This window comes from Balaenoptera ricei, chromosome 1 (genome assembly GCF_028023285.1).
Source record: "Balaenoptera ricei isolate mBalRic1 chromosome 1, mBalRic1.hap2, whole genome shotgun sequence".
Lineage (NCBI taxonomy): Eukaryota > Metazoa > Chordata > Mammalia > Artiodactyla > Balaenopteridae > Balaenoptera > Balaenoptera ricei.
In genome coordinates this window covers 28,186,055-28,258,143 of record NC_082639.1, presented here as the reverse complement: position 1 = coordinate 28,258,143, position 72,089 = coordinate 28,186,055, and the positions used below count along the sequence as shown (strand labels likewise).

Genomic DNA, 72,089 nt, shown 5'->3' with positions numbered 1-72,089 from the left:
TTTTCAACAGGTTTGTTCAACCTGTTGTTGATGTCAGAATAAAATGTATGTGTTAAAAATTAGTAAAAATGTAATATATGCTGAATGTTATTTTAACACAGTTAATATTTTAATGATAGGTGGATAAGATATTTGTTCTCAAGACATCACACAGCATGAGCTGATCAAGAAGGAAAGCTACAACTTGATAGACCGATGAATTATCTAGGTAAGTTGAGTGATTCTTACTCTATAAACTGCCTTCAGGAGGACTCTTGGGTGGTATAAAAATAACTAGTCATGTGGATATCTCATTTTAATTTCTTCTACATTAAAACTTTCTTACAGGAAATATGTTTTTATAGCACACACTTAAATATTTAAACATTTTTACAGCCTTCTGAGGTGTGGTAGACCTTGTCTGTTTGGCTAAAGCCTCACAAAAACAGGACTGAAATTTTAAATAAAAATATATATCTGTATTCACCTCTGGGTCCACAAGACCATGTAGAAGAAGGTTCAGAAGATTTGAAGTTCCCTGTTTTTCATCAGATAGTTAAATGGTGGGATTACCTATAGTTGAGAATAGACAGAAAATAAAATAGATATAGATGATGGTCTAGAAGGGTTGGCAATTTTAAAGGGCAACTCAACTCTGCTGTTCTAGCTGGAAAGCAGTCGTAGACAGATGGACATGGCTGTGTTCCAATAAAACTTTTTTACAAAAAGGTGGCTTACAGATGAGGTACCTTACTGTCCCTTCATCTTGTAGAAATTGCATTCGTTCAGGGTATCACTTAGGTATAAAGGGCTGTCATAATCAGTTTGAAATTAACAAAAATGGGAGAATTGAGGCTATATCTTACACCTAAGAAGAGGCTGCCAATTAATGGAGTGTCTTGAATGTTAGAGATCTGCCTTGTAAGAAAGTTCTTGTAGAAAATGGAAGTAAAATTTAATAAACTCACTGGGTGAGTCTGATATTAAAATCATTTCTGCTGCTTTAAGCCTTAGTTATCTAAAGATCATTAAATACTATTACTACCACATTCCTTGATTAATGTTACTTTGCTGTTAGGAAGTTTACTTGGTTGATGCTGATAAATATTTGAGACCTTGATATGTGATTCTTAGGTCTTTTGGAGTAATCGTTTCCTTTAATTGGCAGGATCAGGTGAACTATGTCCCGAAAACCAGTGAGGAAGAGAGAAAAGAGGAATAAACAACCTGTTGTTTAATAAAGACATTTTAAAATCAGATTGTCCTTCCATTTGTTTTGGTTTTGTTTTTAAGTAGAGGACTCTTCCGTTTTCTAGAATTTTCTATATATGTCAGCAACTTGTGTCTAGGTGACATTTAAAAAGTCATTCCATGTTGTAAGTGTAAAACTACATAATTTAGGACTACTTCTTGAGGCCTTTTTGGCAGAGCTGCTTCAGTGTCTTAATTACTAATCAACCTGATGGACCTACACTATCGAACTCACCTGATTTAGCCATCAGTATTTTAAAATTGACTTCAGTCTTTGTAAGTTTTATTCTTGAGATTACCATGTGATTAGCAGTTGTTAAAAAGCATTTTGTGTATTACAAAAGCATTATCAGATTATGGTTATGGGTAGTCAGACATTACTTCACTAACAAGCAGAGACTGAATTACGTGTTGCCAAATAACCATATTTTGGTTACCCTGAGTAGCAATTTCTTTAAAATGGAGTTGAATTTTATATGCAGTATAATGGGCAAATTCTCAGGATACCTATAAATGTAAGGAAAATACTGCTGGAATTTACTATAAAATCTGCTTACCCCCTCCATTCTTGAAGCTCTCATTAAAACTTGACAAGCTTTTAAAGGGCTCTTTCACACCAAATTAATATGAGGTGCGTATTAAAAGTAATTCGGGGTTTGCTTTTTGGTGTTTTTTTTGGTTTTGTTTTTTGGGGGCCGTGCCGCATGGCCTGCAGGATCTTAGTTTCCCTGACCAGGGATCAGACCTGTGCCCCCTGCAGTGGAAGCACAGAGTCCTAATCACTGGATCACTAGGGAATTCCCTTTAGGTTTTTAAAGTAATTGCAAAGGGAGAGAGTTGAAAGCCACAGCAGCCACTGGTCCCATGGAATTTGCTTTGAAAAGCTGTGTGTAGTCAGTAACAGGGACGAGACCCAAGATCCTGCTCTAAATGTTCATAATCATTTTGATTATCTGTGGTAGGCAAATCTTCAGAGAGGCAAACGAGAGATCCCAAATCAAGAATCATCTGAGTCCATGTCTTGGTTCAACTGTTACTCCTTTCTGATTGCCAGCTTGCTTAGCATCTTTATGGGTCTCAAGGCAAAAATCTACAGTATGATATATTGGTTAGGAGTTATGGGGTCTTGCTACTGGAGTTCAAGTGTTGTGAAATTTGCCCAGTTGCATTATCTGGCAAGTTGCCTGAATTGCAGTTTGCTCATCAATAGGATGAACATACTACTTTTTTTCATTGGGGTAAAAGATGGGTGTACATAAATGAACTTGCACAGAGACTAAAACAAAAGGAGCACGTGGCATTTTCAAATAAATTTACTAGTCATCAGGGTTCACAGGCAACAGGTCCAGGATTTTTATATTTTATAGAGAATAGGAAATTGTTAATTTTGGTAAGCTTTTAGACTGTGGAGTGAGTCCACAAGGGGAAATTAGTAATAGATCCTTAGGACTGAGGGGATTGGGATTCCTGGGGGAGACCATTTAACTTGGACAAGTTGTATATTGGTTTGGCCAAAAAGTTCAGGATTTTCCATAACCTCTTAACCTGACGTTATAATAGGATTAAGAATTCCTGCCTAGGGATTTACCTGGTGGTCCAGTGGCTAAGACTCTGCACCCCAAATTCAGGGGGTCCAGCTTCCATCCCTGGTTGGGGAACTGGATCCCACATGCCACAACTAAGAGCTTGCATGCAGCAACTGAAGATCCTGCATGCCACAGCTAAGACCCAGTGCAGCCCAAAAAAAAAAAAAAAAAAATCCCTGCCTAGCAGGGTTGTATGTTGATTAGTTGGTATTTTAAGTGTGAGGGGGAGTCGGGTGGGGAGCTTAAGCTCAGAACAAGTCCTCAAGATTTTTAACAAATGGTTTATCAGGCATGTAATGTTCTGCATCTAAAGTGGGTTGGGTTCTAAACGTGCTTGAGGTAAGAGAGAATGAAGGGAAAAAGACTGAGAAGAAATTAAAGATCCAAATAAATAGAAAAACATCTCATGTTCATTGACATGGCATTCCCCAAAATAATTTACTCATTTACCATGTTCCAGCTGACTTCTTGAAATTGATATGCTGATTCTAAGTTTCATATGGACTCTTACTTCACACCTATACAAAAGTTAACTAAAAAAGAGTGAAATGCCTAAATGTAAGAATGAAATAAAACTTAGATTATTAAATGACACCAAAAACATGAACAACAAAAAGTAGGCAAATTGGATTATACCAAAGTTAATCACTGCTTCAAAGAACATCATCAAGAAAGTGAAAACTCATGGAATGGAAGAAAATATTTGTAAATCATAACTGGTTAGGGACTTGTATCCAGAATATGTAAAAAATAATTAAACCCAACTGAGAAATAGGCAAAGGATTTAAATATAAATTTCTGCAAGGAAGATAGATATACAAAAATGCCAATTAAGTACATGAAATGTTGCTTGGCATCATTAGTCAATAAGAAAATGCAGGGAATTCCCTGGTAGTCCAGTGGTTAGGACTCTGAGCTTCCACTGCAGTGGTCCCGGGTTTGATGCCTGGTCACGGAACTAAGATCCCAAAAGCTGCTCGGTCTGGCCAAAAACAAAAAAAAGCAAAGCAAAACCCGGAAATACCACTTCAGACTTTAAGCTATAAAATGAATGTCTGAGGATCTAATATATAACATGGTGACTCTAGTTACTAACACTGCTTTATAGAATTGAAATTTGCTAAGAGTAGAACTTAAGTGTTCTCACAAAGAGAAATAGGTGATGAATGCTTTCACAAAGTATGAAATGTATCAAATCACAATGTACACTTTATTTTACAATTGTGTTTGTCAATTATACCTCAAAGCTGGAGGAGGAAAAAGATACCACTTCACAACCACTAGATGTCTAGAATGTGGCGAGAATGTGGAGAAATCAGAGCTCTCGTATACTATTGGGAATGTAAAATTGTGTAGCCACCTTGGAAAACAGTCTAGCAGTTCCTCAGTTACCATATGACCCAGCAAGTCTAATAACCTGAGAGAAACGAAAACATGTTCACACAAAAGTTTGTACATGAATGTTTGTAGCATCATTATTCATAAAAGCCAAAAGGTGGAAGTAACTGAAAGTCAATCAATGATGAATGGATAAACAAATTGTGGTATATCCATACTATGGAATATTACTCAGCCATAAAAAAGAATGAAGTGATACATGCTACAACTTAGATGAACCTTGAAAACATGCTAAGTGAAGCCAGTCACAAAAGACCACATGTTATATGATTCTATTTGTATGAAATGGCCAGGACAGGGAAGTCTACAAAGTAAATAAATGGTTGCTTAGGACTGGGGGGAAGGGGTTGAGAAAGGGGAGAGTAGTGGGGAATAAGGATGCAGTTGCTGAAGGATACAGGGTTTCTTTTTGAGGTAATGAGAATATTCTAAAATTACTGGTGATGGATGCATGTATCTGAATATACTAAAAACCATTAAATCATATACTTTGGGTGAATTGGATGGTATGTGAATTACATCCCAATAAAACGGTTTTTAAAAAAAAGAGACTGTGGTAGTGGTATATATAAGAAGAGGCCAGAGCAATAGGCACAGGTAAGATCATTTGTAGGCCATATTAAGGATTTTGATCTTTATCATAAGAGCTTTTCCTTGTTCTTCGCTAACAGCTTGAGCAAGAGGCACTGAGATGACCCAGATTATTAAAATGTCTCCTAAATTGTCTTACCCCTTGCCCACTGTTGCCCATTTCAGCAGTTTCCATTATCTAATGCTTCATAACACACCACTCCTAAGCTCAATGACTTGGGACAACAAATTATTATGGTGTTGAGGGTTGACTGGGCTCAGCAAGGTGGATGGAGACTGGAGCTGTCGTTTTCTGAAGACTATTGAGGTAGATGTCCCAGATGGCTATTTGACTCACATGTCTGATGCCTCCGCTGAGATGGTTGGAACTTTATATTCTTTCTGTTTCCGGAAGATGATTAGGTATGTCTCAGTTCCTAAAAGGAAAAGGGACTGGTGTATATTTTGAGGGGTGTTGCAGGAGAATGCTGCTCATTGTGCCTTGTGTGGCAATATCCAGAAAAGAGTTGCTTGCATTATTTCTGATGGGAAATTAGTTGTCTTCTTTTCCTTTGTTCTTCTGTTATAATGTGTATTTTTCTCTCTAGCAGCTTTTAAGCTTTTCTCTTTATCTCTTTAAGCTTTTTCTCTGTTTTTCAGCATCTTGGTTATGATGTGCCTTGGGATGGTTTGCTTTGTGTTATTTTGCTTCAGGTTTGTTGAAATTCTTAGATCAATAGGTTTATAGTTTCATTACATTAAAAAAAATTGGCCACTACTTAATGAAATATTTTTCCTGCCTTTTCTTAGACTTCTATTACATGTAAGTTAGATTGCTTGACATTATCCAACAGATCACTGAGGTTCTTTTCATTAGTTTTGTTTCCCTTAGGGCTTCAGCAAACTTAAAGGCATAGAAGTATATTTTGCCATATCCTCAAATTCACTAATCTTTACTTCTGTAGTGTCTAACCTGTACTCCCAATAAGTGAATTTTTCATTTCAGATATTGTATTTTTTTTTTCTTCTCGAAAAGATACAATCTTTTATCTCCTAGAAGAAGATACTGTATTTTTCTAGAACTCTAGAAGTTCCCTTAGTTCTATTTTAATACTTTCTCCTCATTATGTTCACATTTTCTTTTATATACATGTACATAGGTACAGTGCTGTTTTTAACATTGTTGTCTGCTAGTTTCATCTCTGTCACTCTGTTTTTTGTTTGTTTTGCTTGTTTGTTTTACTATTAACTGATTTTTCTCCTGGTGTATGCCATAATTTCCTACTTCTTAACATGTCTAGTAATTTTTGATTGGATGTTGGGCAGTGTTATATCATGTTGTTGAGTACCTTCCTTTTAAGAGTATTTAGTTTTGTTTTGGCAGGCAGTGGGATTTGTTAGAGCAAGTCTAGGTGGCCTTTTTCTCTAGAGCTAATTTCTTCTAGATGCCCCAGGTGTTTAACAAGTTCCTCTATTCTAGATGGTCAGAACATGAATGACTTCCAGGCCTGTGTAAGCTCTAGGAACTGTTCTTCTTACAGTTTCTTTGTTCTTTTCAAGAATTGTTTTTGTCTGACCTTGTGGAGTCTCATTCTATACATGCACAGTTTAGTGTTCTGCCAAGGATTCAGAAGGACTTTAATGCAAATTTCTTTCTCTGCACAGCTTCCTCCTTTCTAATACTCTGTTCTACAAATTCAAGCTGCTTTTTTTTTTTTTTTTTTCTGGTGGGATCTTAGTTCCCCAACCAGGGATTGAACCCAGGCCCTTGGCAGTGAAAGTGCAGAGTCCTAACCACTGGACTGCCAGGGAATTCCCAATTCTAGCTGCTTCATCCTCATCAAACCAATCTCTGCCTCTTCAATGCAGCAAGACCATCATGCTCTGCTTGGGTTATCCTTCCTATTCTGTGGATTGGATAATGTCTCCAGGCAGATAGCTATGACAACTGTAGACAACTATTACTCTTTTTCTTTTAACTTTTTTATATTTATTTATTTGGCTACATCGGGTCTTAGTTGCAGCATGTGGGGTCTTTGTTGCGGCATGAGGGATCTTCCATTGTGGCGTGTGGGCTTCTCTGTAGTTGTGGCACATGGGCTTAGTTGCCCCGTGGCATGTGGGATCTTAGTTCCTCGACCAGGGGTTGAACCCGTGTTCCCTGCATTGGAAGGCAGATTCTTAACCACTGGACCACCAGGGAAGTCCCTGAGATAGGACCTTTAAAGAGGTAATTAAGGTTAAACGAGGTCATATGGTTAGGGCTCTACAACAACATGAATGGTGTCCTTAGAAGAAGAGGAAAGAAGTACAAAGGCCATATGCAAACGCCTTGTGAAGACAGCAAAAAGTCCCATCTGCAAGCCAATGAGAGAGGCCTTAGAAGAAATCAAACTTGCTGATGCCTTGGTCTTGGACATATGGCTTCCAGAACTATGAGAAAAATTTCTGTTGTTTTAGCCATTCAGTCTGTGGTATTTTGTTATGTCAGCCTTAGCAATCTAATACACAGTCTAAGAACAGTTGTTTCATATACTTTGCATAATTTTCTAGTTGTGTGTAGCAGAGGGGCAAATCTGGTACCAGTTCTCCATCTGAGCTGGAAGCTGAATCCAATAAATTTGTTTTATCAGAGGACAGAACAAGTTGGAAAAAGTAAATATTCACAGAAGTATCCATTTTACACTAGAAAACATGCTTTATATATGTATGTGTATATATATATATATATATATATATATATATATATATATATATACACACACACACATATATATATTTTAAAAACAGCTTTGTTGAGGTAAAATTGCTATACAATAAGCTGCACATATTTTAAGTATAAATTTGATACATTTGATGTATGTTTGTACCATTAAATCATTACCATGATCAAGATAATGAACATGGCCATCATCCCCCAATAATTTCCTCGTGCCGCTTAGCAATCCCTGACTCGTGCCCCTCCGTAACCCTCCTTTCCTCTACCAATCTACTGATCTGCTTTCTTATCACTATAGATCAGTTGGTATTTTCTAGAATTTTATATAAATGGCATCATATAGCATGAACTCCTTTTTGGGGGGGGGATCTGGCCTCTTTCACTCAGCATTATTTTGAGATTCCTTCATGTTGTTATTAATATATTCCTTTTTGTTGTTGAAGTATTGCTTTTTATGGATATACCACCATTTTAAAAAATCCATTCACATATGATTGGCATTTGACTCATTTCCAATTTTTGGCTATTATAAATAAATCTGTTATAAATGTTCATGTAGAAGTCTTTATGAGAACATATGCTGTCAGTTTTCTTGGATAATTACCTAAGAGTGGAATGGCTGGGTTATATGGCACTCCTCACTTTTCTCTCCTGCTTGGTTTCTCTCTGAAGCATATATCACCTAATAAAGTATATAATTTATATAGTGTATGGTCAGGCCACTCAAGATGGCCATTCTCTTGCTCTCTGTACATTCCCTGCACGACCAGTCCCAGCACATCACCTACATCCTATTCACATGACTCTCCAATCCTCTTAATCATAAGGCTTAAACAGTAACTACCTAGGTGCTTACCCCCACCCCAGCTGCTGGTTTCCCTGGTAACTGACGAGCCCACCTGACATCAATTCCCCCTATAAAAGGTAGCCTTCTTCCTCCCCCATGTAGTGAAGACTGTTGCTGTGTCCTGTCTGCTGCCTGCCATACACAGTGGGGTGTCACTCCAGAACTTTTGCTTCAGACTTGTAAGATTCTGTATCCAATAAACCGTTGATGTCTCTGTCGCTGCCTGTGGGCTCTTTCTTTGGGCTCTTTCTTCAACCTTGTTGCTGGACAACTACAAAGCTTGCAGGCCTGTGGGGTGCAGCCCAACACTTATTAATTCTGTCTGTCAGTCTTCCATCACCAGAAACGAAGCTTCATAAAGGCAGGAAATCTTGGTTTACTGTTGTTTCCCTACCACCTAGAATAGTGTCTTGTCATAATAGGTACTCAATAATCGTAACAGAAACACTTGTGTATTGCCTCATACAGGTCAGGCATATTTTAAATACTTTGCATATGTAAGCATTTATTGAATTATTGAGATGATATATTCTTCTTTTATGAGACTCAGAATATTGGATTTGTAGGTTTTGACTTTGAAGTTTTTGTGAACAGGGTTACTTGTTAGTGATTAGGTAGAAATGGCAAATTAAGGTTTATTTGGCAGACTAACTCCAGGTTGTGTAGTGGCTAGCTATGCCATTGTGTTGTGAAGATTCTGAAGGTTAAGTCTAGGCTTAATACCATGATTGATGATGATATTTTTACCCAGAACAGAGAGTGGAGGCATAGGTGCCCCACTCCTAGAATTTTTTGTTTAGAGTGCACAGTTTACTGAAAAGATGGAATAGTATCACTTTGGCTTAAATGTCTACTTTATATATATATGTAATGCAATATATTATATATATTTTTTAATTTTTAAGGAATTTGACGATGTCCAAAAGTCAAGCACTAAACATAATACACAATATAATATTGAATTTCAATGCTGAAAATCTCTACAAAAGAAAGGATCAATATTTAAAAGTCATCTCGGACTTCCCTGGTGGTGCAGTGGTTAAGAATCCGCCTGCCAGGGCTTCCCTGGTGGCGCAGTGGTTGAGAATCTGCCTGCCAATGCAGGGGACACGGGTTCGAGCCCTGGTCTGGGAAGATCCCACATGCCGCAGAGCAACTAGGCCCGTGAGCCACAATTACTGAGCCTGCGCGTCTGGAGCCCGTGCTCCGCAACAAGAGAGGCTGCAATAGTGAGAGGCCGTGCACCGTGATGAAGAGTGGCCCCCGCTTGCCACAACTAGAGAAAGCCCTCGCACAGAAACGAAGACCCAACACAGCCATAAATAAATAAATTAATTAATTTAATTAAATTAAGTATAAAAAAAAAAAAAAAAAAAGAATCCGCCTGCCAATGCAGGGGACATGGGTTTGAGCTCTGGTCCAGGAAGATCCCACATGCCGCGGAGCAACTAAGCCCGTGCGCCACAACTACTGAGCCTGCACTCTAGAGCCCGCAAGCCACAACTACTGAGCCCGCACGCCTAGAGCCCGTGCTCTGCTACAAGAGAAGCCACCACAATGAGAAGCCCACGAACCGCAACGAAGAGTAGTCCCCGCTCCCCGCAACTAAAGAAAGCCCGGGCGCAGCAACGCAGACTCAACGCAGCCAAAAATAAAATAAATAAATTAAAAATAAATAAATAAAAAAAAGTCATCTCTATTTAAATCTGTTTTTTCTCCTTCTAGTGTGAATAACCATAGCTGCTTCAACCATAGCTGCTGCGGTTTCTGATTCTGATTGTACAATTATCTTTCATCAGGGGAAAACTGCTTATCAGAGAATTGCACTTGTCAGTTATTCTATTCCATACTATGTATTGCTGAGCAAATTTCATCTACTAGTTTACCAGCTTCTACCAAGAAAAGTTACCCAATCTGTTCAGAGTAAAACAAAATTCTAGACTCTGTGACCTCTCTTCATATCTATGCATGTAGTTCTTAGAGCATTGGGTTTAATTTTCTACATTTCCATGTTTCTGAAGAAATGTCACTTTAGAACAAATGTTACTTTTGCTTTCCAACTTCTAATTAGATTTCCTCATAAAGACTTACTTTGTTATTACTGGACTGAATGTCAATACTATGACATAGTATGAGTGTGTTTCATGTTTGGTAATTGCAATCATTGTTGCTTTTGTTGTGGTCATCCATGTACAATGCTTGGTGTCAGTCGATTTATCTCTTGTAAAAATAAAATACAGTGTGTGTGTGTGGAAAAAAATAAATTAATTAATTAATTAATTTTATTTATTTAAAAAAAAAAAAGACTTACTTTGTTAATTGAGGGATTTATAGATTCTAAAGTATTAGGAACTTTATTTTTCTTTAAGATTAAATAACACGACTAGCTATTTGAAGCAGCACCTGAAACTAATTATTCTACCTCTTTCAGTTGAAATTCTCTATAAAAGGAATAGTGTAGAATGATTCGATCACGTCCCATTGCTGTAGACAACCACTATTTAAACATCATTCATTAATTAACAAAGGCTAGGAAAATTTCAAGACCTAGAGAAAAATAATGTTACTCTTATAATACTATGTAGAAAGTTATTTCTTTTGAAGAAGAGAACTTTACCTGTCACAGGCATATATATTGAGCCTTCCAACATTCTTGGACATATTACTTTTCAGACTATTATTGCTGTCTTGTTTAGGTAAGGATGCTTTTTTTGTAGACAGAGACAGTGTCTTCATTAGAGTCACAGATTAAATTTGTGAAGAGTATCCAGAAATTCCTCCTCTACCCTGAGATGTTTGAAGATCTGTTGTAGGTTGTTTATTTAGTATCTTTTGGTAGATACTAGAAATTCTGGAATACAGTATATAGTCCGAAGTCAGTAAATAGGAAGAGTTTTAACATGTTCATGATTTAGAATAAGACAGTAAGTGAGTTTCTTATTTCGCTCCTAGATAAACATACTCGAGTAATTTCTTTCTCTACTTGCATGGGTGTGTTGTATAAGATCTTTTATATTTTAATGTTGGCATTAAAATGGAATATTTTTGTACAACTAGATAAGAAATTGAACTTCCTCCTATTTCTCAGAAAATCAGATATGGCTTTGTTCTTAAATATGTTGGAAACATATTTACTTATAATCACATTTTCTTTTATTTCCATCTCAAGAAACTGAACTGATAGAATAAATTTTTGGAAAAGCTTTTAAGATGTGCTCCCTTTATCGTACTTAAGAATTACAATCAGTTTTAAAAGAACTCAGCCTGTTTTATTTATCCAGATCCCCATTTTTCTCTCTGACTAGCCACGTTGATCAGGTTTCTCTTTTCTATTTTTTAGAAGTTAAATTTTTGTACCCTTTGATTGCAGTTGCCTTCAGAGCCCATGGTTAATTCTTTAAGAATATCCTTAGTGATGAACAATCTTTGCCTTTTGACAGTGAAGTTATCTGGAATTTTCTGTGGTGAATAAGGTACATAACTGAGCTGATTATTACTATGTGGCAAGTACTGTGCTAAGCACCTGACATGCATTATCTAAATTTATCTTTGCAGTACTCTGTGATGATAGGTACTAATATTTATCACCCTTTTATAGGCAAGGAAACTAAAGCTTAGTACAGTTAAATTTGCTCAGGCTCAAACAGGTAGAAAGTGGTGGAGTTGGGGGTTGAATGACCCTGGAGCCTGTGCTCTTAGCCACTGTTATGCCCTTACTCCACTTCCCTAAGAGGCTCACCTGGTTTCAGCTTCGGTATCTGTGGAAATGCTCATGCTCCTGCCATCAGCCCACATCAAGCAAGGGATATGGGAGTATCTCTTTTCCTGCCTTGAGGGTACCACTTGCCATTTGAAGGCACAACCCAGAAGTGAGGCGAATTAATGTCTCTGGGGGGCAAGCAGTGGCAATCGGTGGCTAAGTGCCTGTTCTTCAGGGGGATGGTCCCAGGGCACGGTCCCAAGAGAGTCCCTGTGGGATTGAGCTCCTCTTGCTCACTGTGGGGTGACCAGTTCATTAACTCCTTTCCTTATTTCGCTTTCCTCACACCTTCACTTCTGCTTCCTGAGATTTCCTCTCAAATCAACTACTTACATCCAATTCCTTGTCTCAGGCGCTGCATTGGGGAAATAAAACCTAAGAAACCCACCAATTCTGTCTCTAAGAAATACGATTTGGATACGAAACAGATGTTCTTGTATTACTTGACAACTGTCCCTAAAATGTATCCCTGAGTGCCTAGAGAGTTCCTAGTGCCAGAGAGTCACTAATTCAGGCAACAGCTTAATTGGGGTATCATTGATGCACAATAAAACCTACATATTTAAAGTGTATAATTTGATCGGTTTTGACCTAAGTGATCACCCATGAAACCACCGCTGCATCGAGATAATGAACATATTCATCATCCTCAAGAGTTCCTCTTGCTTCTTTGTAATCCATCCCTTTCTCCCCACCCAGGAAAACACTGAGATGCTTTGTCTCATTCTATACTAGTTCACATTTCTAGAATTTAATAGAAATGAAATCATACAAAATTTACTTTTTTTGAACCAGCTTCTTTTACTCAACATAATTATTTCAAGATTCATCCACATAGTTGTATCAATAGTTTGTTCCTTTTAATTTCTGAGTGGTATTCCATTGTATGGATATACTGTAATTGTTTATCCATTGACCTGTTGATGGGTGTGATGGTTAATTTTATTTGTCAACTTGACTGGGCTAAGGGAAGCCCCGATAGCTAGTAAAACATTATTTTTTGGTGTGTTTGTGAGGGTGTTTCCAGAAGAGATTAGCATTTGAATTGGTAGACTAAGTAAAAAGATCACCCTCACCAATGCAAGTGGGTATCATCCAATCTCTTGAGGGCCTGAATAGAACCCTTTATTCAGAGGATGCAGAGAAAGGGTGAATTTGCTCTCTGCTTCAGTTGGGACATCCATCTTCTCTTGCCCTTGGAGTTCTTCCTGGTTCTTCAAACTCAAATTGGGACTTTCACCATCAGCTCTCCTGGTTCTTAGGAATTTTGGACTTGGACTGAATCACACCACCAGGTTTTATGGTTCTCCAGCTTACAGGTGGCAGATGGTGGGTCTTCTTGGCCTCCATAACTATGTGAGTCAATTCCTATAATAAATCTCCTCTTATATATTCATATATATATATGTATATATATATGTATATCCTATTATGTTTCTCTGGAGAATCCTAATACAATGAGCATTTGGATTGTTTCCAGTTTGGGGCTATTATAATGAAGGTGCTATGAATATTTGTGTACAAGTCTTTGTATGGATGTAGGCTTTCATTTCCTTAAGTAAATACCTAGGAGCAGAATGGCTAGGTCATATGGTAGGTGTATGTTAAACTTTTAAAGAAACTGCCAAACTTTTCCAAAGTGCTTGTACACATTCCCACCAGCAGTATATGAGAGTTCCAGTTGCTCCATATCCTTGCCAACACTTCTAAATTTTGCCAGTTTTTAAATTTTAACCGTTCTAGTGGGTTGTATATTGGTATCACGTTGAGTTTTTAATTTGCATTTTCCTAATATCTAATGATGTTGAGTATCTTTTCATGTACTTATTTGTCATCCATACATCTTCTTTGGTGAAGTGTCTGTTTACATCTTTTGCAAACTTTAAAAAATTAGGTTGTCTTCTTATTATTAAATTGCAGGAATTGTTTATATGCAATAGAAGCAAGTCTTTTGTTGGATATGTTTGGCAAATATTATTCTCCAGTCTGTGGCTTGCTTTTTCATTTTCACAACACTCTTTTTGAAGAGCAGAAATTTTAAACTTTGAGTATGCATAATTTGTTGCTTTTTCCTTTTAGAGTTTGTACTTTTTGTGTCCTATTTAAGAAGTCTTTGCCAAACCTATTCATTCAGATTGGTCATTCCAATTTTTTTGTATATGTTCCTATTAAAGTTTTATAGATTGTGATATTTTAAAATTAGATTGTAAAAAAAATAAATTGCTAGTTTTTCTTTTATAGTTACCATGACAGAATCCTTGGTAGTAATATTTACCTTTTCCTTTGTACATATGACTTTCAATCTAATTTATACAGTTATAATTTTCTAAAATGTCAGTATTCTCCATTATTTTTTTAATAGTTTGATATCCTTTATTATCTATCATTCTTAAAGCAAATGACAAATCTACTTTTCAGGGATGAAAACCTGCTATTACTGAGGATATCTTCAAAGTTTACTGCAACTCTGCAAACAGAGATGTTCTACACAATAGCTGCAAACACTGTTTTTTAAGGTGATTACTCTTTTTTTTAAAAATATTTATTTATTTATTTATTTTTGGCTGTGTTGGGTCTTTGTTGCTGCACATGGGCTTTCTCTAGTTGTGGCAAGCGGGGGCTACTCTTGGGCTACTCTTCGTTACAGAGCACGGGCTCTAGGAGCGTGGGCTTCAGTAGTTGTGGCTCACGGGCTCTAGAGCGCAGGCTCAGTAGTTGTGGCGCATGGGCTTAGTTGCTCCGTGGCATGTGGGATCTTCCCGGGCCAGGGCTCGAACCCGTGTCCCCTGCATTGGCAGGTGGATTCTTAACCACATAGCCACCAGGGAAGCCCTAAAAATTTTTATTTTATATTATAGTGTAGCTGATTTACAATGTTGTGTTAATTTCAGGTATACAGCAAAGTGATTCCTTTATACATATACATATATCCATTCTTCTTCAGATTCTTTTCCCATATAGGTTATTTTTTTTTTAACATATTTATTTATTTATTTGGCTGCACCGGGTCTTAGTTGCAGCACGTGGGATCTTCAGTGTGGCATGCTCGATCTTTAGTTGCGGCATGAGGGCTCTTTTAGATGCAGCATGCGGGCTCTTAGTTGTGGTATGCGGGATCTAGTTCCTTGACCAGGGATCGAACCCAGGCCCCCTGCATTGGGACCATGGAGTCTTATCCACTGGACCATGAGGGAAGTCCCCCATATAGGTTATTACAGAATACTGAGTAGAGTTCCCTGTGCTATACAGTAGGTCCTTGTTGATTATTTATTTTAACTATAGTAGTGTATATTTGTTAATCCCAAACTCCTAATTTATCCCTCCCCACCATGTTTCCACCTTGGTAACCAAAAGTTTGTTTTTGAGGACTGTGAGTCTGTTTCTGTTTTGTAAATAAGTTCATTTGTATCATTTTTTTTTAGATTCCACATATAAGTGATATCATATGATATTTGTCTTTCTCTGTCTGACTTACTTCACTTAGTATGATAATCTCTAGGCCCATCCATGTTGCTGCAAATGGCATTATTTCATTCTTTTCTATGGCTGTGTAATACTCCTTTGTATATATGTATCACAGCTTCTTTATCCATTCCTCTGTTGATGGACATCTAGGTTGCTTCCATATCTTGGCTATTGTAAATAGTGCTGCAAGGAACTTTGGGGTGCATGTATCTTTTTGAATTATGGTTTTCTCTGGATATGTGCCCAGGAGTGGGATTGCTCGATCATATGGCAGTTCTACTTTTAGTTTTTTAAGGAACTTACATACTGTTCTCCATAGTGGCTGCACCAATCTACATTCCCACCAAGAGTGCAGGAGGGTTCCCTTTTCTCCACACCCTCTCCAGCATTTATTGTTTGTAGATTTAAAAAAATTTTTTTAATTTAGTTTTGGCTGTGTTGGGTCTTTGTTGCTGCATGGGGACTTTCTCTAGTTGTAGTGAGCAGGGGCTACACTTCGTTGTGGTGCGCAGGCTTCTCATTGTGGCTTCTCTTGTTGCAGAGCATGGGCCCTAGGTGCGTGGGCTTCAGTAGTTGCAGCACGTGGGCTCAGTAGTTGTGGCACTTGGGCTCAGTAGTTGCAGCACATGGGCTCTAGGGCACACAGGCTTCAGTAGTTGTGGCGTGCAGGCTCAGTAATTGTGACACAAGGGCTTAGTTGCTCCACAGCATGTGGGATCTTCCTGGACCAGGGCTCGAACCCGTGTCCCCTGCATTAGCAGGTGGGGTCTCAACCACTGTACCACCAGGAAAGTCCCTGTTGGTAGATTTTTTGATGATGGCTATTCTGACTGGAGTGAGGTGATATCTCATTGTAGTTTTGATTTGCATTTCTCTGATAGTTAGCGATGTTGAACATCTTTTCATGTGCCTCTTGGCCATCTGTATGTCTTCTTTAGAGAAATGTCTATTTGGGTCACCTGCCCATTTTTTTATTAGGTTGTTTGGTTTTTTGATATAGAGCTTCATGAGCTGTTTGTATATTTTGGAGATTAATCCCTTGTCAGTTGCTTCATTTGCAAATATGTTCTCCCATTCTGTGGGTTGTCTTTTCGTCTTGTTTGTGGTTTCCTTTGTTGTGCAAAAGCTTTTAAGTTTAACTAGGTCCCATTTGTTTATTTTTGTTTTTATTTTCATCACTCTAGGAGGTGGATCCAAAAAGATATTGCTGCGATTTATGCCTATGTTTTCTTCTAAGAGTTTTATAGTGTCTGGCCTTACATTTAAGTCTAATCCATTTTGAGTTTATTTTTGTGTATGGTGTTAGAGAATGTTCTAATTTCATTCATTACTCATTTTGTTTCCCCTTTCTTTGAGCCTAAATTTCCTTTGTACCATCTAGGGTCCTTTTGCTGTCATACTTCCACAGACTGCTTGTAGTGTTTCCTCCTCCACCCTTTTTGTTTTCTTCCCTGGACAAACCTGTTCAACCTTTTAAAAAGTAGCCACTGTGGTCATCTCCTCCTCCTCCTTCTCTCTTGTGGATTTTCTTCCCCATTTAATACCGGTCCTCCTTCCCTCTCCTTCTTCACTCTCCCTCCCTGCCCCTCCCCTCTTCTCTCCCTTCCCCTCCTCCTCCTTCACTGTTGGTCGTCCTTACGTGTCTTATTTGGCACAGCCTTTCCTTCACAGAATGTTCTAGGTGCAGATAGAACCATAAAATGTCATCTAGTCTAAGCCTTTTCTTTTGCTTATGAGGAAACTGAGACACTCAAAATGTATCAGGTTCCAACCATCAAGTTGTTATGTTCAGTGTTTTCATAGGAAGTGCTTCTTCAGCTCACGTTCAGGCAAACTGAATAGACCTGAGAGGACACAACTGATCTGGAAGTTTTTCTCTAACACAGTGATTCCCAAACTTGACTGTGCATGAGAATCTCCTGTGGAACTTCTAAAACTACAGTTTCATTAGCTTTGCCCCAGACTTACTAAGTCAGAATCTCCAGGTATAAGACATGGGAATCCATCTGAATAGCTTATGCCTTGCCAAGTTTGTGAACTAATGCTCCAAGGCAATAAAATATAGAAGAGAGAAAAATTTTACTTGTCTCTGAAGTAAAATTCTTTTTGCTGAAGAATTAAACTAACTTGAGAAGCTAATGGAAAGACAGTAGCAACACTTCGGTTGTGATAAAAAAAATTATCTAATGTGTCGTTGAGTCCTTAGATTGATGCATTGGCTAAACACATTATGTTTAATCCTCATAACAACATTATGAGGTAGGTTCTTGTATTATCTTCCTTTTACAGATAAGGAAGGAGAAATCTGGAAAGGTGAAGTAAATTAATCAAGTTCACATAGTAGTCAAGAAACAGGGAAAGAACCTAGGCAGGATGGCCCAGAGCTGGTCAAGAGTTAACTGTCAGGATCTTTTCTAGAGCTTTTGTACCCTACATCTGGAAAACTTTAGAATTTAATTCATCCCTTGAATATATATTAGTAGTCATTAATGTACATTCCACCTCTATAATGGTGTTTATTTGTTTATTTAAAAAAATATTTATTTATTTGGTTGCACCAGGTCTTAGTTGTGGCAGGCAGTCTCCTTATTTGCGGCTTGAGGGCTCTTTAGTTGCAGCATGCGGGCTCCCTAGTTGTGGCACGTGAACTCTTAGTTGCATCATGCATGTGGGATCTAGTTCCCCGACCAGGGATCGAACCCAGGCCCCCTGCATTGGGAGCGTGGAGTCTTACCCACTGGACCACCAGGGAAGTCCCTCTATAGTGTTGTTTAAATTCTATAACTTATAATGGAGTTTATAGTCTTTAAATAGGTAGATTATATTGATATTTAAAATCTGGTCTAAACGTACGATTTTTTTTAAAGGTAATGAACTCAAATAGTGTCTTTTGTGAATATGAGTTCTGACATACAATCACACTTCTCTCAATCTGAATATACCCAAGTCCAAGTAATCAGTTAATTCCCAAACAGGTTTTATTAGGTTATGTATTAAAACTCTTACTTTTAATTTTCTCACAGGAAAGCCCCTAAGTCTTGCCCTCTGAGCTCTTTAATAATAATTTACTGTAGTTTTAGCAAGCTTGTTGGTTGGTTTGTAAGCCTCCAGCAAATCAGAAGCAGTAAAGTAGGAAAAGAGCTGCTTTGATTTGGTATGCTGGCCACGAAGAGTACTTGCCATATGTTCGCTCATGCCAAGAGGCAGCTCCTTCTGCAGAGATTTTTTTCTTTCCTACCTAGGTAACTTCTATTGGTGCTTAGAAGTTTGCCTCAGGAATTCCCTGGTGGTCCAGTGGTTAGGACTCTGCCCTTCCACTGAAGGGGGCATGGGTTCAATACCTGGTTGGGGAATTAAGAGCCCAAAATCTGTGTGGAGTGGCCAAAAAAGTTTGCCTCAAGTGTCACCATTTTTGTATACCTTCTCCAATCTTTATTTATCAACTCCTACCCCTTGTCCAGCTCCTTGAATCAACTGATTTCTCCTCACAATTCCCCATGGTGCTTTAAACATATTTCTTATAAAGTACATCAAATTCGTTTTATGAATCTGTGTGTGTGACCGTGTGTGTGTTAAAATGTGAACTTTTTGAGAAGGTGACCAGATTATACTCATCCTTTTATCCATAGGGCCTAGTGAAATGGCAGCCCCCCAAAAATATATATTGAAATGGAGTGCAGAGCCTGTGGAGAGGACATAAAACTGGAAAGTAGATCAATTAACTCCAGTAACATAGTGATCTGGAGCTGTTTCTGTAGGGGTAGAATGTCCTCTATTGATACGTGTTACTTGTCTCTGAAGAAAGGACTCTCTGTATATCATGGCCCGATTATGTTTAGGACCATCTGTTTAAGATGGGGCAATCTCTAACACACTTTTAAAGAATCTATTCCAGGTACTTCCCTGGTGGTCCAGTGGCTAAGATTTCACGCTCCCAATGTAGGAGGCCTGGGTTCGATCCCTGGTCAAGGAACTAGATCCCACATGCCGCGACTAAAGATCCCACATGCTGCAACTAAGAGCCAGTGCAGCCAAATAAATAAATAAATATTTTAAAAATCAAGAATCTATTCCAGGGCTTCCCTGGTGGCGCAGTGGTTGAGAATCTGCCTGCCAATGCAGGGGACACGGGTTCGAGCCCTGGTCTGGGAAGATCCCACATGCCACGGAGCAACTGGGCCCGTGAGCCACAATTACTGAGCCTGCGCGTCTGAAGCCTGTGCTCCGCAACAAGAGAGGCCGCGATGGTGAGAGGCCCGCGCACCGCGATGAAGAGTGGTCCCCACTTGCCGCAACTGGAGAAAGCCCTCACACAGAAACGAAGACTCAACACAGTCATAAATAAATAAATAAATAAATAAATAAATTAAAAAAAAAAAAAAAGAATCTATTCCAGTTATCAAAATTAAAAAGCCTTCCACTTATGCCAAACATAAGAACCAGATTTACCCTCCTACCTAAAACAAAAACAAATAACCAAAATCCAGGCAAAATATATGAAGTAATGGTTTTCAAGGCACAAAGGACAATGATTGCTGAGACATGAGAAACAAATGAGGAGAGGTTTATGACTGCCCCAGCCGACCGCTTTGAGAGAGTTTCCAGGCTGTGGTGAAGGAAGGGGGAAAAATCAAATAAAAGAAACTGAGGTAGATAGGACTTTAGTGTGAAATTTTATGTTTAACAGGCTAACAGGGGTTAAGCTGTGTTTCCTGTTTCCTGTGGCTGTGATGTCAGAGGCTAAAATTCCCTTTGGTGTCCTTGTTTTGTCTCTCTTGTTGTCCTGTGTGTCCCTAGAGACTCTTTAGGTAGGGTTGGGCTTGCATTCCTTTTAGCTGTAATCCTGTTATTACACAGGAACCCTATGGAAGTGGTGTAAGGCATGGGGAGAGGCGATATTCTGCAGTCCTATAATCAGAGGTCTCCATCTTTCAGTGAGCCTGAGTTGGGTATTTTCCTTTCCCCAGGTCAGCCAGGCTTTAGTAAAACCCAAGTCAATTAGGCTTTGGCAAAATGGTTTCTCTTGAGCGCAGGCCTTGTTAGGGAGAACACAGAGATAGGGAAGTATTTCAAAATGGTTACTTATCCCTTCCTTCTGCCGGAAGCACCGGGAGGATTTGTCTCCAGTCTTCACTGTGAGAACTTAGTGGGGATCCTGGAGGTAAAACTTACAAAGTGTGGACCCTTCCCTAGGAGTGGGGTAGTGCGCCCCTGGAATTTGTAACTCAAGCTTGTCTACACTGACTCTCCAGCAAATTGTTAATTACAGTTTAAAGTGTTCCTACTGGAGCTGGCTTCAGCTGCAGGCTTCTCCTCCTGGGATTCTGCTCCCAGTAAACTGTGATTCTCTGTATCTGCCTATCGGTCTCTCCAGTTTGGGGGGCAGCAATTTGCCCGTGACTTCAACTATCTGATAGATGTAAGAAGAGCTGTTGATTTTCAGTTTGTTCAGCTTTTTCTTGTTGTAAAGGCAGGAGTGATGACTTCTAAGCTCTTTACATGTCAGACTGGAAACTGGACATTTGTAGACAATCTCCCTCAAATATTCAGCAGAGTACAAATCAGTGCATGTGCGTGAAGAACCTTCCTGAGGCCAAGATAAAAAAAAAAAAAATTAGGGGGAATTCCCTGGCAGTCCAGTGGTTAGGGCTCCACACTCTCACTGCAGAGGTCCCACGTGCGATCCCTGGTCGGGGAGCCAAGATCCCACAGGCCACACAGTCAGGCAAAAAAAAAAAAAAATTAGAATATGAAAAAGAATAGATAAATGTATATATATAACACTGAATCACTTTGCTGTACCCCTGAAACTAACACAACATTGTAAATCAACTATACTCTAATATAAAATAAAAATTAAAAAACAAACAAGCCATTAAAATGGATTATAGAACAGTGCTTGGCACTCACACAGGGCTGGGAATAGTGCATGATCTTACCAGCCAGACTAGAAAAACTCATAATTCACCAGACATTGGGAGAATACTTGGGAAGGTTTTGCCTCAGTCTAAGTAGCCCTAGACTGAGCACTGCTTCAGAGCTGCCAAACAAATTATGAAAGCAAGAAAAAAAAGGATCAAACTATTTTCAAGTAACTTAACTGAATAACAGAACAAAGCTCAAGGAGGTTTATAAAAATACAAAAATATCCGGTACTCAACAAGGTAAAATTCACAATTTCTACCATTAAATTGATGATTACTAGGCATGCAAAAAGGAGGAAAACATGACCCATATTGAACAAAACAAAAAACAAAACCAATGGACACACACACACACAGAACTCACATAGATTATAATCTTAAATCCTAAAAGCAACTCATCCTGGTAGATTCCATTTTCTTTCTTTCACAAAAGAGAAGTGTTAAATGACTTGCTTGAGGTTGCCCCACTAACAGGCACCAGAATTGGGATTCAAACCCCATCCAACTGGCCCCAGAAATGGAGCTTCTTGGACTAAATTGTACTGTTCCCAACCATCTCCATCCTCTGGTCATCTCTGTATGAGAGCTGAAACAAGAAGGCTGAAGGTCCACTTGTTTGACTTCAGCTGGGAATGTGTGTGTCTCACATGTCCGCATGTCTACAAAGGACCTTGAAAGAGCCCGAGTGTTGATTTTTGAATCACAAATAAATTTTAGCAAGTAGGTGAATTGGCAAATATAGAATCCATGAATAGTCTTTATCTTTATGTCATCCTCATTTTTTTTTTTTGACCGCACCTTGTGGCATGTGGGATCTCAGTTCCCTGACGGGGGATAGAACCGGCGACCCCTGCATTGGGAGGGTAGAGTCTTAACCACTGGACCACCAAGGAAGTCCTGGATGTCATCCTCATTTTTGAAGGGAATTTTTCACTGGATACAGACTCTTAGGTTGTCAGTTATTTTCTTCCAACTCTTTGAAGATCATCTAGCTCCTATTGTTCTTATTGCAACACCAGGAGTCAGTTTAACTATTGCTCCTTCTAAGGTAAACTCTTCCCACTCCCAACTTATATTTTTTTCTGCATGTTTCATTTTCTGCAGTTTCACTACGATGCATTTAGGTGTAGATTTCTTTTTATTAATCCCGTTTGGAATGTATGATTTCTTGAATCCCTGAATTAATGTCCTTCTTCATTAAAAAAAAATTCTTAGCAATTCTCTCTTCAGATATTAATTCTGCTGCAGTCTCTCTCTGTGGTTATTAGCCATTTGTGTACCTTCTTTGGAAAAATGTCTACTCAAATTCTTTGTGCATTTTTAAGTTGGGTTGTCTTTTGTTGTTGACTTGCAAGAGGTCTTTTTAAAAATAAATAATTAATTAATTTATTTATTTTTGGCTGCGTTGGGTCGTCGTTGCTGCACGCGGCCTTTCTCTAGTTGCATCGAGTGGGGGCTACTCTTTGCCGCGGTGCGCGGGCTTCTCATTGCGGTGGCTTCTCTTGTTGTAGAGCACGGGGTCTAGACGCGTGGACTTCAGTAGTTGTGGCTCACGGGCTGTACAGCACAGGCTCAGTAGTTGTGGCGCACGGGCTTAGTTGCTCCAGGGCATGTGGGATCTTCCCGGACCAGGGATGGAACCTGTGTCCCCTGCATTGGCAGGCAGATTCTTAACCATTGGGCCACCAGGGCAGTCCCTGTAAGAGGTCTTTATATATTCAGGGTACTAACCCTTATTAGATATGGTTTGCAAATATTTTCTCCCATTCTGTGGTTGTCTTTCCCCTGAATTTTTTTTAAATTAATTAATTAATTTATTTATTTTTGGTTGTGTTGGGTCTTCGTTTCTATGCGAGGGCTTTCTCCAGATGCGGCAAGTGGGGGCCACTCTTCATCGCGGTGCGCGGGCCTCTCACTATCGCGGCTTCTCTTGTTGCGGAGCACAGGCTCCAGACGCGCAGGCTCAGTAGTTGTGGCTCACGGGCCCAGTTGCTCCGTGGCATGTGGGATCTTCCCAGACCAGGGCTCGAACCTGTGTCCCCTGCATTGGAAGGTGGATTCTCAACCACTGCACCACCAGGGAAGCCCTCCCCTGAATTTTTATCTCTTTTTTGTTGTGCTTTATTCAGCACAGTTTCTTCTGATCTACCTTTTCGTATACTAGTTTTTGCTAGGACTTATGTAAGCTGCTGTTATTCATTTACCAGGTTCTTAATTTTACTTACGGTAGTTTTCTGGTCTAGCATTTCTAGTGGGTATTTTACAAAATTTGATGTCGCTTTTCATGTAGCTGAAATTTTAAAATTCAATTTTGTCTCCATGGTCATAGAACTCATAGTTGTTTTGCAGTGTGTGTCTGCCAATCTGACTCTCTGGGGTTTCTGTGGATCTTTTAAAAATTTCTGTTGTTTGTGCCTGTTCTCATTCGTGATGTCCTGTATCATCACAAGTCTACTTATGCTTGTATGTTGAAAATTGTATTTGAAAAATTACTTGTAAAAATAATTTCTGTCCTAGAAAAGCTTTCTCAAGAAGGATTTTTGTTTACTTTTGCTAGGCACCTAGGGGTACTAAAAAGCTGGGCTTCAGGATATTAATTCCCCTTAATCCGCTTTCAGTCTTGACATGATGCTTGGCATCAGGATATTCAAGTTCTGGTTTACTTGTAGTACACCTTTACTCTTAGACTACATCCCTTTGGGATTCCAGCTATAAGGTTAGAGGGTTTATTAAGTTTCCTCACTCTTGGTAGGCTCTGGACTCCAACTTCTGTCCTCGGCTTGGAAAGCTGTCAAAAAATGATTCTTAGCTTTTTTTTTTTTTTTTTTTTAAATACAACAAACTTATTTATTTTTATTTTTTTTAAATTTTATTTATTTATGGCTGTGTTGGGTCTTCGTTTCTGTGTGAGGGCTTTCTCTAGTTGCGGCAAGCGGGGGCCACTCTTCATCGCGGTGCGCGGGCCTCTCACTATCGCGGCCTCTCTTGTTGCGGAGCACAGGCTCCAGACGCGCAGGCTCAGTAGTTGTGGCTCACGGGCCCAGTTGCTCCGCGGCATGTGGGATCCTCCCAGACCAGGGCTCGAACCCGTGTCGCCTGCATTGGCAGGCAGATTCTCAACCACTGCGCCACCAGGGAAGCCCTCTTAGCTTCTTTTTGATTAGTGTTTGTCCTCTGGGTTATGAATGGTGTCAAATGTTAAGTTCAGCTTCTCTGGTTTTGGCCTGATATTCTTTAGAAATTGGATACTTTCAGGAAGATTTAACAAAACCACTATATGTAGACTTTTTAGTTGTCTTCAGCTAAAGTGATGGTCCAAATTTACTAATTCACAAATAATAAAAGCTGAAGTCTTAGATGCATGTTTAAATTTTTAAAAACATACACTTTAGGAATTCCCTGGCGGTCCAGTGGTTAGGATTCTGTGCTCTCACTGCTGAAGGCTTGGGTTCAATCCCTGGTCGAGGAACTAAGATCCCACAGGCCACGTGGTGTGGAAAAAAAAAAAGGCAACCTAAAAACGTACACTTTAAAAAAATAATTGTTTTGTCTTTGAGTTGTAAATCAATTGCATTGTGGTTAAGGAATATTGCCTGTATGATACAAATTCTTTGAAATTTGTTGAGCCTTGATTTGTGGCCTGGTGATCAATTTTCGTAAATGTTCCATGTGTACTTGAGAAGAATTTATACTCCCTAAATTTGGGGTGCAGCATTCTATTTATATCTTTTTTTGGGTGATTTTATATTTATTTATATTTATTTTTATTTATTTGGCTGCGTCAGGTCTTAGTTGCGGCATGTGGGGTCTTTCATTGCAGTGTGCAGGCTCTTTGTTGCGGTGCGTGGGCTTCTCTAGTCATGGCACACTGATTCCAGAGCACGCAGGCTCCAGGGTGCATGGGCTCAGTAGCTGTGGTGCGCAGGCTTAGTTGCCCTGTGGCATGTGGGGTCTTAGTTCCCCGACCAGGGATCGAACCCATGTCCCCTGAGTTGGAAGGCGGATTCTTAACCACTGGACCACCAGGGAAGTCCCTTCTATTTATATCTATAAATCAAACCTGCTAATTGTATTCTTTAAATTTTCTAAGCTTTACTTTTTTGTCTGTTCTTCCTGCCATAATTGAGATAGGTGGGTTTAATTCTCTGAGTATAATGGTGAATTTGTTAATCTTTTCCAGTTAATGTATGTATTTTTTCTTCAAATATTTTAAGGCTATGTAATTTGGAACATATAAGTTTAGAACTGTTCTATGTTTCTGATGCACTGAAATTATCATTATGTAGTAACCTTCTCTATCTTTATTCGTGTTTTTTATCATAAACGCTATTTTTAGGATATTAACGTAGCTATGCCAGCGTTTTTTATCTTTCATTTTTTAATTGAAGTATAGTTGATTTAAAATGTGTTAATTTCTGCTGTACAGCAAAGTGATTCAGTTATGCATATACATATATATATTCTTTTTTTAAAAATATTCTTTTCCATATGGTTTATCATAGGATACTGAATATAGTTATCTGTGCTATACAGTAGGACCTTGTTGTTTATCCATTCCATGTATAATAGCTTACATCTGCTAACCCCAACCTCCCACTACATCCCTCCCCCAAGCCCCTCCCCCTTGGCAACCACAAGTCTGTTCTCTACGTCTGTGAGTCTGTTTCCGTTTCATAAATAGGTTCATTTGTGTCATATTTTAGGTGCTACATATAAGTGATATCATATGATATTTGTCTTTCTCTTTGACTTATTTGACTTACTTCACTTAGTATGATAATCTGTAGTTTCATCCATGTTGCTGCAAATGGCATTATTTTGTTCTTTTTCATGGCTGAGTAATATTCCATTGTATATATGTACCACTTCTTCTTTACCCATTCATCTGTCAAAGGACATTTATGCTGTTTCCATGTCTTGGCTATTATGAACAGTGCTGCTATGAACATTGGGGTGCATGTATCTTTTTGGATTAGAGTTTTTTCTGGATATATGCCCAGAAGTGGTATTGCTGGATCATATGGTAGTTCTATTATTAGTTTTCTGAGGAACCACCCTACTGTTTTCCATAGTGGCTGTACCAATTTACATTCCCACCAACAGTATAGGAGGGTTCCCTTTTCTCCACATCCTCTCCAGCATTTGTCATTTGTAGAGCTTTTTTTGTTGTATTTTTTGTTTTTTTTTTTATCTTTTTGGCTGTGCCTCACGGCTTGTGGGATCTTAGTTCTCCAATCAGGGACTGAAACTGGGCCCTTGGCAGTGAAAGTGCAGAGTCCTAACCACTGGACTGCCAGGGAATTTCCTCAAGGTCCTGCTTTCAATTCTTTTGAATGTCGACCCAGAAGTGGAACTGCTGCACCATATGGAAATTCTATTTTTAACTTTTTGAGGAACTGTCATACTGTTTTTCATAATGGCTGTACAATTTTACCTTCCCACTAACAGTGCACAAAGGTTTCAGTTTCTCCACATCTTTGCCAACATTTGTTACTTTCTGTTTGTTTAAAGTAGCCATCCTAATAGGTATAAGCTAGACTCATTGTAGGTTTTTGTTTTTGTTTCTGGCCACCCTGCACGGCTTGCAGGATCTTAGTTCCCTGACCAGGGATTAAAGCTGGGCTCTCAGCAGTGAAAGCACAGAGTCCTAAGCACTGGACCCACAGGGAATTCCCTCTCATTGTAGTTTTTTGTTTTGTTTTTAAATTTATTTATTTTTGGTTGCGTTGGGTCTTCGTTGCTGCACGCGGGCTTTCTCTAGTTGCGGCAAGTGGGGGCTACTCTTTGTTGCGGTACGCACGTGGGCTTCTCATTGCGGTGGCTTCTCTTGTTGCGGAGCACGGGCTCTAGGCCCACGGGCTTCAGTAGTTGTGGCACGCAGGCTCAGTAGTTGTGGCACACGAGCTTAGTTGCTCCGCGGCATGTGGGACCTTCCCGGACCAGGGCTTGAACCTGTGTCCCCTGCATTGGCAGGAGGATTCTTAACCACTGTGCCACCAAGGAAGCCCTCATTGTAGTTTTGGTGTGCATTTCCTTAATGATTAGTGATATTGAGCATCTTTTCATGTGCTTATGGGCCATTTGTGTACCTTCTTAAAGAAATGTCTATTCAAGACCTTTGCTCATTTTAAAATTTGGTTGTTTTTTGTTGTTGTTGTTGTTGAGTTTTAGGAGTTCTCTATATTCTGAATATTAATCTTTTATCAGATATATGAATTGCAAATATTTTTCCCACTCTTTATTGCTATTTTATTCTGTTGATAATGTCTCTTGATACACAAGATTTAAAAATTTTTGTGAAGTCCAATTTGCCTATTTCTTTTTTTTTTAACCTGTACATTTGGTGTCATAGCCAAGAAATTATCGCCAAATCCAGTGTCTTAAAGTTGTGCCCAATGTTTTCTTCTAAGAGTTCTAAAGTTTTAAGTCTTACATTTAGGTCATGGATTCATTTTCATTTTTTTGATACTTATTTATTTATTTAGGCTGCACTGGGTCTTAGTTGTGGCATGTGGGATCTTCGTTGTGGCATGTTTAGTTGCAGCATGTGAGACCTTTAGTTGCAGCATGTGGACTCTTAGTTGCAGCATGCATGTGGGATCTAGTTCCCCAACTAGGGATTGAACCTGTGCCCCATGCATTGGGAGTGCAGAGTCTTACCCACTGGTCCACCAGGGAAGTCCCCATTTTGTTTTTTCATTTTTATTTATTTATTTATTTATTGGCTGTGTTGGGTCTTTGTTGCTGGGTGTGGGCTTTCTCTAGTTGTGGCGAGCGGGGGCTACTTTTCATTGTGGTGCTCGGGCTTCTCATTGTGGTGGCTTCTCTTGTTGCAGAACATGGGCTCTAGGCATGCGGCCTTCAGTAGTTGCAGCATGCGGGCTTAGTAGTTGCAACACTTGGGCCCTAGAGTGCACAGGCTTCAGTAGTTGTGGTGCACAGGCTCTGTAGTTGTGGCACACAGGCTTAGTTTCTCTGCTGCATGTGGGATCTTCCCAGAATAGGTATTGAACCTGTGTCCCCTGCACTGGCAGACGGATTCTTAACCACTGCGTCACTAGGGAAGTTCCCCCCATTTTGTTATAATTTTTTTTGTTGGTGCTAGGTAAGAGTCCAACTTCATTATTTTACATGTAGATATCCAATTTTCTTAGCACCATTTATTGAAACTACTGTCTTTTCCCCTTTGAATGGTCTTAAAACTCTTGCTGCAAATCAGTTTTCCATATAAGTGAGAGTTTATTTCTGGACTCCCTATTTAATTTCATTGTTTTATATGTTTGTCTTTATGCTAATACCACACGTTTTGATTACTGTAGCTTTGTGTATTTTCCAGGTTTCCTTCTGTTATTGATTTCTAACTCCATCCCATGGTGGTCAGAGAAGATATCTATCTTCTTAGATATACTGAGACTTAATTTTGTGCCCTAACACATGGTCTGTCCTGGAGAGTGTCCCACCTGAACTTGAGAAGAATGTGTATTTTATTGTGGCATAAAATGTTCTGTTTATGTCTGTTAGCTCTAGTTGATTTATTGTGTTGTTCAAGTCTTCTATTTCCTTATTATCTTCTTTGTGGTTGTTCTATCCATTATTGCGAGTAGGGTATTGAAGTCTCCAACATTATTATTATTATTATTTTTAAGCTCATGGATGAGGTTTATTTTCCAATTGACAGTTTATGCTAGGAAATACAGTCTCCAAACCTGACAAGAAACATTCACTACCCATTCATGTGGTTGAAAAGGAAATTAAGTTAATTATAGTCTTTAAACTTTTTTTTAAAATTTATTTATTTTTATTTATTTTTATGGCTGTGTTGGGTCTTCGTTTCTGCACGAGGGCTTTCTCTAGTTGTGGCAAGCGGGGGCCACTCCTCACTGCAGTGCGCGGGCCTCTCACCATCGCGGCCTCTCCCGTTGCGGAGCACAGGCTCCAGAGGCGCAGGCTCAGTAATTGTGGCTCACGGGCCCAGTTGCTCTGTGGCATGTGGGATCCTCCCAGACCCGGGCTCGAACCCATGTCCCCTGCACCGGCAGGCAGACTCTCAACCACTGCACCACCAGGGAAGCCCCAAGTCTTTAAACTTTTGAAAACAATCTGAGGGGAAAAACCTATATAGTGCTCAAACTGTACTTTTAAAAATACTATTTGATTTATATTCATGTATGAAAAAAAGGGCTATACTATCATGTTTACATACATACCGACATTGGAAACAGAATTCAATAATGAATTACATCTAAATTTTATAAAGAATACAAAAACATTAAAAAAACACTGATTGGTTATAGAAAGCAGAGTGGAAGAAAAAACTATTAGCTATCATTCTCATTTCCATTAAAGAGTAGCACCCTCTGAGAAGAATCATATCAATTAGTAATACTCACCTATACTGCAAAATAATATATACAAAGAAAGTTAGGTTTGTACTGATTTTATTACTTTTACTAAGCCATTTTATCTTCCTCACATTCAACACAAAGAAAATAATATGAAGAAAAATATGTCTTCATTACTCACAATAAGAAAAAGAGTCTGCTTCATTCTGCAGGCCTGGTGTATTGTACAATAGGGAACACTTCATGGTTCACGTGGATCAAAGTATCATTTTTAAATTTTTTGGCTGCACCCTGAGGCATGTGGGATCTTAGTTCCCCGACCAGGGATAGAACCTGCACCCCCTGCATTGGAAGAGCAGACTCTTAACCACTGGACTGCCAGGGAAGTCCCCAAATTATCATTTTGATTCTGACCCACTGAATAGAATCTCATACATATTTGGTGACTGGACTAACTCCCTGGGAGCTGTGATAGATTGAACTACTTCTGTGGTATCCCCAGATCTCACTAAATAAGAAAAGACCCTACACAAGAAAAGATATCAATCTGTTCATGAATTCTATCTATAGGCTCTTTCTTTAGTGTAAGTTGGAAAAAGGGGCCCTTTCTTGAGTACATGGATACAAGTATTCTTGTGGTCTACAGATTGCTGGATTGATATTGTGTCTGATATAATGAAGATAAGATATACATTGAAACCACTGTCAGATTAAGAAACCTCCACAACTTGTCTCAGTTCTTCAAATAATGGAGCAAGTTCTTTTTCTAGGCTGACAATTAGTCCTATATTGGCATTGCTGCTGGCTATGAAACTCATCACCAAAGGTAGATGATTGAATTGAGCTGCCTGGTAGGTGTTACATTGGGTTGGCCAAAAAGTTAGTTCGGATTTTTCCATACGATGTTATGGAAAAACCTGAACGAAATTTTGGCCAACCCAATAGTAACAGATGATAATTTTATTTTTTGAAAGTCCGAGTTTGCTCCCATGGTGTGTTGCAAGGGCAAAAGTAGATAACCAGGTCTCAGAGCATGCTCTGGAGCATTATCATTGGCCACTTTAATGACAGGCACTCTATCTGACACAACAACAGCATGGAGCCCCTCAACACTTGGTAATTTTTTAGACAGGAATTGTTTTAGGTCATCTGCCATAATGAACCCCTTTCTCTTGGCAGGATGTCTCCATGCCTGGGTTTCCGGGCTAACAGTTTCTCTCTCCAACTATTATTATAGAACTGTCTACTCCTCCCTTTAATTCTGCCAATTTTTTGCTTCAAATAGTTTGATAATCTATTATAATATGCATAATTTTTATAATTGTTATCTTCTTGGTATATTTGACCTTTTTTTTTTTTTTTGGCCGTGCTTTGCAGCATGTTGGATCTTATTTCCCTGGCCAGGGATGGAACCTGTGCCCCCTGTAATGGAAGTGTGGAGTCTTAACCCCTGCACTGCCAGGGAAGTCACCTATATTTGACCTTTTTATTAATGTATAATGTCCTTGTCTCTTGTAACCTTTTAAAAAAAATTAAAGTCTATTTTGTCTGATAATATATAATCACTTGTTCTCTTTTGGTTACTATTTCTGTGGAATATCTCTTTCCATTCTTCCACTTCAGCCTTTTTGTCTCTTTGGATCTAAAGTGAGTCTTGGGCTCCCCTGCTGGTGCAGTGGTTAAGACTCTGCCTTCCAATGCAGGGGACAAGGGTTCGAGCCCTGGCCCAGGAAGATCCCACATGCCGCGGTGTAACTAAGCCCGTGTGCCACAACTACTGAGCCCGCATGCCACAGCTACTGATGTCCGTGCGCCTAGAGCCCGTGCTCCCAACAGGAGAAGCCACTGCAATGGGAAGCCCTTGCACCGCAACGAAGAGTGGCCCCCGCTCGCCGTAACCAGAGAAATCCCGTGGACAGCAACAAAGACCCAACGCAACCAAAAATAAAAAAAAATAAAAAATAAAAATAAAATAAAGTGAGTCTTTCATAGACAGCATATAGTTGGATCATGTTTATTTTTATTTTTATTATTTTTAAAATTTTTATTAAAGTATAGTCAATTTACATTGTGTCAATTTCTGCTGTACAGCAAAGTGACTCAGTTTTACATATATATGCTTTTTCATATTCTTTTCCATTATGGTTTATCACAGGATATTGAATATAGTTCCCTGTACTACATGGTAGGACCTTGTTGTTTATCCATCTTATATATAATAGTTTGCATCTGTTAATACCAAGCTCCCAATCCTTCCTTTCCCTACCCCTCTCCCCCTTGGCAACCACATGCCTGTTCTCTATATCTCTGAGTCTGGATCATTAAAAATTTTTTTTTATTGAAATATAGTTGATTTACAATGCTGTGTTAGTTTCAGGTGTACAGCAAAGTGATTCAGTTATATATATATATGTATATATGCTTGTTTTACATTTTCTTCCATTATAGGTTATTACAAGATATTGAGTAGAGTTTCCTTTATTATACAGTAGTGCTGTCCTTGTTTGTTGGATCATAGTTTTTAAAATTCATTCTGTCAATCCGTCTTTTGATTGGAGAGTTTAAACTATTTATATTTAAAGTAGTTACTGATAAGGAGGGACCTACTTCTGTCATTTTGTTATTTGTTTTCTGTATGCCTTATAGCTTTTTCATCCCTCATTTCCTGAATTACTGTCTTTTTTTTTCTGCCTCGCCACATGGCTGGCTTGTGGGATTGAACCTGTGCCCACCGGAGTGAAAGCACCAAGTCTTAACCACTGGACTGCCAGGGAGTTCCCATTACTGTCTTCTTTTGTGTTGATTTTTTTGTAGTTAAACGTTTAGATTCTTTTCTTTTTTTTTTTAATTTTTATTTATTTATTTATTTATTTTATTTATTTATTTTTGGCTGTGTTGGGTCTTCGTTTCTGTGCAAGGGCTTTCTCTAGTTGCTGCAAGCGGGGGCCATTCTTCATCGCAGTGTGCGGGCCTCTCACTGTCACGGCCTCTCTTGTTGCAGAGCACAGGCTCCAGACTTGCAGGTTCAGTAGTTGTGGCTCACGGGCCCAGTTGCTCCGTGGCATGTGGGATCTTCCCAGACCAGGGCTCGAACCCGTGTCCCCTGCATTGGCAGGCAGATTCTCAACCACTGCGCCACCAGGGAAGCCCCTCCTTTTTTTCGTATATTCTCTTGTTTTCTTCACCTTACCTTTTCTGTTCTTTATTTCTTTTTAAAATTTTTATTGATGTTATTTCAGTTATTCTTTTATACCAGCATTTAGTTTCCCTCTATAACTCTTATTCTTGCTTCATGTTTTCAATATTATCCCTTATCTTTTTGAGGCTATTCATTATGTATATTTAAAATTTTTGTTCTGGATATTTCTTTATATCTTCTTGTTCTGTAGTTTAGTCAATTTATTGCATTTCTTCAATAGTTTATGCTCCTCAGCTATCTAATCTTTTCCTGAGTTCATATTCCTCTGGGACTATCAGCCTTATTGGCTAAGTAATGGGCACCATGGAGAAAGGCAAAAGGCCAGGCTTCGCTTTGGTCATCTTTTTCTACCTCAGAGAGAACTCTTTGAAAATGAAACCAATATAGAAGAGCAAAGCTTAATGATAAAAAGAAAGAGCTGTGGTGACATCATTTGCATGGCTTCCAGTTCTACCTGAATTTAACTTCACAATTCACTTAAGTAATCTGTTTGCTTAAGCTAGTTTGAATTGCTTTGGTCACTTAATAATCAAAATTGCCTTCACTAGTTCAGCTGTCTTCATCATATACTAGATTTCTTTATATATCTGGCCCAGTGAACTATCCATTCCTACATAGATGTCATATTTTAAATTTCATTGCTTTATATGAGTTCAAGTAGTTTTTTTTTTTTTCTAAAGAAAAGATTATCTTTGGTTTTCTATGGACTCATTTTCTTTAGTGGAATAAGTATATACATCTTAGGGTTCTTCAGAGAAACAGAAGCAATAGATTATACACACACACACACACACATATATATATTTTTTGGGGGGCATACTTTTGATTAAAAAGCAAAATATAGCTTCCACATATTTGGAGGAAAACCAACTAACATTATAACTAGTATTAAGGAAGAACTGAGCAGATACTAATAAAGGTAACAAAACAAGATGGGTGTAAAAGCAAAGGTCTCTTTGGGGCATGAAAGTGGGTAGTCCATGGAGCTGGTATAGACTTCTATCAAGAGACATACTGGTGGAAACTCAGGTGGAGTCAAACAAGAGAACAAGAAGAGAGGGCTTTTGGTTTTGTATGCATATATAAATTTAAACATGCGTGTTGGAGAACTTTCAGGGTACTAGAGCTGTGCTGCTTCTCCTGAGGACTCAAGTAATGTCACTGTAATTAATAAAGCACGTAATTGCATACCCACCTTGTTTTGACTGTTTGCTATTTTGTAGATATCACTGCATGAAGAAAACCTTGAACTAAAGAAAAGGGGCAAGGAGGCTCAAGGGAGGCTCACTCTACCACTGTCCCATGTGAGCTGGCCTGGGATTGTAGTAATCTAGAAACATTTTTCAGTGTGCTTATTGCCCTTGCCAGCTCCCTAGAAGATTTGGCCTGCCTAAAGAGGGAGCAGAATGAAGAGTTAACACCATTTCCTAGATATAAGAATGGATGAGATAAGTTTACTTTCAATACTTTGCTACTTTTTAATGTTCCTAGTAGATGGTAAGCACTCAATAAAATGGTAGATACTTAATACTGATAAGTTTAATTTGGCATTGCATACATTCTAACTCCTCTGCCTTACTTTTGCTTAATTGAACTCATCTGGCAAAAATCAAAATCATGATAAAATCCAATTCTGTCTAATCCATATACATTGACTGTCTTTAAAGTCTGCTTACTGATCTCTAGGGATCCCTTTTTGCTGCCCAGCAATCACATGATTTTCGTCTTTATTAAATTCTGTTTCATGCCATATCCTCTTTCTTCAAAGCTCCAATGCCTCTTCTTTCATCTTCATTTTCAGAAGATCACCTTTTCTGTTTCATTGAGAAAATAGAAACTCAGAACTTTCACAAGCTTCTACAGTCATATCTCCCCACCTACCTACATCTGTACCTACATATTCCTTTTTTGAAAAAAAAATTATTTACTTATTCATTTTGGCTGTGCCAGGTCTCAGTTGCATCATGTGGGATCTTCATTGTGGCATGCAGGATCTTTAGTTGTGGCACCTGGGCTCATAGTTGCAGCATGAGGACTCTTAGTTGCGGCATGCATGTGGGATCCAGTTCCCTGACCAGGGATCGAACCCCAGCCCCCTGCATTAGGAGTGCAGAGTCTTACCCACTGGGCCACCAGGGAAGTCCCTGTACCTACATATTCCTTTTCTTCTGTTAAAATGGATGAACTGTCCATATTTCTAGCTGAGGCCAACTCCTCCACCAAAGAGGATGGCAAATAACCACATGGAAATATTCCCAACATCATTACCTTAAGAGAAATGCAAATTAATGGGGGTATATATATCTATATCTATCTATCTATCTTCTATCTATCTATCTATCTATCTATCTATCTATCTATCTGTCTATCTATCATCTAATCTCCAGTGGGATATAACTACACACCTATCAGAATGGCTAAAATAAAAAGTAGTGACAACATCAAATGTTGCAAGGGATGCAGAGAATCTGGATTGCTCATACATTGCTGGTGGAATGTAAAATGGTACAGCCACTTTGGAAAATAGTTTGGCAGGTTTTTTTTGTTTTTTTGTTTTATAGAAAACTAAACATGTAATTACCATTCAATCCAGCAATGGTACTCTTGGGCATTTAGACTAGAAAAATGAAAATTTATGTTTACACAAAAATCATGTATACAAATGTTCATAGCAGCTTTATTTGTAATAGCCTAAAACTCGAAACAATCCAAATGTCCTTCAAAGCGTGAACTGTTAAACAAGTACATCAATAACATTACTCAGGGACAAACAGGAGTGGACTATTGAGACACGTTAACAACTTGGGTAGATTTTAAGGGTATTATGCTGAGTGAAAAAAGCAGTCCCAAAAGACTATATGCTGTATGATTCCATTCATTCTTGAAAAGACAAAATTATAGAGATGGAGTATAGATTAGTAGTTGCCAATGGTTAAGGATAGAAGGGAGAGAGGAAGGTTGGTGTACTTATAAAAGTATCACAAGGGATCACTGTGTTGATGGAATTGTTTTGTATCTTGACTATAGTGGTGATTACATAAATCCATACATGATAAAACTGCATAAAAGTAAATACAAGTACACATGAGTACATGTAAAACTGGTGAATCTGAATAAGATCAGTGGATTGTATCAATGTTTAAATTCCTGTTGTGATACTGTATTATAGTTATGCAAGATGTTACCATAGGGGGAAGCTGGGTGAACGATATATGAGATCTTTCTGTATTATTTCTTGCTATGTTATGTAAACCTACAATTATCTAAAAATATCTTAATTTAAAAGTGTTATGTAAGATGGTTGATAGTATCTATGGCTTGTTTCTGATACTTTTGTGGTAGTGCTCCTAATATTTCACCTTTAAGCATGATGTTATACGTACTATTGGCTAGGTCTATACATACACATTAATAAACATATTACCAACATTTTATTGTTAACAGAAAAAACCTTTTATTCTAATTTTACCAAGGTTTTAAAAATCAGGCACAAAAGTTAAAGCTTTATCAATGCTTTTATTGTATATACTGATATCATTTTCTTAATTTGATATACTTTGTTGCATTTCATAAATAAATTTCCTAATATTGAAACACCTTTACATTCTTGACATGAACTGTAACGGGTAATAGTTCATCATTTAAAAAAATTTTTATAATAGAAAACTTCACATGTAAAAGCTGAGTAACAGGGACTTCCCTGGTGGCGCAGTGGTTAAGAATCCGCCTGCCAATGCAGGGGACACGGGTTCGAGCCTTGGTCCGGGAAGATCCCACGTGCCGCGGAGCAACTAAGCCTGTGCGCCACAACTACTGAGCCTGTGCTCTAGAGCCCGTGAGCCACAACTACTGAAGCCCGTGCACCAAAACCCCATGCTCCGTAACAAAAGAAGCCACTGCAAGGAGAAGCCTGCTCACCGCAATGAAGAGTAGCCCCCACTCACCACAATTAGAGAAAGCCCGTGCGCAGCAATGAAGACCCACTGCAGCCAAAACAAAAGCTGAGTAACAATACAATGAATCCCTATGTGCCTATCACCTAGATTCAACAACTATGAAATCATGGCCAATCTTGTTTCATCCTGACCCTCACGTACTCCCCCTCTCCCGTTATTATTTTGAAGCCCCAAATTTCATGTAATTTCATCCACTAATGCCTGAAGTATTTTTGTCTAAAAGTGACTTTTTATTTATTGGCTGCTTTGGGTCTTCATTGCTGCACCCGGGCTTTCTCTAGTTGTGGCGAGGGGGCTACTCTTCGTTGCGGCGTGTGGGCTTCTCATTGCAGTGGTTTCTCTTTGGTGCAGAGCATGGGCTCTAAGGCACGCGGACTTCAGTAGCTGTGGCACGCAGGCTCTAGAACGCAGGCTCATTAGTTGTGCTGCATGGGCTTAGTTGCTCCGTGGCATGTGGTATCTTCCCGGACCAAGGCTCGAACCTGTGTCCCCTGCATCAGCAGGCAGATTCTTAACCACTGCACCACGAGGGAAGTCCCTAAAAGTGACTTTTAAAAAACACATAACCACAATGTCATTACAAATATCCATTGTTCACAGTTGCTTAAAGATCTAAACATGGTTTACACACTGCAATTCACTGACATGACTCCTACTTCTCCTTTAATCTATAGGATGCTCTGCCATCTTATTTTTTCCTTGTAAGTTTTTGTTCAAGTTTTTTGTTTATCCTGTGCAGTCTCCTAGGATTTGGATTTTGCTGGTTAATCCCACTGATGTTTAATATGTTCCTCTGACCCCCTGTATTTCCAGTAAACAAGCAGCTAGATCTAGGGTCTTGATAAGATTCAAGATCAAATTATTTGGGAAGACTACTTCATAGGTAGTGCTATATCAGTCAAAGTCCAGTAAGGAGACTGGAACCACATGTTATTTGAACTACAGAACTAGAAAGGCTAGAGCACTAAGGTATTACAGCAGCAGCAACTGTAGGAAGCTGCTCGGACTGGGAGAAAAAAGAGAAGTTGGAATTATTAATACTTAGAAGCCTGGAAGAATAGTCCTGTTGAACTGAAATTCAGACCTCTGAGAAGGATGCATATCTCAGCTGGTGAATATGTCCATTAGGAAGTACACAGTGTCTGGCTGTATTAGTGATGTTAGCAGCCACTGATGATCACTGCCTAGATGCATTAATTAAACAAGGTAATATTTTAATTTTTTTTTTTTTTTTATAAATTTATTTATTTATTTATTTATTTATTTTTGGCTGCGTTGGGTCTTTGTTTCTGTGCGAGGGCTTTCTCCAGCTGTGGCGAGCGGGGGCCACTCTTCATCGCGGTGCGCAGGCCTCTCACTATCGTGGCCTCTCTTGTTGCGGAGCACAGGCTCCAGACGCGCAGGCTCAGTAATTGTGGCTCACGGGCCTAGTTGCTCCGCGGCATGTGGGATCTTCCCGGACCAGGGCTCGAACCCGTGCCCCCTGCATTGGCAGGCAGATTCTTAACCGCTGCGCCACCAGGGAAGCCCTAATATTTTAATTTTATTCATTTAATACTTGCAAAACTTTACCATGCTTTACGTCAATGCCTCTCAGTCAATCTGGTTACCTGAACCTTATTCTAATACATTCCTCAGGTAGGGGTCATGGAAACAATGTTCCATGAATTTGCATATTGATGATAGCCTGTGACTTTTATGCTTGAAAGTCCATTTGGTTGGATATAAAATCCTGAGTAAGTTCATATTACTTCATTGTCTTTTGGCATAGAGTGTCATTATGGAAAAGTGTGAAAATAATTGGATTTACCTTCCCTATACGTGCTTTTTTTTTTTTGGCATGGATTCTCAAAGGACTTTTTCTTCAAAAAACTCTTTATAAATTTTTTCATTCTTTTTTTAGGCCATTACTCAGTACTGACCATTCTGGGTCAGTGTTCCTAGGTGCACAGTGTGTCTTTTCAATACATAAAGTCTTTCTAATTTCAGGCAAGTTCTCTTGAATTCAGTGTATCGGCCAGGGTTCAGTCAGGAAGCAGAAGCCATACTACTTATCTGAACAGAGAGAATGTAAAAACATATTAAGTATAAAGTTAACTAAGCTACTGAAAGGATAAGGAGAACATCAAGATGTCATGGAGGTAGCAGCTAATATCCTGAGATGAGAGAACAAAGAAAGGAGACAGGAATTTAAATTTAGAGGGGTCTCATGGAGCTGGAAGTTACAGCTCTGAGGAGGGATGATGCTGGTGCTGGTCTCTGAGTTTGGACCTAGATCCCTGAAGAGGGGCTGCAGGTGTCTCTGACAGGAGGAGGCATGATGATAGGGCTTCTGCAAGTGTAATAGAAACTGCAACCAGATTCAGCTGCTGCTAGGGAAGGAAGTGCTGGATGAAAACAGCATTGCTGGCGTAATGCTCACAAGAACCACAAGCAGACATAAAGCTCACAGAAAGTAGACAGGATGGAACAAATCCTTTCCTTCAGACTTGCAGTCTCCCTCTAGTGACCCCTATTGGCAGAGGCTAACATAAACCCAGCTAAAGCAGAAATGTGCAGCATTCCAGCTTCATCACCACAAAGCATAGAGGGGTGGGTGCATAGATAATAGCGTAACTGGCACATAGTTTTTAGTGTTTGCTCTTTTCCATTGCTTTGGATTTCTTCGCAGACTCTATTTATATGGATATCAGGTTTTCAGTATGTGATATCACTCTTCTCTTGATTTAAAACATTTTCCTTCTTTCCATTTCCACCCTCTATTTCTCTTAGGGATTATTTATCAATTGTGTTTATTCACTTTTGAGTTCCTTCTACATTAGTTTTCACTTTTATGGTGACTTTTATTTCTTTTAATTTCTAATGCTTTCCTGAATTCTTGTCACTTATCTTTTTAAACCTTTCTTTTATCCACTCATCTGAGTTTTTCTAATTCTTGTTTATAGTTCTTTTATGGCTTTTATCATTTCTTTTAGCTTGGTTTGAAACAGGTTTTTGTAAGGATCTACTCTATTCTATATTCTTATAATTTTGTATCATATTTCACAATTCTTTTCTGTTGCTAAGTTTTAAGTGAAACATTTACCTGTACTTTTGAGGAGACAGAATTAACTTTTCCGTCTTCAAGGTTCACGAAATACTATTATTTTCACAAAGTGACTAAAATAAATGACCTAGTTCTGAGATCTGCTTCCTTTGCTTCTCTCCCTCACTTCACACTATACATTGTCTTTCCTTTGACCCTATCGCCCCTGTCCTGCAGAATTTGGTGTATACAGCCAGCAGTTTCTCCTTGAAAGGGTTTTGTTTTGGAATGCTTACATTTGTTAGTTTCAAGAGCTCATAAGGACCTAGACTACTCCAACAAATTTGGAATTTAGCACAGTCCCCTTAAACTCACCTGCAAATTGGCATCTCCAGGAACCTTCACTTTTTGGCTGCAGTTTTCAAATTGGCTGGCCATGCTTTCCAGTGGAAACCTGTTGATTTGGGAGATCTAGTCTCAAGGCCATCAGACGTCCCACTGATTTTCATCCATGACCTTCCATACAGATAAATGGCACTACTCAGGTTTTACAGTTGCTTTTGAGTTTGTCACTATCTAATTTTATTTTGGGATTGCGGGGATACCTTGTCACCAAGACTTGCTATAGATGCCATGCATGGGTTTTTGCTTTTATGAAGGGATTTGGGAGATCAAAAAAATACACTGCTATTTCTGTCATCTTCTATTCTTCAATGTACTTCTGGTAGTTAATTTTTTATTTAGGAATATCTGTGATAACAGTTTATATAAAAGGTAGTAGAGCACAGTGATTAGAAGCATGAGCTTTGGAGTCACACTGCCTGGGTACAAATCCTAGATTCACTGTTTACTGATTATGTGACCTTTAACCTCTGTGTCTTAGTTTCTTCCATAAAATAATAGGTTATGAGAAGTGAAATAACATAAAGCACTGAGAAAAGTACTAGGTTGCATAGTAGGTATTCAACAAAGAAAGCTTTTTTTTTTTTTTGGCCACACTTGCAGGATCTTAGTTCCCTGACCAGGGATTGAACCCAGGCCCCCAGCAGTGGAAGCGCTGAATGCTAATCACTGGACCACCAGGGAATTCCCAGGAAAGCTGTTTTAATTACTGTAGTTCTCATTTTTTTCTTTTTCAGGTCTAGCTCTTATTTTACTGGCTTTATAGTAGACTATTAAAAAAGTAAAAAAAAAAAAAAAAAAAAGGGAAAAAAACCACCCAACCTCTTGAAATTAACTCTTGCTTCCACAGTAAGATAGAAATCACAAATGCAAATAGCTAGAAAATAATGAAAATGAGAAGAACACATGGTAGGCAAATGTCACCTCTGAGGAAAGTTCATAGTGTTAAGCACTTTCATTACCAGACAGAAAAGAATGAAAATGTATGCAATAAGCATTGAATACTAAAGATTAACTGCCCTCTATTAAAGTAGAAATCAATGAATTTTTTAAAAAGAGTAAAATGACAATATTAAATGTTGGCAAGGATGTGGAACAACACACACAGATATTGTGGGTGGGAGTAGAAAAACGGTATAACTGAGAAGTCTAATTAAAGTGGAAGATGCACATAGCCTTGGCCCATCAAGTCCACCTCTAAGTAAGTACCTTAGAACAGACCTTCCCAACTTGTGGGCCAGTAGGGTAAAGCCTCAGGTAGCCACAGCTCTCAAAGCCTCATCTTTTATCCTATGAAGCGTACAAATACTTTTCTGTGTTATCATCTATTTATCTACATGAAGAGTTGGTAAGCAACCTCTTCTAATATCTTTCTTGGATTTCCACATTAGAAAGCCAAGTTTCATTGGAGTCAAGGCCTTATTTTATTCTCTGCTGGATCTCCAGCAGCTAGAATAGCATCTGGTATATTGTACTTGCTCAATAAATATTTGTTGAATGTGCATACCACATTAAAAAAAAAGATCACTGGAGTATTATAAAAATGCAAAATCAGACATATAAAATATCCATTTAAATAAAGGATGTCCACCCTAGAGGGGTGGGATAGAGAGGGTGGGAGGGAGACGCAAGAGGGAGGAGATATGGGGATATATGTATATGTATAGCTGATTTACTTTGTTATACAAAAGAAACACACCATTGTAAAGCAATTATACTCCAATAAAGATGTTAAAAAAAAAAATTTCAGCACACACACAAAATAAATAAATAAATAAATAAATAAAGGATGAACTTGTATACTCATATAATGGAATGGTATTCAGCAACTAGAATAAATCAACTAGAAATCCACATATAAATCTCAAACAACACTGAGTGAAAGAAAGCAAATTGCAGAAAGATAAGCACAATGCAACTTACAGTTTTATATAAAGTTTACAATCATGTGCAACACGGCTATGTATTAAGTATAAAATTATATATGCATGGAATGAAGCACACCAAATAATCACTGCCTCTGGGGAAAAACAGAAATATTATCAGGAAAAGATTTGCAAGGGAGCTTTAACCCAATCTATAATATTTTATTTCTGAAATAAAAATCTGGAGCATGGCAAAATGTTAGGATTTAATAGGACTAAATGTTAATTGTTATGTTCTTTTATTTTTATATGTTAAAAATCAACCATAATTAAAAAGTAGAGTAGGATTGATAAATAAACCTAAGAATGTGTATGGAAAACAACTAAATAACATAAATCACTAGTTTTGGCCTAATCAAGAAGGAAAATGTGTATAGAAGATCAATGAAGAAAGCAAGTATAGGTATATAGAAGAAATTAAGAGAATACTTTCTACAACTCTAAGCGAATTCATTTGAAAGAAGGACTCAATGAAATGTTCTTTCTAGAAAAATTACAAGTTATAAAAGAAAACCAGCCTCAGATATATCTACCACTAAATTCTTTCAAATCTTTGAGGAACACATTTCCCTTGTTATCTAAACTTTTCTAAAGTGTTAAGACAGAAAGAGTTCTTTCTTTCAGAATTATTTGAAAAATAGTCATATTTTCATAAAGTAGATTAGGAATTCCTATTGTGTCATCCAGCTAAGTCAACCAAAACCACAGCAATATTTAGAGTTTTAATGTTTAATATATGAGATTTCACAGAAAAGGAAATACAAATGGCTCAAGCAGATACGCAACCTTATTCTTAAGTGAAAATAAATTCTATTGAGATTTAATCTCCACGGAGATTAACATATCATTATTCAACTAACAGACTGGCAAAGATCAAAATGTTTGTTAATACTTTATAAAGATTCGAGGAAATAGGAACTCTCACACGTTGTTGGTGGGAGTATAAAATGATACAATCCTTATAGAAAGCAATTTGCCAATATCTATGAAAAATAAAAATGTACAAATCTTCTGACCTAATAACTTCAGTTTAAAATTTTATCTCACAACAACTCACTAATGTGCAACATGATCTATGTACAAGGTTATTAAATGCAGCATTATTTGCAATAGTAAGAGACTGGAAAGAAAATGTTTGTCAGTAGGGACTGCTCCAATATATTATGGTACATCCATACAATTAAATCTTACGCAGTTATTAAAAAAAGAATCAAGAAACTCTATGTACTGATATGGGACAATCTCAAAAAATCATGTTAACTGAAAACGGCAAGCTGAAGAACAATGTGCACTGCACAGTACATTTATGATTAAGTATCTCCAGAAGGATATTTTAAAAACAGATAATACTTCTGGGAGGGGAAACTGGGTACTAAAAAAGGGAAGGAGACTTTTCACTGTATATCATCCTGTGTCATGAATTCTGAACCAAGTGAATGTTACATGTTCGGATGAAAAAACTTTTTTTCTTAAAAGACAAAAATTTGAAATAAAAACTGATATCCAACAGAAATACAAAATTCTTTCAGGTAAATTCAAGTTAGCAAGTATTATATTTCTTTCACCTGTAGGATAAACTTTTCCACAGTTCCACTGAGTCTTTCAGGTTCCATCAGTTTATTTACCAATTCCTGCTCAACAGCCATTAGGGCTAAGCCACTAAGCTTTTCTTGTCCCCTGGTATGACATAAATATGTTTTAAGACGAGACAGTGTAGAAAATGAATTTTCAACACTTGCTGAAGTAACTGGCCAAGACAAAGCAATATATAATAGCATTGATATGCAAGGAATATTATTGTGAAGACCATGCTGAATAAACAAATGGCCAAGATTGCTGAAGCTGATGCAATCATAATCTAGGACAAAGTTGAGCTTTGCATATTGCCGATAAAATCTAAGTTCTGGGATGATGTCTGCATCAAGTTTATAAAATTCTTGGACATCTTTAGCTGTTGCTTCATTTAACGGTTCATTCCATTTAAGTAACAGTTCTGAAATCTGCTTCATTTTACAATAATCAAACTCTGAAAAACACAATTTTAAATTTTGTAATATAGTATCCAAGCCTTGGTAATAAATATTAATTTTATATTGTTCTTCTGTTGAGGTAGGAAAAAACATACTGTCTGAATTGCTAGGATCTATTGTTTTCTGAATTTTTCTTCTTTTCTGAAATGAAGGCCTTTCAACTTCAAAACCTTTACAGGTTATTTTTTGACATACTTCCTCTGCTCCATCCCAGATAGTTTTGAAATAAATATCATTTCTTTCAGATGATAAACATTCCAAAATTGCTTCTATTTTTGAAGACAAAGAAAAAATGTCTATGGTTTCACTTTGAAGCTCTTTGGAAAGAATTCCTGTAACACTTAGTACTCGATAAAGGAATTTCAAACAAAAGATAAACTCAAATTTGGAAACCAATGCCAACAAATCACTCAATTCATCAGCTAAACTTGTGTTTGAAGAATGGCTTGATAGAACTTCCAGTGTTTCAATAACCTCTGGAAGACCCTCAATCACAGATAGTAACGTACGATCATGGACTGTCCAACATGATTGTGATGTATGTTTCTTGCATGTTTTATTTTGACTTAGCTTATAAATGTTTTGAAAATTTACACACATTTCCCCATGAATAGTGCTGAACAAAGAACTGAGAGTATTTAGAGCACTTCGGAGCTCTTTTACTTCTTTGCAAAACCTAATCACTGCTAAATCCAAAAAATGTGCATAACAATGCAGGTATAAAGCTCTTGGCTCTTCCTTCTTGAATTCTGCTGCAATTTTATTAAAATTTCCCCTCCAATTACTGGTGCTATCATAGGCCTGGCCTCGTATTTTATCCAAATCAACTCCAATTTGCTGCAGGTAAGTTTTAATACTCCTGTGTAAGTTGGTCCCAGTCATCTCTTCAACATCTATGAAACCCAAAAATCTTTCTTTAATTAATATAGCCTTTGATGTTTTCTGTGGGTATCTTACACAAATTGAGAATTGTCCTTTAGTGGCACTATCAGTTGTTTCTTCACATATTATTGAAAAAGCTGAGGAGACATTGATCTCATTTACAATATCTTGTAACATTTCAGTCTTTATTATTTCAATAATATCATTTTGAATTTGTGTACTATTGTAGAAGTCAACTTGTGAATTCGTAAGTCGAAATATTTCTTCTCCTTTATCTTTTGCTCGGATTTCTAACAATTCTAAAAAATTGCCTTTATTCACAGATGAAACAGACTGGTCATTTCCTCTTAAGAGTAAACACTGCTTTCCAAGAAATAAAATATTTTCAATTATAAGCTTTAGGTACTTTTTATTTCCCTCAATCTGTTTTGAATGATTAGATAAACTGTCATTAACGGCTTCATCACAAAACTGGTATTCCCTCCAAAACTGCAATGACTTTGAATGCATTTCACTTTTTTCATGCCTTCTGAATTTTTCCAGAGTTTTTTTCCAATTGGAAATCCCTTGGGCTGCAAATGACTCTCCTCCATAGCTAAATTTTTTTTGGCAGAACAACTGACACGAATAACAGAATATCACATCCTTTTTAATACTGTTTTCTAATTGCTGAAAATTTGAACACCAAGATTTTTTAATACTTCGTGATTTACCTTTAACTTTTTGTACTTTGGATGTAAATTTTGGGTGACGTAGTCCGTCGCTTATTTTCATGGATTTCATACTGTTTGTAGCATCTTGGTTTGACACATGATCTTTTTGTACTTCTATACTGGAGCCAGTTGTATGCTGACTGAGTACTGATGAAGATGGTGAAAGGCTTGGCTGTTCCACATTACTATTAGCAACACCATTACTTGATTCACTGGGTGAAGTCTTAGAAATCTTGGGAGAAAATGACAAAATAACATTTCTTTGAACAGTTTTCAAATAATCAATTAAAATATTGAACATATCCATTCTAATAACGAAAAAATCAATGGGTGAGTTACAGTATGAGCTCCACTAGGGGGAAACATTAACAATTATTTATAACTTAGTATTCTTATTAATAATTTCAAGTCAAACTTGAGATTTGGGAAACTGAACGTGAATAACAAAAGGTGTTTATTGCTCTACATTTTTGAGCTCTATGATCAAATCAGGAATGAATATGCTCAAATACACACATGCACAATATGTTTAAAAAAAGAAAGCTTAAAAAAGAAAAGACAGTAGCAAAAACAATTAAGAATAAAACTTACATCCTCAACGACATTTGCTGTTACTGAAGAAACTGTACCTGTTAAAATAAAGCATAAATTCTAGATCTTATACCATAATCTATAAAATAGCATCATTAACTATATAATTGCTTATTTCATATTAGGCAACCAAAAGAAAACTTAGAATAAAGACAGATTCTATATTCCAATCAAGCATGGCAAAACAGTGTATATATCAAACAACTTCACATCAATTTTTACCTTGTAATTCATCAGAGTTCATGACGGGCAGGGCTTCATGAGTATCTGCCAATGACACTATATTGCTTATAACTGGAGTTGTATCTTTCTTCGGAGAAAGGAGATCTGTTGAAGCATCATGCACCATGGAAACATTTACTGATAAAAATTAAAAGATATCTTATAAACCAGGCAGAATCAATCAATCAGAAAGCACTGTTTAATTACAAGTGTTTCAACGAATAACGCAAATATCTATCAATAATTGCTTTAAGTATTAGTGGGTACTGGAGTAATTTTTATTAGGGCTTAGGAATATCCAGGTTCTTTAGGATAAGATTAATATCAACATTAAACAGATAATTTACATTTCCCATCATTTTATATCTTTTACCTTTGCACGCAGTTTATCAGTCCTTTCATACTATTTGCTTGAACTGTCAAGAAAATCTTTACTGTGAAATTACTCATGAAGAACATTGCTATAGAATCTCCTAATGGGTATCATTTCTAACCATTCCAGGATTCATAAACTCAATATGAATGGAGCTGAGTTGGTGTCTAAGCTAGTATTAAAGAGATTTCTATAATAAGCCAGTCTGCATGATGCACAAGCCCCAGGGGAATCATTCATTCCACCGTCTATGAAATTAGCACCACTGGTCCTATATGAGGCTCTTTGATACACAGTTGGCTCTGGATTCTCTGTCCCTTTCTATTACTGAACATCAAAGTATTTCTGACTAGCTCTACTCCATGTGAAAAATGTAACTAATAGCCTTGTTTTTACAAAGCAGGGCTAACTAGAAGATTCTATATTCTAATATGACAATCTTTACAAATAAATATTAAATCTCCGGTGATGAAGTAGCCTTCCTTTTATGCAAAAATACTGGAAACTGTTCTTTGAAACAAGTTTTAGATTGTTTTGACTTTTAAGTCAGTTTAATTTAGAAATGAATCAAGGTTATAAATTAAAGGAAAGCAGTAATATTCTTCAACAGTTACTAAATCTCTGGTAACTGCTAAAAAAATAGTACCTGTAGAAGATTCCATCTTAGCTTTACTGTAAGCAGAGAAACAATGAACAGAGCAGAAAAGCTCTGTCTTCCCCGAGTCATTGGTAGTCTCAATCATTTCGTCTGAGGGTTTCAATGATTTGCAAAGAACAGATGTAAGTGTTTTGGCTGGTTTCTGTTAGAGAGTAAAATAATATTCATATTCCTGGTATATGACATGCCCACAACCATTGCTTAGTTGAAATATTATAGTAACAATGAAGTCATATTTTTGCACTTTCTTAAAAACCAGAAAAAAGGCACTTATAGATTGCAATGACTAAAATGAAGGAAACTGATTAATCTATTAGATAACTATTTGTATTATTTGTTAGGTATATTAATAGCTATAACAATACATATGCAAGCAATGAAGAAAGTGGTCATAAAAGATGTTCATCATCCCAGGCAACTAAACAAAATGGACAAATGAACAAAAGTCTTATAATTACAGGTCTTTAATGCCAACTTGGGCATCAACTAAGGAAAGCCTTTTACTGGTGCTAAGGAGGAGCCAGAAAAGGATGCCTAACACACATTACAAGATACTGTGGGAAACACTGTTTTTCTAGCCTAACTTCATGGTGAAAATTCAAGCATGTTGTAAGAAAGCAGCACACAAGCAGTAAGAGGTACAGAACATAGTGCATTCTGTAAGCAGTAAGGTTGCAAAGGAAAAGGATAGAAAATGGGGAGGTTCACCACCTACTCTTTCTGGTGAAACAGGAGCCATCATTCCTGGACTTAATACTAAGTTAACACTAACGACAATGATGAAATGGAACTGCTTTTAGGGGTACAAAGTACAAAGACAAATGAAAATATCTTACACAGATTTTCTTTTTCTGTGAAAGAATGGGATATTGGCAAAGGAGCAATGAAACAAAAAGCAGAGTATAATTTTGAAAATTACTATTTTTGTCCCTTATTAGTAGGAATTTTCATATTTTATGAAATATAACAACTCACCAATATTTACATTAACCAACAACAGTGGTATAATTTATAACTAATTTATTACTCATGTGGGAAAGCTAATACTTAACTAATGTACTCTAGTAAGAAGATGTGGCCAGGGACTTCCCTGGTGGCACAGTGGTTGAGAAGGTTCACAAAACATTAATATCTAACAATATTTAAAGTATCCCTGTATGTTGACACAGAAATTTATACTTTTAAGAATTCTTGGGGCTTCCCTGGTGGTGCAGTGGTTAAGAATCCGCTTGCCAATGCAGGGGACACAGTTCGAGCCCTGGTCTGGGAAGATCCCACATGCCGCAGAGCAACTAAGCCCACACGCCACAACTACTGAGCCCGCGTGCCACAACTACTGAAGCCCACATGCCTAGAGCCCATGCTCCGCAACAAGAGAAGCCACTGCAGTGAGAAGCCTGCACACTGCAACGTGCAGTGAGTAGCCCCCACTCGCCGTAACTAGAGAAAGCCCACAGGTGGTAGTGAAGACCCAACACAGCAATAAATAAATAAATAAGTTAATTAATTAATTTTAAAAAAGATGTGGCCAAAATAATTACAATTATACCAATCAACTTTTTAAAATAAAAAGCCACCCCATTTTTGCATTTTTGGATTCACAGGTTTGAGTGCTTTACTAATTTTTTTTTTTTTTTTTGGCCACGCTGTGCGGCTTGCAGGATCCTAGTTCCCTGACCAGGGATTGAACCCGGGCCCTTGTCAGTAAAAGCGCAGAGTCCCAACCACTGGACCACCGGGGAATCTAATTCTTGATTACAGTTCACTAACAATATGGATTTTCTACATTATCACAATCACACAATATCTTAAATGCAGCAGGGCACAGTGTTAGGTGGTGCTTTTTAACTCATCTAGCCAAATAAGCCATGTCCCATCACATATGCTGAATAACTGAGTACTCATATACAGGCTCTTAAAAACAGGAGAAGGTCTATTTATTGAGTGTGAGGGGTAAAGAAAGAAAAGAAGGAATGGCATTAACTGCTTTCAGACAAAGGGTTCTATGCTCTCCATTCTCCCATTTCTGGTCCCAAGGCAGGGTACTCTCATGGTGTGGGCATTCTGTCATAGAAAAGCTGTGGCTCACAAATGACCTATTTGAACTGTGGCTTGTTAAGACTCCCATCTTCAGTTGCTTGTTTTTAAGGAAGAATTTATAGGGATACAATTGGGTCTCAAAGTATCACCTGAACGAGCAAGACATGCGACAGTCCACCTCATGAAAGGGGCTCAGACCACTATTGTGTTCAGCTCACTTAGTCCTGCAAAGCAGGGCCAGCTTCTCTGCTCTCAGAGCCACCCATCCAAGGCTCTCCTATCAGAAATAGGGGATTATTTCTCATTGGTTTATTGTCTAATAGGACTCCTGATTCAGAAAAAAGCATGTGACATTCTTGATTCATCTTAACCTTGCTTAGGTGTAAGAATTAATTACATGGAATTAAAAATAAAAAACACTTCTGTGGTTGAGTCCTACTGACCAATAGACTATTGTTATGTTTGCTATCTAACTTATAGCTTTCCTCTGATTGCCTTTTCTTCAAGGCAAGATGATCACTCTGAGATTCTTTAGGAAAATCTCCATGCAGCATTTATCATGAATTGTTATGTGAAAAACAACTGTCAGAAGTCTTTTACATCATCTCCTTCATCATCTTACCAACGAAAAATATTCCCAATGGTACTAAAATGTATACCGCCAGTTTCCTAAAGTGGAAACGTTCACAAGCCAACTAATGGAAGGAACTGAATCTTCCATTTTTCATTTGAGTCTTATGCAATCAAATTCAAATGGAGTGGTCCTCACTTTATGCAACAGATCTTTATTCATACCTGCTTATGTGCTGTAATACTCTTTGAACTATTAAAGTAATGAGACTGTGCTTCCATGTGAAGTATATGGAACAGACTAGAGCTAGTGGAACAGTAAGCTCCACAGTTCTCACAACAGTTCATGATGAGGTTGTTAGCAGAGTGAAACTTTGAAAAACAGGCATTACTGCAAAGACTACGTTTCATGTTCTGGTATTTTACTTCATACTGAATCTAGGATTTAAAAAAAAGACTTAGTAAAAACTCTGATATTTAAGCAGAATAATCAGAGTCCCTCAAGGTTAAGAAATATTGCAACTTACAACAGTAGTCTTCTGACACATGCTGCACTTGGCTGGAATGCTATTAGTACATATGGTATCAAATGGTTTTCTTTTTTCTTCATATGATGAAAGACAAGATTGGCTGCAAAAAGTTTTGCTAGTGGTAGTATCTTCCAGCTGGATACTGATCACATCCTTTAGATTTAAAATGTCTCTAAAAATAAATAACAAGGGCACCATTAAACTCTTTTACCATAATTATTTCTTTTCATAAGCTAAATCACTCCCTTAACCCTCTCCCCTGTTGTTTCATTTACCTGAAGAACTGTGAAATAGTAGGAACATCAGCCTTAAAATAAGAAAACCTGAACTTGGTATCTAATTCTATCACTTACATTAAGTAACAGTGATTAAGTCATTTATATTCCCTAAATGTTAATTTCTTCATCTATAACGTTAAGGATTATAAACACATCTGATAGTACAGTTTGCGGATTACCTTGCCTGTATTAGTTGGTGCTAGTGATTATAGAATGATGATGAGAAATCACATATTCATACCTGATGAACTTTGGAATCTACAAGACAGAGGATTTAGAAGTTTGGTCTACAAATTCCTGGGGATTCTCCAGATACTTTCAGGAGGTCCACAGGATCAAAACTATTTTCATAATATTAACATGTTATTTGCCTTTTTCACTGTGTTGACATTTGAACGGGTGGTGCAAAAGCAATGGTGGGCCCCTGCAATTCCACTCCTAGGTATATATCCCAAAGAACTGAAAAAAAGTATTCAAAAAAGTACATATACACAAGGGTTCCTAACAGTTACAACAGATAGCAGGAGCCTAAATGTTCAACAAATGAATGGATAAACAAACTGTGGTATATTATTCGGCTATAAAAAAAAACAATGAAGTACTGATACACATGCCACAACATGAATGAATCTTGAAAACATTATGCTAAGGGAAAGAAGCCAGACACAAAAGGTCACATGTTGTGATTCCGTTTATATAAAACATTCATAATAGATAAATCCATAGATAGAATGCAGATTGGTGGTTGCCAGGGGTTGAGCGGAGTGAAGATAGGGGAATGGGTAGAAACTCCTTAATAGATAAGGCATTTTACTTTGGGATGATAGAAATGTTTTGGAACTAGATAGAGGTGGTAGTTGTACAATACTGTGAATGTACTAAACGGTACTGAAATGGTTTTTGTTACATGAATTTCACCTCAATAAATTGGGAGGAAAAAAAAAAAAGCAATGGTGGGTAAACTGCCAGAGCCTTATTTAGCGTAAATCAAGGCAGTGATGCCAAAAGGTACCAGTATTTGTGCTATTCACAACCATGAATTTGCTGTAAGTTATTTACTTTATTAAAACTCAATCCTTCAGTACATCTTTTTAATATTCTGTGAGGTGAAATGGGACATAGGCATAAATTATTCCTCCTGCACACCAAAGTATGATGGTTGTTTCAAGGAAAATCTCATGTAGGAATGTTAAGAGTTAAAACCTGAGTTAGGGGACCTCCCTGGTGGCATAGTGGTTAAGAATCTGACTGCCAATGTAGGGGACATGGGTTCGAGCCCTGGTCCGGGAAGATCCCACATGCCGCGGAGCAACTAAGTCCGTGCGCCACAACTACTGAGCCTGCGCTCTAGAACCCACATGCCATAGCTACTGAAGCCCAAGTGCCTAGAGCCTGTGCTCCGCAACAAGAGAAGCCACCGCAACGAGAAGCCCGCGAGTAGCCCCTGCTCGCCACAACTAGAGAAAGCCCACACGCAGCAACAAAGACCCAACGCAGCCATAAACAAACAAACAAACAAACAAATAACTGAGTTAGCTACTTTTTTCATGGAATACCTATTTACTTCAAAGAATGACTATCAGGGAAACTATTAACCAGAAGTAGGTATCTGGCAGATATTTTCTCAAAAACGAATAAAGTAAGACTGTTACCTCAAGGAAAACAACTGGCAGTAGTTATTGCCAATGATAAAATATGAGCTCTCACTGAAAATTAGAATTCTGGAAAACCTCCAGCTTGACAGCTTCCTAATATGTAGACTTTCTTGGTGAGATTAGTGATTTAAAAAAAAAAAAAAATGTGATTTTTAAAATATTGCATAATGAAGCACAACAACATTTAGAAGATCTGCATACCTCAGGGAATCAATATTTTCCAAATGATGATAGCATGAAGCAAAAATCAGTTGTGGGTAAAAGAACCATTCAAAGTACAAATAGACCAATAAATTTTAACGTGACAGTACAAAAAATTCACTGATATGGCTTCAGATTCCACATTGCAACTAACCTTTAAGAAACTGTAGTATCCTTTAAGAAAACTGTAGTATCAAAGAACATCCACAATTATCTGAAATGCTATTAAAACACTCCTCCCTTTTCCAAATACTTATTTGTAAGGTCAGCTTTTCTTCAGACTTCAACCAAAACAACATTTTATAACCAAGTGAATGCAGAAGCAGATATGAGAACCTGGCCAGACAGTAAAGCAGTTTGCAAAACTAATAAAACAGTGCTCACTAAATTTTTCTTAAAATTTCTCCTAAATTTTAAAAACGGCTATTATTCAAAAAAACAAAATTTATGTCAACATGCAGAGTTTATTACTTTTAAATGAGTTAATAGTTAAAAATTCCTCAGTTTTAATTTCTAACACAATATATGTATAGGTAGATGTAAGCTACATAAACTAAAGCTCTTTGGGTCTTCAAAAACTTTCAAGATTGTAAACGGGTCCAGAAACCAGAAAATTTGAGAACTGCTACTACAGGAAATATCAAGATATCTGTCTACCTAGATCCCTCAGAATATCAATCTTTCAGGATAATAGTTTTCCAGATGAAATACTCCTGAAATCAACACTATTTTAATATCTCAGTATTTACAAATTTTTAGTGTATAAATCTTCCTTGACTTACAATGGGGTTATGTCCAGATAAACCCATCTTAAATTGAAAATATCATAAGTCAAAAATGCATTTAATACACCTAACCTATAGAACACCATAGCTTAGCCTAGTCTACCTTAAAGGTGCTCAGAACACTTACCTTAGCTTACATTTGGGTAAAATCATCTAACACAAAGCCTATTTTATAATAAAGTGATGAACATATCATGTGGTTTATTGAATATGGTACTAAACATGAAAAACAGAATGGTTGTACAGAATGATTTTAAGTGTATGGGTTGTTTACCCTTGTGATCACGTGGCTGACTGGGAGCTGGGGCTCACTGCCGCTGCCCGGCATCATGAGAATATCATACTGCATACTATCATACTAGCCCAGGAAAAGATCAAAATTCAAAATTCGAAGTAGGTTTCTACTGAATGTGTATCGCTTTAGCACCACTGTAAAGTCGAAAAATCATTATGTAGAACAACTGTAAGTTAGGGACTATCTGTACTATAATCTTTCTGCCTCCTTAAACAGCACCAAAATTACAGATTAATTTTCATTATCACAACACCAGTCATTTTACTGGCTTAAGATGTAGCTCTACATGCAGTATCTGAGTTGTGACAAAATTTTCTCTAGGATTCACTGTGTGCCAAACAGTGTTTAGGCCTTGGGGACATAAAAATGAGTATAATCTGGTCCCTAATGTCAAGAGGTTCATAATCTAACTGTAGCATTATCAATTCTTTAATAACATTAATTTTAAAATCAATGTTTTGGGAGTTATGAACACTATGGAAACACAGACCATGGAACAATTATCTGGGTGGCTAGGGGGAATAAGAGGAAGGAATGGTATGGGAATAGACGAAGGGTACAGATATTTGAGGCAGACCTTTAAGATAGCAAGAAATTAGCCAGATGGGAAGGAAGGCAGAAGAAATAGCACTGGCAGAAGCACTGAAGTCTGAAAATGCTTATTGGCTTTTACTGCGATTAGCATATTAGATTGCTAGCTTCTAATCTACTAAGGCCTTATTTAAAAAAAAAAAAAAAAATCAAAAATGAATTTTGTTAAAAGTGCCTAAAATTAGCTTAACCAAAGGCTGAGCATAGGTCTGAACAACTTTCCTACAAATAAGTGTTACATCATTAGTGGATGGGCCTATTTTAAACTCCACTAATTTCTTTCAGGATCTCTGGTTAGCTTCAATTGGGATACAGAAGTACAGAAATACACTTTAATACATAGCTCTCAAAAGAACAGTCTTATCTTTCTAACATGATTTAAAATGTCATTTTCAAAGTTATATTTCATCTGGTTCATGAAACAGTAAAAACTACATTGACTCTAGCACAACACTGTAAATCAACTATACTTCAATTAAAAAAACCCCTATAGCGACTCAGAACAGATTTAAAATCACTGCTATTAAATAAAAACCTCATCAAAAACCTCAACTGATAATTAGCTAAAATCTTGAGAACTACATAACTAATACAAGAGGCTAATGAATGTACAGTAAAAAGTTCTGAAAACAGTAAAGGTTACTCTGAACAATGGACAGCCTCTTGCAGCCTATGCATCACTGTACCACCTTTCCACCAACCTATAAAATAGTATTTTCTATCAAAACATTTTTATTCCAAAGGAAGTAAAACTTATTTCATGTTTTGTTCATATTGGATTTCTTTGCCTTAGAGAACAACTTACACACTAAATCCTTCCTGCTTCAGCCTTTTCAATCTGTCTGGGAGTTCCGCTGAAGATGTATAATGGGTAAACTCCAAACACAGCAACATGATACTTTAACTTCTCAGAGCCTCAGTTTCCTCAAAACCAAAAGAAAATATTTGGACTGGATGATCTCTAAGGTCCCTTCCAGTTTTATGATTCTGCAGAGAAAGAAAGCATGCTGAAGAGAGTGCCATACAGCCCACAGCGAAAAAGAAAAAGGACAAAGTATAGCGTTAAAGGGTTTACAAAGCACAAAAGAAAGGTAAGTAGAGTTCTGGGGAGGAAGACTTGAAGCAAGGGTTAACTCCTGAAGCAGCAGCCAAATGAGGAGCTGAAGCAACCAATATAAAGGGTATGTGAGTTTGTTAAGAGAATAGCAATAGCCAACATTTACTGGGTTCTTATTACATGCCAATATTGTTCTGATCACTTAAATATATTATTTAATGATCAAAATTCTTACGTACATTTAACAAAATAGATGGGAATACTAAAAAAGAAGTTCTCAATGCTTTTCGAACTTTAGCATGTGTATGAATCATTTGGGGATAAATGTAGTTCTGATTCAATAGGCCTGGGTGACACCTGAGATTCTGCATTTCTAACAAGCTCCCAAATGATGATGCTGCTATAGTTGCTCCGGGATCACACAGAGTAGCAAAATGTAAATTGAGGAAGCAAGATTCAAATTGTGGCAATCTGATTCCAAAACAAGATATTATTTGAAAGGAATTTATATTTACTGGCAAAATTGGTAGCCTATGCGTTTTCTTGTTCTGAAACAAAGACACTTAAAACTTAACGCTAGCATTTAATGAGTACTAACAAACCAGAATTATAATACTAAGGGACCCTCAAAGCACTGATCCTTTAGACATCTTAGTGTAGTGTTCAAAGTTCTGGACATTATGAAATCACTACTACTTCCTTTCTTCTCATCTAAATTGTTTTACATATGTAAAAAAGTTAGCAAAAAAGACCCCAATAATAGTTCACAGAAAACGTAAAAAGATTACATACATACATCTATGTTTATCTAAGGCTATTCAATTTTTCAAAAGAATTAAACTACTTCACTTGCCATTACAAGAGAAACACTATATAACTTTACACCTTGGAAGGTCAAAAAAATAACTGTTATATGATTAAATTTTTAGTAGGTTGCTCACTATACAGTTAAATGATAAAATATAATGGCCATGCAATAACCCCACTTACAGAGAATTTCAAATGAAAAGAATAGGAAAATAAGTTTCAGAAGTCATTATTTAAAGGTGAAGAGAAACACAGCTCTTATCATTTTAATTTCTGGAAATCTCTTGATAAAAAAAACTGTTTCTGAAGAATCTATTAGAGGAACTAAAAGCAGAAGTAGCTTCTTTTACCTAAACCAAGGTGATTACTTCTTCAGAAAAAAAAAAAAAAAAAAAAAAAGAAAAAACCACGCAGAAAATTACAACCAAGATTCTGATCAAGATCTATGTAGGGAAGTAAAAGGGGCCATAATTTAAAATTATATACTTTGAGCAGTTTGAACAAGTTCTCTTCGGAAGAGCTGGTGAATTGAGAGATGAAATGTATTCAGTGATGCACGGTGTGGAGCAGAAAAGCTGAGTAGACCCTTTCCTCTGATAAGCAGTTTGCCCCTTTTGAAGAATTTTTTTACAGCCAGAACAGGAAACCTGAATAGCTGTGGTTGAAACTGAGGGAAGCATCTTATTCATGCCAGATGATGCCAGAGAAAGCTGAATGCCTGTAGTCATCTGAGAAGCTATAAACACAAAACAGGAAGGAAAAAAATTAGTATTTACATAAAATTAAGTATGCATTCTTCCATTATCTTATAGAGGTTACTTCTCCTGGACTTGAAACCCAGAACAATCAATGCACTATTCAAAGGCATTCTAAAAAAGCAGAATAAACTGGCTATCACATTGGTCAGAATAAATATGATTAACTTAACTAATTCTATTACCATTGTCTGAAAACGTAGTGTTTATTTTCAGGTCATTCTCCTGAGTTCTGGGCTGTTGGGCTTGACAATACTCCTAAAAAAGAGTTGAAAAATAATGAAAACAACCAGTCAATCAATGGAAAATGATATATTATGCTCAAGTCTGTTCTGTGAATTGCATAATTGAATTGAACCATGGTACATAAGTAAGCACCACCCTTTTGGTGACCTTTGGCTGATAACACCCATCAGTTACTACAATATTTTCTACTGTACCTAGACATGACTTTATAAATTTTTGTTAACACAGTCCCTCACTAGCTACTACAAAAAGAGAGCAGACATACTCAGTAATGATACCTATTCTCCCTTCTTGTTCTGATCACTAATAGCTAATTGTCTTCATAAAGTCCTTAAACACAAAAATTGTTAGGTTAGGCTGAATGAGTCTTACGAAGGAGGATTTTTTTCAGAGCAGCAGGCAATCTACCTAAACTTGATCTATGTCTTTGAACGTCCACGGGCTGAAGGAGCAACGGGTACTTCCTAGATGGACAATATTCCCATTGTCACCAACTCAATGGGAGTCATACCCTTACTTGGTACTGATTTACTTTAGCTATTTCTAAACAGAATACTAGAAATTAATTAAAAATGAAATTACTTTTCATTTCACTATAAATTTCAGCTGGTTCATATATAAACATTCTAAAGAAATTTGGCCCTACTTACAAAACACTCACAGCTTGATTCAGTTGTTCCTTTACAGGTTCTTTAGCATTTGACATGTCTAAAAAAGTTTAAGGATAAATATGAAACTAATTTGGATAAATAATAAAGAAAAATTCTAAGAATTTAAAATGTACTAAATAATTCTACTACTTAATAGAGACAGCAGCATAAAAACATATAACTAGTTATTTATATTGTTTCAAGTTAAGAAAAATGAAAACAGAAATGTGTTAACCTCAGTTAGGCCCATAATACCCTAAGCAATCCTTTTTTTTTTTTTTCTGCTTATATAACCATATTTTCTTGGATGTTTTTTGAGTTTTTATTGTGAGCTTATATTCCTTTGAACTTAATATTTGGGAATTTCTTTTTTTTTTTTAATTTTATTTATTTATTTATTTATTTATGGCTGTGTTGGGTCTTCGTTTCTGTGCGAGGGCTTTCTGTAGTTGTGGCAAGTGGGGGCCACTCTTCATTGCGGTGCGCGGGCCTTTCACTATCGCGGCCTCTCTTGTTGCGGAGCACGGGCTCGACGCGCAGGCTCAGTAACTGTGGCTCACGGGCCTAGTTGCTCCGCGGCATGTGGGATCTTCCCAGACCAGGGCTTGAACCCGTGTCCCCTGCATTGGCATGCAGATTCTCAACCACTGCGCCACCAGGGAAGCCCAGCAATCCTTTTATCAACCCCCAAACCCACTTCCAAACAGTCCAACCTTCTCTCATATTCTTGCATATGCTCACTACAGCACTCACTGCACACCCTGTTATTACTTGGTCAACTGCTTTGGGGAAGGAATTAAGATTTTCAACTGATAAACCAGCACCTGCATAACTAAAATTTATAATTAAATGTTACTCTAGAAAATAGAAAATAAGGTAAAATATTTACCTGAGCATTGTCAGGTTCTGCCTTAATTTCATCTAGCCTCTTCAGTTGTGGTGCCACTGCCTTGTCACATTCACCATCTGTTGTTGATTCTTTCATCTTACTATCTGATGCAAAGAAATCCTCCAGTTCCAAACTAATGGGTTTTTTCTTAGAGAACAGTATCCAGATTCCTAAAATAAAATACGAATTGATAAAGAGTCTGATTTTAATTTTATTTATTTATTTATTTTGGCTACGTTGGGTCTTTGTTGCTGCACGCAGGCTTTCTCTCTAGTTCTGGCGAGCGGGGGCTACTCTTTGTTGTGGTGCGTGGGCTTCTCATTGTGGTGGCTTCTCTTGTTGCGCATCACGGGCTCTAGGCGTGTGGGCTTCAGTAGTTGTGGTGCGCGGGCTCAGTAGTTGTGGGTTGAGGGCTCTAGAGAGCAGGCTCAGTAGTTGTGGCGCACGGGCTTAGTTGCTCTGCAGCATGTGGTATTTTTCTGGACCAGGGATTGAACCTGTGTCCCCTGCATTGTCAGGTGGATTCTTAACCACTGCACCACCAGGGAAGTCTTAAGAATCTGATTTTTAAACGTTAGCCCCTTCAAATATAGTAATTTTCTGGGAGCACAAAACGTTATTTCACAACACTAGCTTCCTTCCCTCATCCATTACTCCCCAATATAGCTTTGCTTTCTACACTTCTCCAGTAGATAAACCTTTATGCTTTTTTCTTGCATAGAGACTAGTCTGTATTTCTATTCCCTCAGGTCTCCTCTTCCCCTCCTTATTGGTTTCTCTCATAGAACCATTTAAATACATTCAAAAATTTCTAAAGCTACTGCCCTCCCTCTATTCCTTCACTTGTCTTTGAAATTCTCTCCTTCCTTGACTTTTTTTTTTTTTTTAAAGGCGAAAGATTTATTTTCTTTGTTTGACTGCGTCAGGTCTTAGTTGTGGCATGCGGGGGTCTTCGTTGAGGCTGCAGGATCTTTCGTTGCGGTGTGGGCTCTTTGTTGTGGCGCACAGGCTCCAGAGCACATGGGCTCTGTAGTTTGTGGCATGCGGGCTCTCTCCTTGAGGCGAGCGAGCTCAGTACTTGTGGTGCATGAGCTTAGTTGCCCCGCAGGATGTGGGATCTTAGTTCCCCAACCAGGGATCCAACCCACGTCTCCTGCATTGGAAGGCAGATTCTTTACCAATGGACCACCAGGGAAGTCCCTCTCCTTCCTTGACTCTTAAGACTCCAAGACCTATTTCTCCTCCTACCTCTTTGCCAGTCTTCTTCTCAAACATTTATTTCACCTGCTTCTGAATATGTGTGTTCCTCCAAAGCACAATTCCTCAGGACTCTTCTTGTTTGCTCTATGGGCACAACCTGGGATTCAACTATCATCTATAGGCTATTTTTCCCCTACATACCTGAACTCTAGCACATACACCCAATTGCCTATTAAATATCTCCACTTGTATGTTCTACAGGTCCCTCAAATCCAGGAGATTTAAAGTCATATTCTTATATTATCCACATAAACCTGCTTTACACATGTTCCCTTTCTTGGGAAATGGCACTATGGCATATACTCAATTTCCCAAGCCAGAAATCTAGGGATAGTCCTAAATGCCTCTTCTCCCGAAGTCCCCACATCTAATCGCCAAATTAGATCAAATATACCTTCTAATTATGTCTTGAAGCTATTTTCCCATTATACTTAATGCCTCCCCCACCCCCCCTTCAAGGATTCCTTTTTGGTAAATAGTGTTAAGAAGAAACAACAAGCCCAAGCTGGCCTTAACTGTGCTAAGCCCCGCCAAGACTTATTGATAATACCTAACAGAACTGTAGTTTCAGTCTCTCCAAGAAGTGGAATTTTAAGCCAATCAGTTTAATTGCCTGGTCAGCACTAGTGAGGTAATCTGCCCAAAACCCCCTGCTTTCCCCTAAGGGAAGGTGACCCCGTCTAAACTAGTCCACTCTTTTAGCTTTCTTGTTCTGCCCTCTTTCTGCCTATAAAAACGTTCCATCTTGTACAGTTCCTTGAGTGCTCTGCTACTTACTAGATGGGATACTGCCAGATTCATGAATAAAGTCAGTTAGATCTTCAAATTTACTGGGTTGATTTTTTTTTTTTTTAAACAACAGCTAGGGACTTCCCTGGTGGTGCAGTGGTTAAGAATCTGCCTGCCGGGCTTCCCTGGTGGCGCAGTGGTTGAGAATCTGCCTGCCAATGCAGGGGATACGGGTTCGAGCCCTGGTCTGGGAAGATCCCACATGCCGCAGAGCAGCTAGACCCATGAGCCACAATTACTGAGCCTGCGCGTCTGGAGCCTGTGCTCCGCAACAAGAGAAGCCGTGATAGTGAGAGGTCCGCGCATCGCGATGAAGAGTGGCCCCCACTTGCCGCAACTGGAGAAAGCCCCTGCACAGAAACGAAGACCCAGCACAGCCATAAATAAATACATAAATAAAAATAAAAAAAAATAAAAAATAAAAAAAAAAAAAAAAAAAAAAAAAAAAAAAGAATCTGCCTGCCAATGCAGGGGACATGGGTTCGAGCCCTGGTCCGGGAAGATCCCACATGCTGCAGAGCAACTAAGCCCGTGCGCCACAACTACTGAGCCTGCGCTCTAGAGCCCGCTAGCCACAGCTACTGAGCTCATGTGCCACAACTACCGAAATGCGTGCGCCTAGAACCCGTGCTCCGCAACAAAGAGAAGCCACCGCAATGAGAAGCCCACGCACCGCAACGAAGAGTAGACCCTGCCGCAACTAGAGAAAGCCCATGCGCAATGAAGACCCAATGCAGCCAAACAAAAAAAAAACTGTAAAAAAAACCCCAAAACAATAGCTAAAATCCAAAATCAATATAAAAGACTGCTGTGCATTCAAGCTTAAAAAAGAATTCCATTTTATAACTTTTGAGGAACTACAGGAGCCTTTGATTGTGTAAGCAGATAGCTCAGGGGGTCCCTGGAGAAAGAGAACCAGGAATGGCTTTCCTGACATAAGAGAACCCATTTTGGCCTAAGCCATTTTGTGATCTAAGCCTGGCTTCAATGCTTACCCTTGAACAGGTCTCAGTAATTAATGATCTTGAGGGAATGCAGAAACAAGGGAGGAGCAGTCAAGAAACAACAGTGTAGCCTTGGGGCAAGGGTCCTGGTTCCTCAAGGGAATAACAATATATCTTTCAGTTCTACAGGAACTAAGGCTCCCACCCAGGTGGAGGATGGAAAGATGATGCTGAGCCTCCAGACTTCAATCAACTAAAGCTTGGACTCTGTCGACCTTTCCCCCAATTCTATGCTGAATTCTCCTCTGCTCAAGTCCCTTCATGAACAGGCATGTACCCTTAGCTTAAAACTTCCCCAATTTTGCTGTTGGGGAGATACTGCTTTGGTAAAGATCCCCAGTGTTCTCCTTATCTGCTGCAAGTAATAATAAATCAATCCTTCCTTCTCCAGATCTTTGGCTTGGTTGTGTCTACTGGCTTGATGCCCACCAAGAGGCAAACCCAGTTTTCAGGTAACAATTGTTCAGCCCCAAGGCCTCTTTTCCCAAGGACAGACTGGTTCCTTGTTCTTCTTTTTCCTTAACTGAGGTCTATTTTCCATTTTTCTTGTAGCGGCCACCTCCAATTCTAAATCCTTTGGAACTCTTTCCCTTCCTGCAATCCTAACTTGGCTGCAGAGGACAAGTCTCCTGGATTCCTCTTAAATCACCTCCAAGAGAAAAGGATACTTTTTTAAAAAAAGGGCTTTACAACTAATGATTATGGAGGGTAGCAGATAAGTAAAACAGATATGGTTAAGTTAAAGTTCTTACTGGAGTAACTCCAGGTCTGTGGTTTTATTCTGAGTTAGTACGTTGAAAACCCCGAAGTTCTGTAATTGTCTTTTATTTTTGAGGTTGGGACTCGGCCACTCAACTCACTGATCTTTTTTTTTTTTTTTTTTTAAAGGAGGATGGCTTCCTGGAGGAGGTGATATATGCCAAGGGGGAGCATTTTTTTTTTTTTAAGATTTATTTATTTTTATTTATTGATTGATTGCTATGTTGGGTCTTCGTTTCTGTGCTAGGGCTTTCTCTAGTTACGGCGAGCGGGGGCCACTCTTCATCGCGGTGCGCGGGCCTCTCACTATCGAGGCCTCTCTTGTTGCGGAGCACAGGCTCCAGACGCGCAGGCTCAGTAGCTGTGGCTCACGGGCCTAGTTGCTCCACGGCATGTGGGATCTTCCCAAACCAGGGCTCGAACCCATGTCCCCTCCCCTGCATTAGCAGGCAGATTCTTAACCACTGCGCCACCAGGGAAGCCCCAACTCACTGATCTTTAACTCAGCTCTTACTGAAAGCTCCTGTCGACTTATAAAATGCACAACGTAAGAGTTGCAAGTTAAGTTTTATTTGGGGCAAAATGAGGACTATAGCCCAGGGAGACAGCATTTCAGATAGCTCTGAGAAACTGCTCCAAAGAGGTAGGGGGGAAGGTCAGTATATATGTGACTTTGGTGAAGGGGGAGTACATTTCTGCTAGTCACGAGGAGCAGTCATCACCCACCGTGAAGGATTTTAGTGCTTTTCTAGATATGAGGAGATAACAAGAATTGGGCTCATAAAATCGGCTCCTGAAAATATCTAACTATCTGAAGACCTGTTCTGCCAGTTTTTCCCAGAGCACAGAGTGTCTCATTTCTGCTCTCCACCCTGAACTCCTTTCAGGGGGTGTTGAAAGTCAGCAGCTGCAGCAGCACATGATTTAATCCTTGTAAAGGTAGTTGGCAAGTGCCAACGGCAAGTGCTAATTTGTAGTTGATACTCCTATCCCAAGGCAGAAAATTAAATAAAGCCTGACTGTGAAGTGCAATAAAAGCTCATATAGTCTCTGCTCAACCCATTTGAGCGTTACATACAACCAGCAAAGCAAAACTCACTGGAAATTAACTACTAGACTGTAGATTCCCTTCACCTGAAAGTAAATATGCTATGTAAGTCTAAAGATCAATTAAAAATAAAACATCTAGGAACCCCTTCATACATGTCAGTCATCACACAGGCAAAGAATAGAAAGTACCCTGAAAGTGTAATTAATCTAAAAGATATTTCTGGGACTTCCCTGGTGTTCCAGTGGCTAAGACTCTGCACTCCCAATGCAGGGGGCCGGATTGGATCCCTGGTCAGGGAACTAGATCCCACATGCCACAACTAAGAGTTCACATGCTGCAACTAAGAGTTCACATGCTGCAACTAAACATCCCACATGCCACAACTAAAAGATCCCGCAGGCCACAACGAAGATCCTGCACCCGGCAATGAAGATCCTGCGTGCTGCAACTAACACTTGGCACAGCCAAATAAATAAATAAATAAATAAATAAAGTATTAAAAAAGGCAGAGCAGTTAAATATTAAAAAAGTATATATACTTCTGAGGTAGAGGAAAATGGTATATAACATTTCTTTAGCTACTAAAAAACCCAAAAGAGCAAAAGACATATACGAATAACAAATTCATTACTTCCTTTTTCAATACAATGAACAAAGGAGTAAAACAAGTCCTAGAGACCTCTTTTTAACATAGTCCCACCCATCTTCCCAAACTGGGGCTAAACTATATATGTTGGAGACTAATAGTCGTCATAGGATAAACATCTTTCTGCTAGTTAGTACTACTTGGTAATAAGTAATTTAAAACATTTTAATTTAAACCAAAGAGGGATGTATCATGGAGCAGAAAACAAAATTCACATGTTTTTAAAGGAAAACATGAGTATCAGAAAGAGAAAGTTAAAAAAAAAATCTCATTCAAAATCATGTCAGAAACTCCCACAAAACCTTAAGGAATAAATTTATACTAGGAAGTAAAAGACCAATACACTGAAAATGATATAACATTCATAAAAGAAACTGAACATGATTCAAAGAAATGGAAAGATATCCCATACTCTTAGATTGGAAGAATTAATATTGTTAAAATGGCCATACTACCTAAAGCAATCTACAGATTTAATGTAATCCCTATCAAAACACCCATGACACTTTTCACAGAAGTAGAACAAATAATCCTAAAATTTATAGGGAACCATAAAAGACAAAGAACAAAGCCAGAGGCATAATGCTTCCAGATTTCAGACTATACTACAAATCTATAGTTATCAAAACAGCATGGTATTGGCACAAAAACAGACATACAGATCAATGGAACATAATAGAGAGCCCAGAAATAAACCCACACACCTATGGTCAATTAATTTATGATGAAGGAGGCAAGAAAATACAATGGAGAAAAGACAGTCTTTTCAACAACTGGTGTTGGGAAAGCTGGACAGTTACATGTAAATCAATGAAATTAGAACACTCCCTCACACCGCATACAAAAATAAACTCAAAATGGTTTAAATACCTAAATATAAGATAAGACGCCATAAAACTCCTGAAAGGAACAAAGGCAAAACATTTTCTGACATAAATCATAACAGTATTTTCTTAGATCAGTCTCCCAAGGCAAAACAAATAAAAGCAAAAATAAACGGGACCTCATCAAACTTAAAAGCTTTGGCACAGCAGAGGAAACAATCAACAAAACAAAAAGACAAACTACAGAATGGGAGAAAATATTTGCAAACGATGTGACCGACAAGGCCTTAATTTCCAACATATAAAAACAGGTCATACAACTCAATATCAAAAACCCCAAACAACCCAATCAAAGAATGGGCAGAAGACCTAAATAGACATTTCTCCAAAGAAGACATACAGATAGCCAACAGGCATATGAAAAGATGCTCAACATTATTAGAGAAATGTAAATCAAAACTACAATGAGGTATCACCTCACACCAGTAAGAATGGCTATCATCAAAAAGTCTACAAATAATAAATGCAGGAGACGGTGTGGAGAAAAGGGAACTCTCCTACACTTCAGTGGGAATGTAAATTGGTGCAGGCACTATGGAGAACAGTATGGAAGTTCCTTAAAAAACTAAAAATAGGGCTTCCCTGGTGGCGCAGTGGTTAAGAATCTGCCTGCCAATGCAGGGGACACAGGTTCAAGGCATGGTCCAGGAAGATCCCACATGCCGTGGAGCAACTAAGCCCATGCACCACAACTACTGAGTCTGCACTCCAGAGCCCACGAGCCAGAACTACTGAGCCTGTGAGCCACAACTACTGAAGCTCGTGCGCCTAGAGCCCGTGCTCCTCAACAAGAGAAGCCACCACAACGAGAAGCCTGTGCACCCAATGAAAAGTAGCCCCCACTTGCTGCCAGTAGAGAAAGCCGGCACAGAGCAACAAAGACCCAACACGGCCAAAAATAAATAAAATAATTAATTAATTTTAAAAAACCCCAAAAAACTGCTAAAAATAGAGCTACCATATGATCCAGCAATTCCACTTCTAGGCATATATCAGGAAAAGATGAAAACTCTGATTCAAAAACATACATGCACCCCAATGTTCATAGCAGCACTATTTACAATAGCCAAGATAATAGAAACAACCCAAGTGCCCATTAACAGATGCCTGGGTTAAGCAGATTGGTATATATATACAATGGAATATTATTAGGCCATAAAAAAGAATGAAACATTGCCATTTGCAGCAACAAGGATGGACCTAGAGAATATCATACCAAGTGAAGTAAGTCACTCAAAGACAAATATTATATAATATCACTTATATGTGGAATCTAAAAAATAATACAAATAAGTCTATACACAAAATAGAAACAAACAGACACAGAAAACAAACTTACAGTTACCAAAAGGAAAGGGGAGGGGGAGGGATAAATTAGGAGTATGGGATTAACAAATACAAACCTCTATACATAAAATAGATAAGCAACAAGGATTTACTGTATAGCACAGTAAATATATATATATATATATATATATATATTCAATATCTTGTAACAACCTATAATGGAAAATAATCTGAAGAAATATATATATAACTAAATCACTCTGTACACCTGAAACTAACACCATATTGTAAATCAACTATACTTCAATAAAACAAACAAACAAAAACCCTTGAGACTGCAAAGAAATTGCAAGCTATTAGGCGTTACTTCTAGACACAAAGATAGACCTCCAGACGGAATGTATACACTTTCCTCCTGGAAAATTAGTACAATATTGCACACATAAACCTGTCGATGAAAAATTAATCAATTGTCAATCTAAGAAAGAATTTCCCTCCCCACTATACTTGTGCTCTTACTGTTCTACTTGCAAAGTCATTTCTGCCTATTCAAATTCTACTCAGCTTCTAAACCAACTCAGCTCCAGATTTTATCAAACTGGCAAGAATTAAAAATAAGATATATCTAGATAAGATAAATCTAGGCATAACAGAATAGCTTTTAGTATGCTAAATTCTTCCACTGGAAACAATTATAAAATTAACAGGCTTTACCTCTGAGGGCACCTTCCAGGATAAAGGAAAATGCCCAAGCAGAGAATAGCAGCATAGTGAGCTAAGGAGATAGGAGTTCTGGGTGCCTAAGTAGTTGGAACTCAAGAGGCACAATCTGGGAGGAAAGAACCTCAGAGAAATAAGCCCCCAAATTTGCACACAAATATTCCCCTCCTCCACTTATTAGCTAACCCCTAAACTGCACATCTACAGAGCAAGACTCCAAAAAACCTAGCAGAAAACAGCAGTTGGGAGGCTAAAAGAGATTACAGTAGCTTTGCAAAGCTAAGAACAGTTGAAATTTAAGCCCAGCTAAGGAAGAGGGGACTTGGTAAAGATGTGGACTTTCAGTTGAGACTCCAGGAGGCCAAGCCCTAAGAGTAAGGGCCACAACCCAGGAGAAAAGACTACTTCCTAGAAGAAAGGGCAAACCTAAATAGATCAGCCCATACTAATGCCTAACAGAATCCCTCAACAGGATCAATGTAATCTGCTAGTACTATCTGCACGCCTAAATGAACTGCAGTCCTCTCTGGAGGAGTCGCTCAAAATTTTCACCCACAATGTCCAGAATAAAAATGTATGAGCAAACTCCCCCCAACCCCCCAACCAACAAAACTGAAGGGACTTCCCTGGTGGCACAGTGGTTAAGACTCCGTGCTCCTAATGCAGGGGGCCCGGGTTTGATCCCTGGTCAGGGAACTAGATCACACATGCATGTCACAACTAAGAGTTCACATGCTGCAACTAAGAGTTTGCACGCTGCAACTAGGGAGCCCGCCTGCCACAACTAAGGCCAAGCGCGACCAAATAAATAATTTAATCAAACAAAACAAAACTAAAAACCAAGGGGAAAAAAGACAACAGAAACAGACCCACAGTGTGACTCATATTGATGTTAGCAGGCAAGAACTTTGATGTGTTTAAGAAAATACAGAAAAAAATGGAAAAGTTCAGCAGAATCCTGGAATTCAATTTTTAAAAAAATCATGGGAATTTGAGAATTGGAAAGTAAAATAGGGAAATTAAGAATTCAACAGATGAATTTAATATCAAATTAGTGAACTAGAAGACAGGTTAGTAGAAAGTAGTCAGACTGATACATAAAAGGATAAAAATACAAATAATGTAAGCAACATGTGGGAAATAGCAAAATGGTCTGACACACATGTAAACTGAGCCTGAGAATAAGAGAAAACAGGCAATGAAACAGGAGCAACATTTAAAGAAATACTGGCTGGACAATTTCCCCAAAATGAACAAAAATTTCAAACCACACAAATTCAAGAAGTTCTGTGAATAAAAATAAGATAAACATAAGGAAAAGACAACTCTGCACATCATAGTCACACTGGTGAAAACCAAAGATAAAAAGAAAATCTTAACGGCAGCTAGAAAAAAAGGACATTAACATATAGGGTAACAAAAATAAGAATGAAGGCTGTCTTGTCAGAAACAATGAAGACCAGAGGCCAACGGAATAACTTTAAAATGCTGGGGGGGAAAAAAAAACTATCTAAAATTCTATAGTCAGTAAAAACATCCTTCAAAAATAAAAGTGAAATAAGGGCATTTTCAGATAAATGAAAACGGTGAGAATTTATCACTAGCAAACTACACTGTAGAAATGCTAAAGGGAATTCTTTAAGCTCAAGCGAAATACTCAATGGAAATTAGGCATAAAGACTGGAAAGGAAAAACTAAACAAATTGTCTTTATTTGTAGACAGCATGATTGTGTATACAGTAATCTCTAAGGAATCTCCTCTTCCTCTCCCCAACCCCAATAAAAACTACTAGAATAAGTGAATTTAGCAGGATCATAGGTTAATTCAAGGTCAATATTTTAAAATTTCCTCTCTCATCACTTCTCGTCACCATTGTACTAGAGTTTCTAGCCAGGTTAATAATACAAGAAAAAAAATCTAAAATCGTCATTACTTATAGATGACATGTTGTGTACATAGAAAATCCAAAAGGATTTCCAAATAACTATTGAAATTATTAAGTAAATTTAGCAAGGTCAATATTAAAAAAAAATCAATTATATTTCTTTGTAGTAGAACAATTAGATATTAAAAAATTTAGAATAACTATTTTCTATAGTGTCATAAAACATCAAATATTGGAATAAATCTAATGAAATACGTCAAGATCTCTGGACTGAAAACAAAACAATGCTGAGTGAAATACAGTAAGATCTAAATAAATGGAGACAGACAGCGACTGACTCAATATTAAGTCAGTTTTCCCCAAACTGAGCTACAGATCAAAATCCCAGCAGTTTTTGTTGAACCTGCAAGATGATCATAATGTACATAAAATGTATACATGACCTCGAATAGGCACTACAATCTCAAAAAAGAAAAAAACTTTGAGGACTTACTAAAAAGCTACAGTAGTTAAGATGGTATGGTATGGACACAAGCAAAAATAAAATGAGTAATATAGGAGTCCAGAAGCAGGTATACTCTTATTTCTTTGCATTACAGCTACTTCTTTATGCATTACACTTTCCAAAGATTTGTATTATTTGTTGAGTTCTGCAAGCTCTTTTACTGGAATGATAGGAAGACTGGAGGCAGAAGGCTAAATGCTTCTCAAACCAAACTAAAATGTCCATTTTTAGTTCTGTAGGCAATGGGGAGCCACTACTGATGAAGTGCATAGGTACTGGGGTTATAGAGATAATTACCGTGTGCAGACTCTCATAACACTCTGCCTAGCACAATGTAAGCATATATGAGGTACAAAGCAGAAATGAGGTAAGAGAAGATGGTCAAAGAAGTCTTAGAAGGTTAAATTTGAGCTAGGTTTTCAAGTAGATGTCTATAAAGCAATGATGGGGGATATTCCAGATACAGGGACAGTATGTGGAAAAACACAAACATATGGGAACTATAAGAAGTGGAGTTATTGATGAAGATAAAATGCAAGAGTGTTAATGGAAGGAAATGAAGTTGGAAAAGCAGATGTGGTTCATATCCGGAAAGTCCTTAAATACCAAAGACCTTGAACTTAAGTCTTGTACATCAGTAGCTTTTGGGGTTCAGCAAACACTTCATATTTCTTTTAAGTAAAAATTTACTTAAAAAAACTAATAAAATTATGAGATACACTTAAGCGTGTTACATACCAAATGTGAAGTATTTTGGTGACCTCCAAAGCATTAATTTGTGCTAGATTAACAGAGACCTTCAGAAAATAGCTTTTCCTGCCATCAGGGTGAATATAATTCAATGCCTTGTAGCTGTGTCATTGATGAGGAAGTTTACAGCTTTGAACCTATACTTTTTGGGTTCTGAACTGTATATGTCCACTCACAGAAAATCCTAGAAGTGAATTTACTGTTTTAGCAAGGGCATCTACTCCTTTAACTAATACTCTTGCCTCAACCTAAGAGTTAAATGCGCAAAGTGTTAGGACTAAATGTAGTTCTTGTTATAAATTTCGGGGGCTTCTTGTCTTATATATTTGTGATGAGGAATACAAGCTATCGTCAGATATTATCAGTGATTCAACTCTTAAAGAGAAAATTCTCCACTTACCTACTTTCCAGTCAGTTTAATTGAAAAGTTATGAGATTGCAACCTGAGAAAGTTAAAAAAGTCACCGTTTGTAAACATTAGTCCATGCAACCAAGATACTTTCAATTCAATCTTGTACACAAAAGCTAAATACTAACATAAAATGACAAAGATTGCACCTTCATCTAATCAAAATTTCAAATCCCATTTCATGACGAGCCATTTATAATAATTAAAAAATATCTTTTATTTAAGATGCCATGTACAACTCTATTTGCAAAAGGAGTTCCATGATATTTTTTTCAGTTTGAAAAAAAATCACTGCTTAACGAGGGAGAGCCACAGGTGTGATCAAAATAACGTTTTAGAAACGGAGGCCATGGAGAAAGACCGAAGGCTGAACGCAGTTACGGCGCAGGAGCAGAGTCGGCGGCGAGAAACGCAGGAAGCTGGGGGGGGGGGGGCGCAAAACGCCCCGACTCTCTGCGGACTAGGTTAAAGGAGACGACAAACATTATCCAGGGGCCTGACGCTGAATTCCCGGCCCCCACATGGCGGCATCCGCACGCAGGGCTGAGTCCCTAGAACCCCGACCCTCCCAAACACTTCATCTTTCCTCCGACTGGCCAAACTCTCCGCCCGTCTCTGGTGAAGCACAGAAATAAAGACCGACACTACAAGCGCTTAAGGAGGCTTACTAATTTCTCTCACCGACGGTCGCCGCGCTACGTTTCTCAAAAGAACTTCAACGGGAAACGGTCGCGCAGGCCCCACCCCTTCCCCGTCGTGCTCTGCGGCCGAGCATGCGCAGTGCATCCGCCCCGCCCACCCAGGCGCTGGGCCACTTTTCCGTCAATAGGAAAAGGCAACCTTGGGAGTGGGTGACGGGGCTGTTTAGATCCCTGACTAGGGACTAGGAGTTTAGCCCTGAAGCCCTATCTATTATAGGTGGCAGCCAGATTTGGACATTTCTTTTTTTATTTTTGAAAGTAAATTTTTTAAT

At 38.1% G+C, this 72,089-nt stretch overlaps 2 protein-coding genes and 1 pseudogene across 11 annotated transcripts in view; 1 reads left to right on the top strand and 2 right to left on the bottom strand.

Moving 5' to 3' along the window:
• The window catches only part of SFPQ (splicing factor proline and glutamine rich), a 15,554-nt gene extending 14,318 nt beyond the window's left edge, over positions 1–1,236 (top strand). The window contains exons 11-12 of the mRNA XM_059918876.1: positions 120–208; positions 1,148–1,236. The gene's annotated coding sequence lies outside the window, so the exon portion shown is untranslated. The remainder of the gene's footprint in view (positions 1–119; positions 209–1,147) is intronic.
• A 29,315-nt stretch (positions 1,237–30,551) lies between these two features.
• Positions 30,552–30,997, bottom strand: LOC132348888 (ragulator complex protein LAMTOR3-like; annotated as a pseudogene).
• An 11,894-nt stretch (positions 30,998–42,891) lies between these two features.
• ZMYM1 (zinc finger MYM-type containing 1) lies at positions 42,892–71,861 on the bottom strand. Of its 10 annotated transcripts, XM_059918855.1 has the most exons (12): positions 71,785–71,837; positions 71,108–71,150; positions 59,167–59,336; positions 57,567–57,639; positions 57,113–57,362; positions 50,955–51,129; positions 50,653–50,865; positions 47,806–47,959; positions 46,787–46,924; positions 46,565–46,602; positions 45,974–46,205; positions 42,895–44,374 (listed from the first exon to the last, which is right to left on the bottom strand). In XM_059918855.1, exons 3-12 carry the CDS (start codon positions 59,260–59,262, stop codon positions 43,899–43,901), a joined length of 1,845 nt encoding a protein of 614 aa, XP_059774838.1. In that variant the 5' UTR covers positions 59,263–59,336; positions 71,108–71,150; positions 71,785–71,837; the 3' UTR covers positions 42,895–43,898. The 10 variants fall into 10 exon arrangements, with proteins under 10 accessions (XP_059774792.1, XP_059774802.1, XP_059774810.1 ...); XM_059918781.1 differs by having other exon boundaries at positions 42,893–46,205; positions 71,798–71,854; XM_059918776.1 differs by having other exon boundaries at positions 42,893–46,205.
• Between the last annotated feature and the right edge of the window lie 228 nt (positions 71,862–72,089).

What these genes read in the sequence shown, in the direction of transcription:
- ZMYM1 (XM_059918799.1), bottom strand. Translation starts at nt 59,262, where the DNA reads ATGAAAGAATCAACAACAGATGGTGAATGTGACAAGGCAGTGGCACCA. An exon ending in GAACTCTGATGAATTACAAG is followed by an intron (nt 46,603 to 46,786) that starts GTAAAAATTGAT and finishes TTATTTTAACAG; the next exon opens with GTACAGTTTCTTCAGTAACA. An exon ending in CAGCAAATGTCGTTGAGGAT is followed by an intron (nt 46,206 to 46,564) that starts GTAAGTTTTATT and finishes TTTTCTCCCAAG; the next exon opens with ATTTCTAAGACTTCACCCAG.